Source organism: Budorcas taxicolor, chromosome 1 (genome assembly GCF_023091745.1).
Source record: "Budorcas taxicolor isolate Tak-1 chromosome 1, Takin1.1, whole genome shotgun sequence".
In the NCBI taxonomy this organism is placed as follows: Eukaryota; Metazoa; Chordata; class Mammalia; order Artiodactyla; family Bovidae; genus Budorcas; species Budorcas taxicolor.
This window is the reverse complement of record NC_068910.1, coordinates 173,036,813-173,108,901: the sequence shown is the minus strand read 5'-3', so window position 1 is coordinate 173,108,901 and position 72,089 is coordinate 173,036,813. Positions and strand designations below refer to the sequence as shown.

The window sequence follows — 72,089 nt, the reverse complement described above, 5'->3', positions numbered from 1 at the left end:
GACTCTCAGGAGTCTTCTCCAACACCACAGTTCAAAAGCATCAATTCTTCGGTGCTCAGCTTTCTTTATATCCAACTCTCACATCCATACATGACCACTGGAAAAACCATAGCCTTGACTAGATGGACCTTTGTTGGTAAAGTAATGTCTCTGCTTTTTAACATGCTGTCTAGGTTGGTCATAACTTTCCTTCCAAGGAGTAAGCGTCTTTTAACTTCATGGCTTCAGTCACCATCTGCAGTGATTTTGGAGCCCCCAAAAATAAAGTCTGTCACTGTTTCCACTGTTTCCCCATCTATTTGCCATGAAGTGATGGGACCAGATGCCATGATCTTCGTTTTCTGAATGTTGAACTTTAAGCCAACTTTTTCACTCTCCTCTTTCACTTTCTTCAAGAGACTCTTTAGTTCTTCATTTTCTGCCATAAGGATGGTGTCATCTGCACATCTGAGGTTATTGATATTTCTCCTGGGAATCTTGATTCCAGCTTGTGCTTCCTCTAGCCTAGCATTTCTCATGATGTACTCTGCATATAAGTTAAATAAGCAGGGTGACAATATACAGCCTTGACGTACTCCTTTCCCTATTTGGAGCCAATCTGTTGTTCCATGTCCAGTTCTAACTGCTGCTTCCTGAACTGCATACAGATTTCTCAAGAGGCAGGTCAGGTGGTCTGGTATTCCCTTCTCTTTCAGAATTTTCCACAGTTTATTGTGATCCACACAGTCAAAGGCTTTGGCATAGAAAGTAGAAATAGAGCAGAAATAGATGTTTTTCTGGAACTCTCTTGCTTTTTCCATGATCCAGCAGATGTTGGCAATTTGATCTCTGGTTCCTCTGCCTTTTCTAAAACCAGCCTAAACATCTGAAAGTTCACGATTCACGTATTGTTGAAGCCTGGCTTGGAGAATTTTGAGCATAACTTTACTAGCATGTGAGATGAGTACAATTGTGCAGTAGTTTGAACATTCTTTTGCATTGCCTTTCTTTGGAATTGGAATGAAAACTGACCTTTTCAGTCCTGTGGCCACTGCGGAGTTTTCCGAATTTGCTTGCATGTTGAGTGCAACACTTTCACAGCATCATCTTTCAGGATTTGAAATAGCTCAACTGGAATTCCATCACCTCCAGTAGCTTTGTTCATAGTGATGCTTCCCAAGGCCCACTTGACTTCACACTCCAGGATTTCTGGCTCTAATTGAGTGATTATACCAGCATGATTATATGGGACCTCTTGCCAGTCTTAACAAAAGAGGTCATATCAGAAGAGTGCTCCCACTCTCCCACTCTTCATATCCAAGAGGCTCCCACTTAGCAAAGGTAAAATCAAAATGTGAAGATGATGCCCACGGACTGAAATGCATTAAATATATAATTATTCATGAGCTTATAATGGTCACCTTTGGACCAGAATTGATCAATAAAGGGAAAGAATTAAACACTCTGCTTTTTCCTGTACAGACTATATTTCAGTCATAAAATAGTCAATGAGGGAAGTTCTTTAGATCAGAGTTAATAAATATGGTACAAATAATAGAATTAGAAAAAAAAAATCACCATTTTGCAGTGCCTAATAAAATAATGGATTTAAGCAACAATAGTTAATGTCTGCTAAAACCACCAAGTGAAAGTTTAGTGGAGAACTTAATAATAGGGTAGGACTGACATCATCTTGAACACACTGATCAACCTTAACATCGTTAAAAGTGGAAGAAGCACACCCTAATCTGATGTATTTGGAATTACACAGCTCTACCTGTGATGTATGCTTGACCAAAAGAAACTGAACCTGATACTTAAGCCTGACTAGACCTAACTGCTGGTTTACAGAAAATATGAAGTCCAGAAGAACATCTTAAATGACACCATGATAATAAAATCAGCAAAATCCAGAATATAGAAAATTTTAGAGGCTAAATGATCCATTTTCTCCAATAAATAAATGACAGTGAAAGGACGGGTTGGTGGACTGTTTGTGATTAAAAGGAATTTAAGATACTTGTTGACTAAATGTAATATGTGGACTTCGTTTAGATCCTGTTTCAGACGAACCAACCGTAAAAAAACAAAACACTTTTCTTGGGCAATCAGTAAAAATTAAACATGGACTATACAGGACGATATTAAGGAATTGTTCCTAATAATGTTGGACTTAAAGATAGTATTGTAGTTATGTTGCTAATTTTTTTCCTTAAGCCCTTATCTGAGATGCCTACTAAAATACTTAGGGGTAACATGGCAAGAACTGACTCATTGGAAAAGACCCTGATGTTGGGAAAGATTGAGGGTAAGAGGAGAAGTGGGGTTCAGAGGATGAGATGGTTGGATGGCATCACCAACTCAGTGAACATGAGTTTCAGCAAACTCCAGGAAATAGTGAAGGACAGGGAAGCCTGGCATGCTGGAGGAGCCTGGCAGGCTACAGTTCATGGGGTCACAAGAGTTGGAGATGACGTAGCAACTAAACCACCAAAATATCAATGCCTGCTTCAATTTTGGGGGGGAGTGGACCTGAAGTACTTAAAATTAAATCCCACACATTATGCCACTGGAGAAGGAAATGGCAGCCATCTCCAATATTCTTGCCTGGAGAATCCCAGGGACGAAGGGGCCTGGTGGACTGCCGTCTATGGGATCGCACAGAGTTGGACACGACTGAAGCAACTTAGCAGCAGCACCAGCATAATGCCATGTTGTTGTTGTTCAGTCACTCAGTCATGTCTGACTTTACGACCCCATGGAAGGGAAACCCACTGATAGATTAAATAATAAGAAGAAAATTAATATATAATTAATATAAATATAATTATATATCATTATACCAGAGGCTTCCCTGGTAGCTCAGTCAGTAAGGAATCTGCCTGCAGTGCATGAGACCCGGATTCAATCCCTGTGTCAGGAAGATCCCTTGGAGAAGGAATGTTCTATTTGTGGATCTCTAGGGGTAAAATGTTTCTATTACAACTTAACCATAACATCTTTTTTTTTTTAATCCAGTTAAATTTTGTAAGTCATAATATTACTTCATAGAAGGAACATTGTTTAGGTATAGTGCTGTTAACAAGCTTACACATCAAAATACATGGACGTTATATGCTCTCTTTTAGACCAAACCACCCTGGTAGAACAAGTAAAAAGAGTCAAAGAAATTGAAGCCATTGAAAGTGATTCTTTTGTTCAGCAAACATTCAGATCAAGTAAAGAAATCAAAAAGGTAAGTTTTCATCCAGGCCTTATGAATAAGCCTTTACATTCCAACTAAAGAGATGCTTTATTAATGGATTTTACTTAAATATAAGTTCTTCTAGTTAGATGAAGTAGGGCAAAAGAGTGTCAGCGTGTTATTGAGAGAAAAAATGAATCAGTGAGAATCAGTTTGTTTAAACTGTTAAAAAAAAAAACCTGTAAAAATGTTTCTGATGGTATTTTTATTTTAAAATTCACCAAGAAGACAAAGTAAAATGTCAACATGACAGTTCTATAGCAGTAATGTGCATTTTGTGAACATACACCATTTTCTTTTCAAATGCATATATCTGCTTTTTGAATTGACATTGCTAGAGAAAAGTTAGAAAAGATCTTTAACAATAAAATTATTGCCCACATAGTAATGTATATCTGTCTACACTCTCTGTCTATATATGGGTATCACTTACTCAGCTCTAATAAAAGGAGCTTTCGTTGGCATTTTATTTCTGTTGAATATTTGATTTATTATTTCAATCATTATCAGGGTTATTTTTTGGAATCTGTCTACTGTGAAATACATGTATTCTTTAATATCAAACATAATGAAGATGTGGTATAGTAACTTTTATTCAAAGATATTCTGCATCTGTAGATATATTAATGATTGTGTGTATGGCATTCTACTGGTGAATGTATTGGATTGGCCAAAAAGTTCATTCAGATTCTTTTGTAAGATGGTACGGGAAAACCCAAGTGAACTTTTTGGCCAACCCAATATCATAGTTCATTCATTTTGTTTCCTCAGATAAGTAGATATTTAAACAGTTGTAAGTTTGGAGGTATTATATATATGTTTGTGAATATCCATTATTATCACCAGAGGATAAATTTTTCAAGATGGAGTTATTTGTTAAAGGTTAATATTGTTTATGTTCGTACCTATTCCCAAAGTCATTCTCCTAAAATACTGTATCAGTTCAAATTCCACCCCAAAGTACAGGGAGAAGTGTGCCTCTCACACCCTGGTTAACACCTAACTTTTTTTTAAGTCAGACTTTTTCATGTTTTCTGACCTAATAGGTAAAAATTGACTTTCTGTTGTTCTGTTAGCATTTCTTTTATTGTTAGTGAGATGGGTGGCTTTTCAGTTACCATATATATTTTAAAATGATTCATTCTGGAGACATGATTGAGCATGTGCAAGATGCCAGGATGCACTGGACAACCTTGGTTAGTCCATGCCCCTGCCCTGTTATTTTGCTGATTTTGTTTGAACATTTTGTAGTTTGCTACCACAATCTCTGAAGAAAAAGGAGCTGTGAAATGCACATTCATAAATATAGCTGCCCATTTTATTTAATATCTTACTTGTACATGTTATGGGGTCATTCACTTGTCCTAGTAGAATTGTAATTTATTTTGAAGTTGACTTCAGTAGTATTTGTTTTCTAGAGTTCACCTTGACTTCCCAGTTCTCACTGGACACACTTAAGATAAACTAGCATTTTCTTTCTGTGGAACCATTTATTACTCTATGGTTAATATACTAAGTTTTCTTCTAAATAACTTTTTCCCATATGGTATTAATTATTAATATAATAAATTTATTTGCAGTTCTGTTCCTGTTTTCCAAGATAATAGCAGTTCTTCCAGTAACTAGTAAAATTGACAGTGATTGAGGAAATTGATCCAAACCCTGTTTAATATAGTGGAAAGAGCATGAACTTCGGACTCAAGATCTGACTTTGAACTTAACTTTTACACTTCCTACCATAATTTATGATCTAGAGCAAACCTCAACCTCTTTCTAAGCCTCTGTTTCCAAATTCATAACATTAAACTAGTAATATCTACTTTTTAGAGTAATTGAGGATTAAATATAATGATTATCAAATATCTAACATGTTTATTAATACATTAAATGTTTATTTCTAAATTATAGACTAGCATCTAAATTATTTGATATCTAAGTATGTTCTACACACTAAGTATGTATAGTGTATACAAAACTTGAAAAGTTCTACTGTAGGTATTCAATCTGTCTGAAGTATAAACCTTACTTCATTTATGTTCTTCTGATATTTCCCTCAGTCTCCTTGCTCACAAATCAGAGAGCTTACTGATAAACACAGAAATTCTTTAGAATTTCTTAAAAGACTTCTGAAATGTATAAATGTAATAATATCTATATATTTTAATTTCAGGATTTGTAATTTTTCTACCTTGTTATATTCCCAAGAAAAGTTTTAAAATATTTTTTCCTTTGGTTATTAATCTTAAGATAACTGATTAAATCCAAGGGAAAAACTGTTCTTCCCAAATTTATAACAAACCCTCTGTGTAGTTAAATGGGCTTCCTATGAAAGCAATATAAAGGAATTTCACCTACCTCTCTCATCAAAGGGACCACCATTATTAATTATTTTAATAATTAGCTTTTATTTGCTTTAGTTTTTAGTGCTGAGTTGGAATTTACTCAGTTTCAATATGGCTTTTCTTATACTTCCAATTCAGATGCCACAGTTAAGCATCAAGAGGACAAGGATGGAACCCCTAGGGGGTCTCTTCATTTTGTAAGCAACCTTAAGAAATCTGTGTGAGGGCAACCCACCTTCTGTCTCAACTGTCTCTTAAAAAAAATTTCCCCTTAACAATAATTAATAGAAAGATATAAAATTAGAACAGGGTAGCTCTTGGCTGGATAAGAATGACAGAGAAGCAGTTCAGTTCAGTTCAGTTCATTTCAGTCGCTCAGTCTTTGCGACCCCATGAATTGCAACGTGCCAGGCCTCCCTGTCCATCACCATCTCCTGGAGTTCACTCAAACCCACGTCCATTGAGTCGGTGATGCCATCCAGCCATCTCATCCTCTGTCATCCCCTTTTCCTCCTGCCCTCAATCCCTCCCAGCATCAGAGTCTTTTCCAATGAGTCAAGTCTTCGCATGAGGTGGCCAAAGTACTGCAGAAGCAGCCTCAAAATATTAATCCAGCACTGCGAGTTGAGCCACTTAGAAATATGTTTAATTTAAATATTTTACCAATAATTTTATTTATTTCTTCTAAATTCAAACCAGATTACAATAAATCTTGCATTTAGCAATTAGGAAGCAGTGGTCAAAAACATGAGAGGGAGGGTCAGATGTGGAGCCACATTCTGATTCTGCCATTTGCTGACTATATCCTTCAACTGTGTAATAGTTTCATTACACCTTGACTCTCTTCTTAAAATGGGGATGATACCTGTAGCAGAGGTTTTTATAGGATGAACAAGATATTTACATAAAACAGTTAACCACATGCCTGGCATATATAAATATTCAAGAAATGAAAGCTATTGCCACACCTCGTCTTCCTGCTGCTAATCCACCTTCTCCTCTCACTGAAGACCAAGTGCTGGATGTGTGTGCGACTTCCTTCAGAGCGATTTTAGACACAAAAATTTCCATTTTAGTTCTGCCAGAGATTGTTTTATGTAATTTTTTATGTTCTCTATACCTAAAATTCTCCTTACTTGAGGCTTAGGTGATCTACTGTATTACCAAGCAAAGAGTTTTAAAATTACTTTACACAGTAACTTACTGGTTTCATGTATAGACATCAGCTTGAAACCAGTTTGTTTCGACACAGCCATTTGGAAATGTTAAAGCACTAAGCAAATGGTATAAAACAATGTTGTATCCCAGCCCCACTTTTTCATATATATTTAAATAACTTAACTAAAATAATAATTACCATTATAATGGCTACCATTATACTAGACATTTAACTTTTATAATTTAACTAGTATCCTAGTAACATTTATAACTGAGGTTCAATAAATTTTATAATGCATGGTTAAATCTAATAAATGATTGAAAGCAGCATCTAAACCAAATTTATCTAACAGCAGAACCCATTTTTTTTCCTACTGATTAAATGTCTCTCATAATTGTAACTCAATGCATATTCCCTGTTAAGTTATAAAAAAAGCATGCTTTGAAGTGACCCTAAAAGGGGAATATGCTAAAAAGCCTCAGAAGATGGCATTTACCTTGGTAAACATACAGTAAGGCTAATAAAATATTAGCTATCCAACCCTGGACTTGTATTAGTTGTCACATATCAAAATCATCAGAAGAGCAGTGATGGGCCAGCAAAGCATAAATTCGCACTGGACTGTAATATAAAACAGTAGGCCAATTTATTAGTTTAGAAAGTGATATCCCTTCCATTTGCTAAAATGTCTGTGTCTGCAATATGAGGTATAGATTCAGGATGTCCAAGAAGATGAATTATTTATCAGGAGATGACTTAGCAAAGGGAGGTAAATTATCTAGAGGACCATTTCATCCAGGTCATGGGGAGATCTTATGGGCTATCCTTTTCTTGAAAATTAAATTATGACCCAAGTTTCAACATCCTTCTCTCCTGGACAATTCTACACATGTTGGTATAAAATTTGTATCTCTAAAGAAGGCTTTTGTATAACCTAATGACCCCTTCCATTGGTAGAGTCTTCAGCTGTATAAATTCCACTAATTCAACTAGGGAGATAATACCAGAAAAGTGGCTATCACCAGTGACATGCTAGATGGTGTGTCTCCTGCAACACGTTGATTTAACTAGTTTTAACTCTCTACCATCCTATTCTCTAATGTGAGTAGATAGACAGTCTGACAGTTCCTGATATATCATCAGCTTGAGAAACCAAGATGCAACTTGTTTTCAGACTGCTCTCCCAGATAAGCTTATTATAAGTTATTCAGTCCTAACGTTGTTGTATTTGGCCAATATCCACCAGTGTTCAAAAAGGGTACCTAACTAAGCAGCATGGTCATTTGTTCTTTTACTTATACAGTACATATTAAAACAAATTGTTCCAAACTGAACCACCAGGTGGCAGGGCTACTTAAAGCCAGATGTTTGATCGTGGGCTGGCCGTATTAAGGGTTTTGTAAAAGTCAAATTTTCTCTAAAACAGCTTTCCTCACTTAAAGAAGCAATTAATCATTTTCCTCACACATTTTTCAATTCAGTTCAGTTCAATCAATCAGTCATATCCAACTCTTTGCGACCCCATGAATCGCAGCACGCCAGGCCTCCCTGTCCATCACCGTCTCCCAGAGTTCACTCAAACTCACGTCCATCAAGTCAGTGATGCCATCCAGCCATCTCATCTTCTGTCGTCCCCTTTGCCTCCTGCCCCCAATCCCTCCCAGCATCAGAGTCTTTTCCAATGAGTCAACTCTTCGCATCAAAAGGGCCCAAAGTACTGGAGTTTCAGCTTTAGCATCATTCCTTCCAAAGAACACCCAGGGCTGATCTCCTTTAGAATGAACTGGTTGCAACTCCTCGCAATCCAAGGGACTCTCAAGAGTCTTCTTCAACACCACAGTTCAAAGGTATCAATCCTTCGGCGCTCAGCTTTCTTCCCAGTCCAACTCTCATATCCATACATGACCCCTGGAAAACAATAGACTCGATTAGGCGGACCTTTGTTGGCAAAGTAATGTCTCTGCTTTTCAATATGCTGTCTAGGTTGGTCATAACTTTCCTTCCAAGGAGTAAGCGTCTTTTAATTTCATGGCTGCAGTCACCATCTGCAGTGATTTTGGAGCCCAGAAAAATAAAGTCTGATACTGTTTCTACTGTTTCCCCATCTATTTCCCATGAAGTGATGGGACCAAATGCCATATCTTCATTCTCTGAATGTTGAGCTTTAAGCCAACTTTTTCACTCTCCTCTTTCACTTTCATCAAGAGGCTTTTTAGTTCCTCTTCACTTTCTGCCATAAGGGTGGTATCATCTGCATATCTGAGGTTATTGATATTTCTCCCAGCAATCTTGATTCCAGCTTGTGTTTCTTCCAGTCCAGTGTTTCTCATGATGTACTCTGCATATAAGTTAAATAAGCAGGGTGACAATATACAGCCTTGACGTACTCCTTTTCCTATTCGGAACCAGTCTGTTGTTTCATGTCCAGTTCTAACTGTTGCTTCCTGAACTGCATATAGGTTTCTCAAGAGGCAGGTCAGGTGGTCTGGTATTCCCATCTCTTTCAGAATTTTCCACAGTTTATTGTGAACCACACAGTCAAAGGCTTTGGCATAGTCAATAAAGCAGAAGTAGATGTTTTTCTGGAACTCTCTTGCTTTTTCCATGATCCAGCGGATGTTGGCCATTTGATCTCTGGTTCCTCTGCCTTTTCTAAAACCAGCTTGAACATCTGGAAGTTCACGGTTCATGTATTGCTGAAGCCTGGCTTGGAGAATTTTGAGCATTAGTTTACTAGCGTGTGAGATGAGTGCAATTGTTCAGTAGTTTGAGCATTCTTTGGCATTGCCTTTCTTTGGGATTGGAATGAAAACTGACCTTTTCCAGTCCTGTGGCCATTGCTGAGTTTTCCAAATTTGCTGGCATATTGAGTGCAGCACTTTCACAGCATCATCTTTCAGGATTTGAAATAGTTCAACTGGAATTCCATCACCTCCACTAGCTTTGTTTGTAGTAATGCTTCCTAAGGCCCACTTGACTTCACCATCCAGGATGTCTGGCTCTAGATGAGTGATCATACCATCATGATTATCTTGGTCATGAAGATCTTTTTTGTGCAGTTCTTCTGTGTATTCTTGCCACCTAATATCTTCTGCTTCTGTTAGGTCCATACCATTTCTGTCCGTTATTGAGCTTATCTTTGCATGAAATGTTCCCTTGCTATCTCTAATTTTCTTGAAGAGATCTCTAGTCTTTCCCATCCTGTTGTTTTCCTCTATTTCTTTGCATTGATCTCTGAAGAAAGCTTTCTTATCTCTTCTTGCTATTCTTTGGAACTCTGAATTCAGATGCTTATATCTTTCCTTTTCTCCTTTGCTTTTTGCTTCTCTTCTTTTCACAGCTATTTGTAAGGCCTCCCCAGACAGCCATTTTGCTTGTTTGCATTTCTTTTCCATGGGGATGGTCTTGATCCCTGTCTCCTGTATAATGTCACAAACCTCCGTCCATAGTTCATCAGGCACTCTATCTATCAGATCTAGTCCCTTAAATCTATTTCTCACTTCCACTGGGATTTGATTTAGGTCATACCTCAATGGTCTAGTGTTTTTCCCCACTTTCTTCAATTTATGTCTGAATTTGGCCATAAGGAGCTTATGATCTGAGCCACAGTTAGCTCCTGGTCTTGTTTTTGCTGACTGTATAGAGCTTCTCCATCTTTGGCTGCAAAGAATATAATCATTCTGATTTCGGTGTTGACCATCTGGTGATGTCCATGTGTAGAGTCTTCTCATGTTGTTGGAAGAGGGTGTTTGCTAAGTGGTTATTTTTAAATTAACCATTATTAAATAATAAATTTTATGTTCTGATCCTAACCATTGAGAACTTTATGTTTTCTTTATATACCTTATATGTATAAAAGCGATTTTTGAATAAAACTGATGTACTGTCTAGGTAAAAACAAAATCAGATTACTTGATTTTTGTAATAGAATGTTATCTCTGCCACCTGAATATGTGCAGTCTGCATCTTTGGCAACTAGAATAACAACACTTCACAATTTTTAAGGTTGTTCAATATGGACAGCTAGTCTCCTAGCTGAGCCCTGTCATAGCCTGGCCTAGTTACACAGAACAGTATGCCCACTTTAGTATTTTTGCCTGGAGAATTCCATGGACAGGGGAGCCTGGCCTGGCAGTCTACAGCCCGTGGGATCACACAGTCAGACATGACTGAAATGATTTGGCACACATGTAAATACTCTTTTCCCTGTGTGGCAACACATAATTTTAAAAAATTGTGTCTTGCACCTCACTGGGCTGGGATACTTCCCCACTTCCCTCTGGGTGGAACATGGGGTTTTACTGTTACATGTCTTCAGTTTTATAAAAAGTCAGTGTAGTATCACTTAGGGCTATGAGTCTTCTATGACCAGTATTTTGGAGATGTAGTAATGTTTGAGGTCTGTGAAAAAAATATATTGGTTGCAAAATAAAAGAAGAAAACTTCCAAATCAAATTTGCTGAATATTTCTTTAAACATCTCTATTGTAACTTGTTGCAATTTGTGTTTATATATATATATTTTGGTATTTTTTTGTTAGAGATCTGTCACCCCTTCAACAAAATGTCATCTTCAGTTTGGACAGGGAACATGTCTTCTTATTCTCCCTGGTGTACCCAGTGCTAAGCAATTAGTAGTGCTTAGTAAGTACTGGTTAAATAGACGAATCTCCAATTCTGAGATAAATCATTCTAATAACTAATTCATGCATATTTCATTTTCCCCAGTGGCATCTGTTTTACACTTCATTCAGAGAAGTGGATGTTCAGAAGTAGGAAAGTCAACAAAACATGGAAATTGAAAAGCTATAGGTTTAGAACAATGGGTGCAGAAAAAAAATAAGGCTAGTCAATCATCTAGAGTTTTTTAATTTTAACTTTTAGTTCCAGCTTCTCATCTAGTTTATCTCATCATTCATTTCATATTATCCCCTCAGCCCTGCTGTGAATTAGGCACTTCCCTGACCTTCTCCTCCCTCAGGGAAGGAGATGTTAAAATTAACCTGAGTAGTACTATACTCTTGGTTCTTTCCAAGCAGGCACAATGATTTATTAGTCTTTTGTCCCTGGTACCAAGCACAGTACCTGGCCTATGGTATTTTGTACAGTGGAATAGGATTCAACCACGAACAGGAATGAAATACTGATATACATGTTAAATGAAAGAAGCCAGTCACACACACACAAAAAAAACACATATTGTATGATTCCTTTTATATAAAATCTACAGAATAGACAAATCTATAAAGACAGAAAGTAAATGAGTGGTTGCCTAGGGATGTCAGTGTTGGGGAGAAATGGGGAGCAGTGACTGCTAATGGATATGTGTTTTTTTAGGAGGGTTATACAAATGTTCTGAAGTTGTTTGGAGTGATAGTTTCAGAACTCTGCTGATATAATAAAAGCAAGATGAATTGTGATATGGAATTAAATTTCAGTAAGGCAGTTATTTAAGAAATAGTAATAAAAATCTTTAGATTTGCTCTTTATACCTAAAGAGACCAGCTCAATGGAAATTTGTTGCCTACTTGTTTTGATTAATAGAATTTACATCTGTGTAATGTATATACTTTTTCAATAGTATAGACTCATAAGTACAAATTTCTTAAGAAAAATATGTTGATTGTAAGAATAACATTTTCACAATTTTTTTGTATTTGTTTGCTTGTTTGAGGAATAGTCTGTTATTCAGTATCCTAGGGCCATGTTGCGGTTAGTATCATCTCAAAGGAGGCCAGTTGAGCAATTATTATTCAAAATCTAAAGTGCTTTATGTTTCAGTCAGTGGAAGCTAGTGAAGTGAAGCATGCAGCAGCCACATCAGGACCAGCATCAGTGGCGTCTGATCCACCGAGTACCGAGAAGGAAATAGACCCAAGCAGCATCCCTACTGCTATCAAGTACCAAGATGACAATTCTCTGGCTCATCCAAATGTAAGACCCTTAAGCCTTAAGAATGTCAGCTTAAGTCTAGTTCACTGAAGTTAATTCAGACTGCTGTTCTTTTGGGCTGGTGACAAAAATACCATTGAAGGAAATGGATTCATATGTTCGTATTTGCCAAAAATAAGACAGCTCACCCCCAGCCCTTAGAGCTGTTACCAGTATTTGAATCTGGTTTGGGCCATCCTGTGTTACCTGATTTCTAGAAGATTCTTTATGTGGTTAAGAAAAACAGACAAAAAGAAGAGTTTTGTTTCGTTTTTTCATCTGGCACTAAAAGATCTAATTCTGGCTCTGCTCCTGTTGGCTTGTTGACTGTGGGCATGTCATTAATGTCATATTGTGCTGTCTTCTATGAATTAGGGTCATACCACTCTGTCTCTCAGAAAGTTAGGAAATAAACTTTACAAAATGAAATGTAAAATTGCTAATAATTTTTACATTAGCCCTTTTACTCAAACTTTCCAAGGGTTATTCCAAATAGATGATCTTCAGTTAAGAAGTCATCAAGAGTTAAGTAGTATCTAAATCTTGTGCTAAAGGATGTATTCTATAAAGATGACTTGAAAGATTTTCAAATCCAAGTTATTTGGCAAACAATGATATTTTTCTTCTTTTTTTTTTTTTCATTTCAGTTATTTATTGAGAAAGCTGATGCTGAGGAAAAATGGTTCAAGAGATTAATCGCTCTCCGACAAGAAAGGCTAATGGGCAGTCCTGTGGCCTAAAGTAATATTCATGTGGTTGAATTAACAGTAACATTGGAAATTTAGGTTTTTAAATCCTAGTATTAACTTTTTACTCTTAAAAATAATTTAGCTGATTATATAAAAAGGGTAATCTCATTTCATTCTTTTCTCATGTAGGCTCTACTAGTTGTTGATTTGAACTTAATCAAACATTGTGAATATTGAAACTAGTATAAAGTTTAAGAATGCATGAAAATGTCATACTGTTAATAAAGCTAATCCTAAAAGTATTAGTATTAAAATAAATGGTATACAGTAGTGTTTCTGAGTACAATTTGAAAAATATCAAGTTGCTGTTTAAGGACACAATTTTGATTGGTCATGAATATAAAAGAATCAAAATATATGCTGTGTAAGTGTGAGATTTCATCTTCCATGTATTTTAAAACCATTTGAAATGTTTTATTTCACCTTACTACAAAATTTTAAGCACAATAACAAGCACTGTAAACAATCTAAGCAGAATGAGCCATGCTAATCTTAGAGGAATAACACATTTAGTGAAAAACGTACTTGAAAATCAAATAAATTGATGATTTGTTTGAATTGAGATCAGCTTTTAATAGGTGCTTCTTTGGAACATGTTAGCAGTTCTCAGCTCCTTCTTTTGAAAATTACACATTCACGCTAGACCTAACCAGTTGACCAGATATTCATGATGGAGAATCATTTCTGACAAAACTGCTAAGAGCTCTCACTTCAGCCTTGCTTAACCAACTGCTGTATACTGCAGAAGAATCCAGCTAATTGTAATTTTGATAAGGCTATCTGTCATTGTAGAATGCCTTTCTCTGGTGGCTGAATGAAAATCAGCTATGCATTCCATACTGAACATGCCAGAGATAAAGGCTTTTAGGCCTGTCTTACAAACTAGTTTTCAACAGCTGACATGAATATTTCCCTTTTCTATTCTGCTCAGTTTTGTATCTGTGAAGACTGTAGCTCAGAACAGAAGCTAAGCATGAAAAGTTCTTGGGCTCAGATTGATGCCATCTTTTTATATCTCTGAAACTGCTAAAATTGTAATCCCTGTTAAAAATGAAAACTCTAAGTAACTTAAAATCAATTGCAAAAGGATTGGAAACAGACTGATGACAAAATACTTGCTTTCTATACAAACATGTTTCCATTTTCTCAATATACGCTAGTGGATATTTTTCCTTAGTTGTAAGTAAAGTGCCCAGTATGAGCTCAGGTTTGTGTGATTTTTAACATATACAAATTTTTAGTGACTTTAAAGAGGGACCACAGTTACTGAATAATTTTATATTTCATTATTACATAAATTAAATAGTAACAGAACTATCACCCTTTGGGGAAGTATATTTTAGTGGTCTGGGCAAGAATACGGTTTGTCATTTGGGCCACTAATGATTCTACAGAGAAGGTGGACTAGGTATTTTTTCTCAGAATGCCTGATGTTCCTCATATATAAAATAGTGAAAATACTATGATCCACTTTAATTATACTTAACATCAGAGTTCCTCTTTGGCAAGTGGTCTGAATACAGAGCTTTGAACTGCAATAGATTTATATTTTAAAGCTAAATTTTTCATGAGATAGAGAATCAGGTTATTTTTTTATTTGACTAAACTTTAGTCCCTGCAGGAACTCAATGACTATTCCCCTTCTTCCTGCTTTCCAATGTGATTTATTTTAATGTATTATTAACTTTGTTTACCTGAATTCCTGTTGAAGACTACAGTGTTACCACATAAGTGAAATCAAATTTAATGAAAAAGACTTCATAGACCACTATCAGATATATCACCAAATTCAAGGTAGGCAATCCATGCAGGCCTTCTTTAATATCCTAATAATGAATCTATAAAACAGAACAATTCCTTTCATATCAGTTGATTACTGGCAACAATTTCGACTTACATAAGATCTCAAAGTACTTTTTGAAACGTTGACTTTATACAAAATGATGAGAACTGTATATACAAGTTTTCATTTCTGAACAAGTGCATTCTCAGCGAAAATGGAAGAAGAACATTTTTGTCTCTGGCCCTCCCTAGTTAGGAGGAAGCAAATACCCAAGGATATGAGAAGAGAGCACTTTGAGTCATTCACCTACTTCTCTTCAGCATCCCAGCAGGTGAAATGAAGATACTGATAGCAGACCTGCCTACTTTGATTTTTCAGTAAAGTAACCCAAAAGAAAGCCCTTGATAGAAAAAGTGTGCTATTTATGCCAAGGGAGCTTTTTGTCATGGTGGCCCATCTTAATGAAATATGGGACAAATGGTTGCACGTGTAATTATTTGGGAAGCTACACTCCAGCTTCAGTGTACTCCTTGTGTCTGTGCTTGAACTGCCATGGCCAGTAGACCCCAGCTTTGTCCCTGGATTTCCCGGATCTCCCTTCCTGCCAAGACCACAAGAAGCACCAAATGCTCTGCAGTTAGTAACCTACTATCTGCTTACTCGAGGAATCTCAGGTCTTCTTCAGTCAGATTTACCCACTTACTCATTAACATTTTTCTAACTACCTAGTTTTTGCTGGACAGAGTAAGGGTGACTGGGTATATATGGTGAATCCAATGGGGATCCTGCCTTCAGGAGGTTTAGTTAGGAAGCCTAGACAAATGTGTGACATAAAAGATATAATACTTAGTGACAGGGAGAGGACATGGTTGCAAAGAAGAAAGTTGGACAATTAAAGAAGTTAATGTAAGTTAGAAAATGAAGGAAGACTTCATGGGTGAGATCACAGCTAAATGGAGACTTGAAGTATGAAAAGCCCCTGGAGCCACAGGATCTCTCAGCCATCCACTTCCATCTTCCTGAGAGCTGCTCAAGGAGGCTAGAAACTGTTGCACTTCCCACCCTGGGAAGAGTCCCTCATGTAAAAGACCCAAATGGCCTTTCCCTCTCCATCTTATTAAAAATCGTGGCAAAATCTTAGGTTCCTGGTTACCCTCTAGCTTTCTCTGATCATTGCTTCCTTTTGGTGGAGAATCAGAGGAGTAAGCCAGTTTGGCCACTGTCTTCTATCACCACCATGCTTGAGTGAAACATGCAATGGTAGCTGATAGAGACTTTCAATACTTCTGAGAATGAATTGCACCTGCCAATAAGGCTTGCACAACCATGGGGACCGCTGTACATTCCCTAATCCTGTTTGATTTTCCAGCATGTATTGTTATAGAAGACATTGTTTTGGAGTGAAATGATACAATCCATTTGCATATGATTAAAGCCCTTGCCAAACTTCCCTTTGGTTTGGATATCAAGTGAAAATCTGTAAGTGAGCAGCTAATATAGTAACAAAAGCTAGAAATGAAATGAGACACTGGACATTTTTGGTTACTAAACTATGGATGAATTGATCTGGAATTCTTATACCCATGTTACTCCTTCCTTACCCCTGCCTCACCACCCCAAAATTCTTTGTAAGTGTGACAAAAGAGGTTTTGAACCGTCTCTTGGCCGTTACTCAATAGATCAGCACTTGGATTATTCAAAAACGTTTTAATGTCATTCTTTAAATGTAACCCTACTTATTACTCTTTGGAACTTCCTTATGGAATAATGGAAAAGCAAGTCATCTTGATAAGAAGACATCTGAGTCTTTACAGAACAGAAATAAAAATGGAGGTAAGAAAACTGTGAATTCTCTACTCATCTTCATTTTTATCATAGAGATGGATGTTGATCAGTATTCTATTTGGTGGAATTTTGTTCCAAATCAAAGAAAATGCTCTGTCATCATGTATTTCCAAGTTATTTTTGCTATCATTGATCCTATGATCAAGAATCTAACCCTTGCCTGACACAAAGAAGGCTCTCAATAAATATTTTTTCAATGAAGGGAAAATGAATTTGCCCATCTGAAATGAGCAGTCTGTTTAACAATATGGCTATTTATATTACTCAGGCTATTTGGAGCCAAAAGTAAATCGGTGTCCAGGTATATACACAAAAGAATTGAAAGCAGAGTCTTGAAGAGGTATTTGTACACCCATGGTCATAGCAGCATTATTCATAATAGCCAAAATATGGAAGCAAACCAAGTATCCAGGGATGGATGAAGTAAAATGTAGTATATGTGAATGTTTATATATACAATGGACTATTCCTCAGCCTTAAAGGGGAAGAATAATATCTGTTGGCCTTTGAATGGACTAACTCCCGCTGGGGCCAGATGCAACAGTACACCTGGACAGTGTTGCCCTAAGGGTTTAGGGACAGCCCACACTTGTTTGCCCAGGCCCTGGGAAAGGAACTAAGGGAAATACACCTGAAAGAAGAGGCTATTCTACAGTATTTAGACATGTGAATATGTGGCCCCTCCATGGAGGCCTCAGATCAGAACACCATTGAAATTCTTAATTTCCTTGGGACCCAGGGTTATTGGGTCTCCCAGAAAAAGGCACAAAATCTCAAAGCAACAAGTTAAATACATGGGACACATTATAAATCCTGGAAGTAGACAACTATGTCCAGATAAAAAATGAGCTATATTAGGCCTGGGCACTCCAAAAACAAAAAAGATATCTCTGTACCTTGGGCTTCCCAAGTGGCACTAGTGGTAAAGAACCCTCCTGCCAATACAGGAGACATAAGAGATGCGGGTTCAATCCCTGGTTCCAGGAGATCCCTGGAGGAGGGCACGGCAGCCCATTTCACTGTTCTCGCCTAGAGAATCCCATGGACAGAGGAGCCTGGCAGGCTGCAGTGCATAGGGCCTCAAAGAGTCAGATATGACTGAAGTGACTTAGCACTTAGTGTAAGAGGAAGAAAATTGTGCAATCTGCTACAACATTGATGAACCTTGAACACATTATGCTAAGAGAAATAATCCAGTCACAAAAAGACAAATACTATATGATTCTACTTATATGAGTAATTAAAGTTATAAAAGCAGAAAGTATAATGGTGGTTACCAGGGCCTAGCAGGGAGGGGAGATGGGGCTATTCTTTAATGGGAGTAATTTCAGTTTTATAACATGAAAAGGGTTACAGGCATAGATGGATGCACGACAGTGTGAATATGTTTAATAACACTGAACTGTACACTTAAAAATGGGTAAGAGAGTAATTGTGTGTACTTTTACAACACCAAAAAAAAACTATTTAAAAAATTAAATTAAAAAAGACACAAATTTTGTTGCCAAATGAGTTTGGTTTCTGTGATTTGTATCTCCGCATGTCTCTGAACTGAGCAAGGCCTTTGGATACCATGAGGAAATACAGAGTACACAGGGCCTTCTCTGTTGCATTAGTGATGAGCAACAGTGGGGCCAGAGTTTAAGCCAGGATCTCATAGTCTTCACTTGCCCAGACTTTCTTTCTGGTCCAATTTTTTAATTATAGAAACAATATTTTAAGTGCTACAGATGTGGTCATTCAGGGTCCACACATGGATGCTGTGACTGCTCTCCTCGCAAACGATAGGTCCCTTTCAAGAAGTAGACTCTACCAGCATAGTAAGACAACACTTTAAACTCGACAATGTACCATTTTATTTTTAGGTCTTGAACGGCAAAATGATCCTGCAGCAGTGCTAAGAGAGAATGATGAACTGAGTTGACCCTTTCTTCTTCACATCTTGTCACATAGTACTAAGGCTTAAATCCCAGTGTAAAAAAACCTAGTATAGTACATGCTCCCTTCATAATCTTTTAAATAATTAACTGCCAAAATCCCACATCTTGAATAAAATCCATAGCTATGGTTTATCTACCTGTGCCTGTTCTATGAAAATATCATAAGCTTAAAATGGAACTGAAAACAAATAATTGAGAAGTAAACAAATATTTTCAACATACCAGTACAATGGATTGAATTACTATATTAAAGAACAGGTAGATTTTTTAACTGGATTATTTAGCCCCATTGTAGCTTTTTTCTTTCCTCTTTCTGCTGCAGCAAATCTAGATAACTCACTTATTAATAGTTTGAAAAAATACTTTTTTGATAATGCTGTATATTTGAATTGGCTGCAGTTACCACATGCAGTGGAAATGAGAAGTCATCCAAGGTTATAATCTTAAGTAAATATACTTTCTCCATGTTCAAGGTAGATCATTAAAAAAATTTTGTTAAACTACCATAAAGCATAATTAGCAGCCCAGTCCCTCTGTTACATAATAGCTGTTCCATCTAAAATACTTGAGCTTTCAGGAAGTAAACCATTTTCACAGGAACATTTGTTCTCCCACAAGCACACTTGTGTTTCCAAGGTCATGTGAGCCGTTTTCAACAAAGGTGCTCAGAGGCTTTTAACTCACACCCTGGTGGCTCAGAGGGTAAAACGTCTGTCTGCAGTGTGAGAGACCCGGGTTTGATCCCTGGGTTGGGAAGATCCCCTGGATCAGGAAATGGCAACCTACTCCAGTACTCTTGCCGGGAAAATCCCATGGACAGAGAAACCTGGTAGACTACAGTCCATGGGATCCCAAAGAGTGGGACAAGACTGAGCGACTTCACTTTCTTTATGATTAACTTGATAAGAGAAGCTGACAAATGATTGATAAATAGGTTAGTATTTGACACAGTCTAGAAATTCCCAGAGACTCAGTTTCTGTTTGGGTTTCTTGAAGTTCCACTTTCTAAGTATGTTTATCTTGCTATAATAGTGTAATATAATTCCCAAAAGACATTGTTCAGTTAATTTCTAAATCCCTTTGAAAGGCATTTACACAGACTTTCAGAGAACTTTGAAAGGGTTACAAAACTTTCAAAGAATTATCTTATTTTTTGAGAAACCTATTTTAGAATTTATCACAATACATGATAAAGATCTCTGTTCTTTTACTATCAAAGACAGCATAGATTTGAAATGTAGTTTTACTTTGGGAATTTAAAATAAACTGTTTAAATGTCAATAGGAGATTTGAATATTGGATTCTTTTTTTTTAAGATTTTTTTAGATGTGGATCATTTTCAGAATCTATTGAATTTGATACAATGTTGCTTTTGTTTTAAGTTTGGGGTGGTGGTTTTTGTTTTCGTTTTTTTTTTTTTTTTTTTAACCAGGAGCATGTGGGATCTTGTCTCCCCAACCTCTCCCTGGCCAGGGATTGAACCCTCACCTCCTGCATTGGAAGTCAAAGTCTTAACCACTTGACTATCAGGGAAATTCTGAATGTTGGATTCTAGTTCAGATGTGGTATTTGTAAATTAAATATGAACAGCCACCATTTTACTAAACTAATTCTCTTTCTGGTAAATATGTTCTCAATATTCATTTATGTATTTTTCTATAAATTATATAATTTACACCAGCTAGCAAATGATCACATATAAATTATTAAATGTGATCATTTGCTAGGAAAAGAATACATAAAATGAGATTTATATCAAGAATTAAGCTTTTTGTTAAGTGATATCTTCCACACTTTTGTGATGTGGATTTTTTTTCATTGAAAAATACCAACAAAACACAAAAGGAAAGTCATCCATGTGGAACCAGTTTTTGAACGTAAATATACCTGTCCCTCTTGGTCAGCTGCATTGTCTCTCCCTACCTAGTGACCATTTTTCTTCTCTCTTTTAAAGAAATTTTTAAATTTATTTTTAATTAGAGGATAATTGCTTTGCAATATTGTGTTGGTTTCTGACATGTATCAACATGAATCAGCCATAGGTATATGTATGCCCCCACCCTCTTGAATGTCGCTCCCACCTCCCACCCCATCCCACCCCTCTAGGTTGTCACAGAACACCTGGTGACCATTCAGTTCAGTTCAGTTGCTCAGTCGTGTCCGACTCTTTGCGACCCAATGAATCGCAGCACGCCAGGCCTCCCTGTCCATCACCATCTCCCGGAGTTCACTCAGACTCACGTCCATCAAGTCCGTGATGCCATCCAGCCATCTCATCCTCTGTCGTCCCCTTCTCCTCCTGCCCCCAATCCCTCCCAGCATCAGAGTCTTTTCCAATGAGTCAACTCTTCGCATGAGGTGGCCAAAGTACTGGAGTTTCAGCTTTAGCATATTTCCCTCCAAAGAAATCCCAGGGTTGATCTCCTTCAGAATGGACTGGTTGGATCTCCTTGCAGTCCAAGGGACTCTCAAGAGTCTTCTCCAACACCACACTTCAAAAGCATCAATTCCTCGGCGCTCAGCCTTCTTCACAGTCCAACTCTCACATCCATACGTGACCACTGGAAAAACCATAGCCTTGACTAGATGGACCTTAGTCGGCAAAGTAATGTCTCTGCTTTTGAATATGCTCTCTAGGTTAATCATAACTTTTCTTCCAAGGAGTAAGCGTCTTTTAATTTCATGGCTGCAGTCACCATCTGCAGTGATTCTGGAGCCCAAGAAAATAAAGTCTGACACTGTTTCCACTGTTTCCCCATCTATTTCCCATGAAGTGATGGGACCGGATGCCATGATCTTCGTTTTCTGAATGTTGAGCTTTAGGCCAACTTTTTCACTCTCCTCTTTCACTTTCATCAAGAGGCTTTTTAGTTCCTCTTCACTTTCTGCCATAAGGGTGGTGTCATCTGCATATCTGAGGTTATTGATATTTCTCCCAGCAATCTTGATTCCAGCTTGTGTTTCTTCCAGTCCAGTGTTTCTCATGATGTACTCTGCATATAAGTTAAATAAGCAGGGTGACAATATACAGCCTTGATGGACTCCTTTTCCTATTTGGAACCAGTCTGTTCCATGTCCAGTTCTAACTGTTGCTTGCTGACCTGAATACAGATTTCTCAAGAGGCAGGTCAGGTGGTCTGGTATTCCCATCTCTTGAAGAATTTTCCGCAGTTTATTGTGATCCACACAGTCAAGACTAGGAGAAAAAGTCCTCCCAGCCTAGCCCTGTACTTGAACAAATGCATTTCTATTGAGATATTGACACATGGGCTCTCTTTTTGGACCAGGAAAACAGATTTGTCTGCAATTAATTTTTTTCCATGATCATATGCTTTAGATAACTTTCCAGAGCAGTCCACCTACACCTCATTCTTTTTAACAGTTGCATAGATTCCTAAAAGTGTAATTGCTGAGCCATAAACCAGTAAATAACAACACTAAGTAAACTTTCAAATTGGACAATTTCATGCAAATCATCATCTCAATCTTCTTTGAATCATTTAAGAATTAAAAAGTCAGTTCATAATGAGGGGACATTGTATATAGCTCGTTCTCTCCATCACTTATTCAGATTCATTCTTCACTCTTTTTTTTTTTTTTTTTCTCTGCAGTGTCCCAGGAAGCTGGCCTTTATAGACTGAATCACCCAGTTTTCCTTGCCCTCTGGCTTCTGATTTGGGTTCAAGCAATAGCAGGCTCTAACAGGAAATCACAGGAAGGAAGAGAGAATTGGGTCTCCATACCCTGCTGTTTCTGCTGTAGCTGCTTTCCTAAGGCCACAACTCCTGCAGGCTAGCCCCTCTCTCAAGGGTACAGCTGTCACCTTGTTACAGGTACAGCTTCCTCCCTCCCCTTGTGACCTGGAGACTGGTGTCAGTCCCTGATTGACTCCTTTAACCCTTTTCACATCTCTGTATATAATGCCTTCATTAAACTCTTTAGAGTATGTCATTTGTTTTATGCTGGGACCAAAACTGGTAAAATTTTTTGCAGGGGCAGCGCATCGATTAGGATTAATTAAGTATACCATTTAATTTTGCCTTCATACACAATGACAACAGTTAACAACAAATAGTGGCTTAAGTAGAAAAAAAAACATTTATTTATCTCTCAAGGGAGAGACATTGGAAGGCGGGTATGGTGGCTTCATATGGCAAGAACCCAGGCTCTTGTTCTAACATCCTCCTCTCTGTCGGTGGCTTCTACGGTGTGGTTCAGTACAGCTCTAGCCATCATATTCACATCCCACTGCCCACATTCCAGGCAGTGTGAAAGATATACTTACTCCCTTTCTTTTAAGAAGACTCAGAAGTTGAAAATAAAGTAAACTTGGAAGCTTATACCTCATCCAGTAGAACTTAGCCGACAACTCCCCTGTCACAAGAGAGGTTAAGAAATCTCCTTTAACAATATAGAAAATCCTAAAGAAATCCAGCTACATAGCACATCTACACACTCAAATTTCTGCTTATTCTGAAAATAGTTCCATCAAATGCTGCTGACTGGCATACTTTTTTTTTTTTTGTAATTGAAGGATAATTGCTTTACAATATTGTGTTGATTTCTGCCATACAACAACATGAATCCACCATAAATATACATATGTCCCCTCCCTCTTGAACCTTCCTCCCTCCTTCCATCCTACCCCACCCCTCTAGGTTGTCACAGAGCACAGGATTGAGCTCCCTGCATCATACAGCAAATTCCCACTGGTTATCTGTTTTATATAGGGTAATGTATATATTTCAATGCTGCTCTCTCACTTCATCCCACCCTCCCCTCCCCCTACCGTGTCCACAAGTCTTTCTCTGAGTCTCTACTGCTGCCCTGCAAAAGATTCATCAGTACCATTTTGCTAGGTTCCATCTATATGTATTAATATATGATATTTGTTTTTCTCTTTCTGACTTAACTTCAGTCTGTATAACATGCTCTAGGTGGATGAACCTAGGGCATACTCCTTTTTCCAGCTCTCCAAAAGCTACTCAACAAGCAGTCTTTTCATGAAGATACCTTAAGCTGTGACAGTGGTAGCTTTATGTGCAAACACTTCAAACACGAAGTGAGTGGCATCTCAACTCTGAGATTCCTAATCACCATTGCTCCTCAGCTCTCTATTCCAGACCACCACTAGTCACTGAAGAGTGGTTCTCTGAGCCGGAATGTATCTGATTTAGAGAGGTCTGGCATGAACGTTTCAGCCTGACCATGTCAAAATGGTATGATTATCTTGAGGCGAGGCCTCAGGGAAAAAGAGGCACCAAATCATCAATTTAACCCTTGGTCGTAATCACCTCCTTTCCCAGTTAGGAAGTTTCCATGTCTATTCAACTTTTTCTCCTTTAGAGGAAAAAAAAGAAACTCATTCATCTTAGGTTGTAAGCACTTGGAAAATGCTCAATTCAATTCTAATTCTGCACCTATCAGCCAATCTTTTCTTAATGATTTCTATCTACCCCAGCAGGGTCTTCCTGTCAACAAATATTTTAATTTACTAAAAATTGAATTAACCAGGTGTGTGATCAGGTGAGTGAAACAATAAATTTGGATTTTTTTCAGCTCCAGCCTCTGAAAAGCCAAGCAAAACCATCTAAGATAAACGAGAAGCATAGTCTGGCTCTCTCGGTCTTAGAAGAAAAGGTTGAGAAGGGGACTTCCAGTGCTTCAGCTCTTCCCAGGTCAATGTATTAAGGCCGTAGATCAGCTAGAAATTAGGATCAGAAATCCCAAAGGAATAGAGATGCATTTACCTGGAGCATGCCCTTGCTTATATGTCTGGGAACCGAGTTAGCTGGCAGGAAGGGGCAGAGTGATAGATGAGAACCTTAACTCCAACACATCAGTGACTGGTGACAATATGTAATAGAATATTTGTTAGCTACTGTGATGGCTTTAAAGCATGTCTTCAAATTCTTTGACACCTCTCATTGAGGGGTGGGGTCTATATCTCCTTTCTTGAATCTGGGTCAATCTTAGTGACTTGCTTTTAACCAACAGAATGTATCAGAAGTGACACAGCCTAACTTACAAGACTAATTCACAAAAAGCTTATGCCTAATTCACGTGGAGTACTCACCCCAGAGCCCTGAGCTGCTGTACAAGATGACCAATGACTCAGGGGTGGCCATGTCCCAAGAAAACCCAGGCCGTAGGGAGGGTCTACATTGTCAGTGTTCTGGTGTTCAGTTCCAGCTGAAGTTCCGGCCAACAACCAGCATGTGAGTGTAGACTCCTCCAGCCACAGTCCCCTCTAGCTGAGGTTCTACAGACAAGCCATTTTCCTTTACTCCTTACCCACAGCATCTATGAGCATAATAAAATGTCACCCCATACCACAAGGTTTTGGGGTGGTTTGTTACACAGCTAGAGTAACCAGAAGACCAACCCTACAGAGTCACTGAAAACTTGGTTAAACCATACACTGAACAAAGACATGTTTATGTGGAGGTCTGCTGAAAGCTGGGTGATTGCCCCTTATAGCAGAGAAGCTGTGTGGTGTATGAACATGAGCTATAGAGTTAAACCTCCTGTCTCCTAAGCATTTATTCCATATCTAATAAACAAATAATAATTCCTATTTTGCAGAGTCTGTATGTGGTTTAGAGTTGATGTGTTTACGACACTCGGCACAGTGCCTAGCAAAGAACTAGAATCAATTAAATGGTTAAAAAATAGCAGTGCCCTATTTTCTGATTTTATATTCCTTATCATTTCACTTAGATTGAATCTTTATGCTCTTGTGAGTGATCTGATTTTATAAAGTTGACTCATCATATACAGCTCAGTTGGACAGACAAATCTGTAATAGTATTTGGGTTAAATGGTAAATATAATTAGAAAATGAGAGTGCTACATAAAAACAAATACTGGGTTATTTGTTCTAGCTAAATACTAGCACCTTTAGCTAGAAATAGCGGTCCTACAAGCTGACTGCCATAAGACTGAATAAGCAATAATCATCAAAATGACTGAGAATTAAGAAAGAAAATTAATTCCCAAAGGTAATCACTATAGATCTCATTAGCTCAAGAGTAACCTACCTTAGGACTTTAATTAAAAATAATATTTATCCCAGATAAATGAGTGCTGGCAGGTTTCTGCAGGATCCATAATCTTGGTTATGCTAAATCTTCTTATATTAAGGCAGACATCATTAATCTCATTTGCGATGCCCTCCAGTCTGACAGCTCTTATAGCACTGGGGCTATTTCTTACAGTAGCCTTTTTATCTTCACAAAAGAGTTATAACTCATGCAGATACCTAGTGTAAAAAGGTCTAGGCAATTAGAGATATCACTCTGAGATCTACACTGGCATTTTATCATGTCAGAAGTCTTCTCATAATGAGTTTGTTCTTAAATGGAGGCCAATATCTCAACACTACCATCAAATTAATGGTGGTTATGTTATTATTTTATTTATTTATCCCTATCATTCTTTGTTCCAGAGAAGCGTCAAGTATTTTGTAATTCAAAGGATATGACCAGATAAAAGAGAAATTGTAACAAGTCAGTGAAGAAACTAGGGCCAAGAAGAGAATGAAAGTAGAGACAGCAGGAAGTTAGAAGGAATGAGGTTAATATTGTAAATGCATGCTGTAAAGTTCTGCAGAATTACACACCTGCAAACTTGTCAGCTGATTGTTGGCATATAGTCCCAATCTTGGGCTCCTCCTGTGGCTCAGCGGTAAAGAATCCACCTGCAATGCAAGAGCCGCAGAAGACAGGTTTAATCCCTGGGTTGGGAAGATCCCCTGGAGGAGGAAATGGCAACCCACTCCAGAATTCTTGTCTAGAGAATCCCATGGACAAGAGCCTGGTGGGCTGCAGTCCATGGCGTCACAAACAGTCAGACACAACTAAAGCGACTTGGCATTCCCAGTCTTATGTAGTTAATCCTGAGAATTTTTCTCTCCACCTGTTCTGATTATTTTTGTACTGATAATGCATGCACTGGGTTGAGGAGCATCTCCCCAAAATTCATGTCCACCTGGAACCTGTGAGTATGACCTTATTTGGAATTAGGGTCCTTGCAGTTGTAATCAAGTCACTGGATTAGGATGGGCCCCAAATCCAGTGTCTGGCATCCTTACAAGAAAAGCGGAATTTGGATTCAGAAACACATCGGGAGCAGGCCATGTGACGACTGAGGCAGAGACTAGAGGGATGAGGACAAGCCAAGGAGCGGCCAGGATTCTTCCCCAGAGCCTTCCAAGCCAGCATGGCCCTACTGACAGCTTGCCTGCTCTCCTCCAGAACTGTGAGAGACTAAACGTCTGTTTCAGCCACCTAGTTTGCAGTATTCGCTCTAAGAAACTAGTACAACCCTTAAACACTTTTTTTCCTAAGAACCTAGAGTACGTGTGCAGTATGAATATAAGGATTTGAAGGGGAGAAAATGAAGAAAACAAATTAAATTCCAAATATGTTGTCTATTAAGCTGTTTGTTTAAAACCTATGGCTCTCCTATACATGCTGGACAGTGACAAAACAAGTAACAAATGAGTGAACAATGTTAAGAGGGAAAAAAGTCTTGGAGGCATCCAGTCACATTTAGTTGAACAGATTGTTTTTCTATGGGTAAATAGGCTTTTGATATTTTATTGCATATATTATGAGTCTGATTTTTCCAAAGCTCTACAGGGAGGACAGTCTTGAGCAAGACTGCTGTCCCACTGGCACAGAGGAGACTGGCTCTTTCCTTACCTCCCACTGAGGGAGCGGCTTACTGAGAGCTGGAGTCAAAACCCACAAGTACTTGAGTTTGAAAAACTGGAATGTGAACTTTTTAGAGAACAGGCAAGATGATTTCAGATCTACTTTAAGACACAGAACTAGAAAGGTAATGTAATACCCCAAACTGATAATCAACTTGTGCTAAGCTTATGCAAACCAGATGAAAACATTAGTTTAGAATCTAAATACCTTGCAGAAATGAAGCTACTGCTTCATGGTATCAATATTGTAAGATATGGACAGCCAGTAATGTGGTGACTGGCGTCCACTTACAAAGGCCTTTGTCTGGGAGCCAGGGCACTTCTCAGTTCTCACAGGACAGGCTTCACTGTCGGTGTGGTTTCGAGCTACATTCAGAAGCCAGTGTACGCAGATGCTACCAGGCTCAAGTATCCTTTCCTGCCGTGACAGCTCACTTTCACAGTAACTAGATCACAGGCTTGGGCCAGATTCAGCCCACAGGCTTGTTTTGCTTGCCTTCTAAGGTATCTTGTTTTTAATTAATTGCTCACTTTTAAAAATTGGAAGGTTTCATATGAAATCCCATACTACCAGTGGACGTGAATTTCTGCAGGGCAGTCCGGTCTGCTAGAGACAAATCCATTCAGTGCCCCACCATGCAGGCCCCTCTAGGAGCCCATGGCCATACAGCACAGGTGCCCAGCAAGACTCGCCGGGTCCCACTTCCCGCTGTATGACTTTGAGTACGTGATTTCTCTTCACTGACCCTTTGCTTCCTCTTATGTAAAATGGGTGTAATAATAGCACCTATCTCGTTAGACTGTTTGAAAGATTAAGAGAGTTAACACACGTAAAGCACTTAAAGTGCCTGGTACCCAGTGGAAGCTCAATGCATGTTTGTTGTTATTCTCTTCACTGTCTTACCTATTCCACTTTTCCCACTTTTATTACTTACCTGGCCCTTATTGGTCTTGTGTTTCTGACGTGGGCTCTCGGTAAAGCCCCATTCTCAGTTGGATGTAGAGACAGCTAGTCCCTTATGTGCTAGACAGTGGGAGTTACAGCCAGTGCGCTGAATGAGAGCTCAGCTTCGAAAGCCAGCAACCTGATGTCCAGTCCCCCACCTCTACTGCTTCTTAGCAATATGCTCTTGCACAAATTATAATCTTTAACTCTCTAAAGCCTGTGTTTACTTAATTCTATAAAACAGTAACAGAACTGCTGTGAATTTATGTGCCTAGCACATAGTAGGTTTTAGCTTTAATTATTAAGAACACTCAGCAGACCACAGCATTCTGCCCACCAGCAAACCCAGGCCTGGCCCACCTCAGTTTCTCTCATCAGGGTCCAGGGGCTTCCAGGTCTGAGGGAGATATGAATTAGGAAGAAACCAGGCATAGCTTGGAGCTACTTATTATTAACTCCTTGTCACCCTTTTATCATGTTATCCCCAAATATTTATCCCAGGTAGCATTAAAACTTGCATGGCTTTGAGATTAAAAACACTTCCTCAAAGATGGAAGCAAAATTTTCCTACCATTTCAAATAGTAAAAGCATCTAAGCATATGACAAAGATGAAGGCATTCAAGTTTTTAAAGTTTTCCAAAATAATTCCCTCAAGCCCTGACAGTCTTCTCATATGATTGCCTTCACAGTGGGACATCCACCCACAGCTTGAATTCTCTCCAAATCTTATCAAAGGTTTAAAAATAACTTTTGAAATAATGCTTTAGACAGTCACATTAAAAAGTTCCTGAGAACAGATAACCTCAACAGTATTTCTTAAAGAATGCTACCTACTATTCAACTTGTTTTAGGCTTCATGATTCTAAAATTTTTCTTTTTTTTTTTTAAAAGCAGCAAAGTGTTTCTTCTATTTTAGACACAAAAGAAATAGACAGTTGCAAACATCAAAGAGTTGACTCAATAGAAAAACCCTCCTTATGAAATTATTGTCTGTAGAAAGTTTTCCAAATTTCAGTGAAAATAAAGATTTAAAAAGAACTGAATGTTAAGTTGATTTTTAAAATTAATCAAGTCCTGGGAATTCCCTGGAAGTCCAACAGTTAGGACTCGGCGCTTTCACTGCCAGGGTTCAATCCCTGGCTAAAGAACTAAGATCCCATTAGCTGTTCAGCCTAACCAGAAAATTAAAAAAATTAATCAAGTCATGTATAAGAAGGTCATGGCAGCGTTAGTCTTAAACATTTAAAAAAAAAAAAAACCTTTCAGCAGTAGATGGGTAAATTACTTATGGTAAATTCCTACAATAAAATACTACACAGCAATGAAAAAGAATAAACCACTGCTAAATGCAACAATATAAGTGAATTTTTCAAACATGTTAAGCAAAAGAAGAAAATCTCAGAATGCTAGTTACCTTTGAGAGAGAGGATCTGGGAGGGAACATGAAATTTTTAAAATGCTTTGTATCTTCAGCTGGGTGGTGTTTACATAGGGTTATTCATATGTAAATCTTACTGAACTGTATGTTTAAGCTTATTGGACTTTACCATATTTATACCTCAATTAAAAAGTAAATTTTAAAAAACTGTTAGTCTTTGTTTGTGGATTTTTGAAACTACATGTGGCTCCATTATAGACTCTGTGGAAATTTGTCACAGAAAAAAGTTATTGTAACATATTTGTACTTTACATTCTCACTCAGATTCTTTGCAGTAATAACCTTTGTTTCATTCATTAAATAACATTTTTGTTATTGTTTGTTTTTCAGGAAAATTCAAAAATCTTTTGATATACTTAAACCAAGCAACCTATATCAATGTTCAGACAGCCCTAGGAGCTTCATGTGTATGCCATTTCACACCACCAAGTTCTTTTTTCATTATGTGAACTGCCTAGGGGTGTAGTGAGTAGAAACTGACCTTGAAGTGGTCTGATCTGGATCAAAATCCCTATTCCACCAGTCACCAGCTAGAGGACCCAGCAAACCACTCCATCTCCCTGAATCCATCTCTTCTCCAAAATGGAGATGGTGCCTCCCTTGCACCGTTGGTGAGAGTATTGGTTGGGATAAATTTTGTAAAACTTTTGGTAGACAATTTTTAGATGGAAACTGTCACTAAATGGAAGTGAGCCCTTATCTAAGTTTATATTTTAAAAATATAGATGTGCTTTCACCGAGGAAACAAGAATTGAGAGACACATGTACCCCAATGTTCATCGCAACACCATTTATAATAGCTGGGACATGGAAGCAACCTAGATGTCCATCAGCAGATGAATGGATAAGAAAGCTGTGGTACATATACACAATGGAGTATTACTCAGCCATTAAAAAGAATACATTTGAATCGGTTCTAATGAGGTGGATGAAACTGGAGCCTATTATACAGAGTGAAGCAAGCCAGAAAGAAAAACACCAATACAGTATACCAACGCATATATATGGAATTTAGAAAGATGGCAACAATAACCCTGTATGCGAGACAGCAAAAGAGACACAGATGTATAGAACAGTCTTTTGGACTCTGTGGGAGAGGGCGAGGGTTGGATGATTTGGCATAATGGCATTGAAACTTGTATAATATCATATATGAAATGAATTGCCAGTCCAAGTTCAATGCATGATACTGGATGCTTGGGGCTGGTGCTCTGAGACGACCCAGAGGGATGGTACGGGAGGCGGGGGAGGAAGGAGGGGGGTTCAGGATGGGGAACACATGTATACCTGTGGCAGATTCATGTTGATGTATGGCAAAACCAATACAATATTGTAAAGTAATTAACCTCCAATTAAAATAAATAAATTGATATTTAAAAAATAAATTTTAAAAAATCCTTTAGAAAGTTATAAAAAAACAGGTTGGAGTTTCTGGTATGATAACTGACATACAGTACTTGCTCAATATAATGCTCAATAAATACTTTCTCACAGAAAAAAATATATATATAGATGTGCTTAAAAATGTAGACATGCCATATTTTTAAAATGGCACGTGCTTCAAAATATCCAAGCCTCAAACATTTACATCTAAGAAATATGGGAAAGGCCAAAACTTGCCCATATTTAGCAATGGTATAATCTTTGGTTCAGCCCTGACCCTACGGTGAGCCCTCACTCCCTCCCCAGTGTTTTTTTAGCACCTCCATCCTCCCTGTCCTTCTAGAGCAGAACTCTCCCCGACTGCTCTCCTACAGACTTCCTTTCTGCCACCTGAATGTTAGGACCCCACCCCGGGACTAATGGGCTTCCCAGGTGATGCTATTGGTAAAGAACCTGCTTGCCAATGCAGAAGTAAGAATCATGGGTCAGGAAGACCCCCTGGAGAAGGAAATGGCAACCCACTCCAGTATTCCTGCCTGGGGAATCCCATGGATGGAGGAGCCTGGCAGGCTACAGTCCTTGGGGTAGCAAAGAGTTGGACATGACTGAAGGGACTTAGCATAGCATAGTAGGGACTAAAGCCTCTATTTCTGCTCTCAAGAGCCAACTAAAACAACTTTGGCAAAGGCATATCTCTTGTAACCAATACCCCAAAGGTGATATTGTCTCAATATTTGTCCAAATAAAATATGACTCAATTACAATTCATGCACAATAAATAGCCAGCCATGAATATGCATCTCCACAGAGAAAACAAGATATAAAAGTAAACACAACTCAGAAAGTGTGCTGCTTGTTCATGGTTTGGTGTGAACAAAACTCCTGGCTGTCACCTCAGTAGCAAGCACCGAAAGGGAGGATTTGACACGGAAAGGTTTTCTCCGTGAAGTTAATTTGCTCTGTTACTTGACTAGAAGAAAAACTTGCTCTAGAGAGCACGTTTCTCAAAGGGAGAAGAATCCTATTGGCATTTAGGACAAGGCAGTTCTTCACTGTGCCAGACTGTGAGAGGTTTAGTGTCCTGGTTCCATCCAGCAAGAGTATAAAGATGCTTTCAGGGATGCAGCACGGTTGGCAACCAACTCCACCTTGGCATTGTCTTCCTGGGAGTGGGAAGGGTCACCCCGGTAGATGGGAGCACAGAACATAGATTAAGGTCAGCTACGGAAAAATAAAATTGCATTTCTTACTCATGAGTTTGTGAATGAGCTGGGTTCATTAACTTCCTATGAGTAGAATTCAGGCTTGGGACTCGGGCGTCCATTACGAAGTGTGTGACTCCTCAGGGCGGCACTAGTCATATTGTACACGTTGTAGACTTGTAAATTTACTAAATGATTGTTTCCTTAATGGAAGTGTCTTGAAAGAGAGAGATGCCTGTTCCTAACTTGAACAATGGTGCCATATGGATCAGAGGTAGCCCCACCAGGGATTTTGAAGACCTTGGACCTATGCTTTTATTTTATAGGTCATGTAGCACTATGTATGACTTCCCCACTTCTCATAAAGGTATAATGCAAACCTGTATGAGGGCTGGTAAGACAGCTGGTTGAAAAGAGGATGTGCACTAAAAGGAAAATGAATCACACCTTTTAATAAAATTGGATTTGTGATACAAAATTTGAAGAAAAAATAAAAGAAAAAGATCATGGGGTTAGCACAGATGTTCCCAATTCAGTTCAGTCATTCAGTAGTATCCGACTCTTTGCAATCCCATGGGCTGCAGCACACCCTTCCCTGTCCATCACCAACTCCCGGAGCTTGCTCAGACTCGCGTCCATCGAGTCGGTGATGCCATCCAACCATCTCATCCTCTGTCATCCCCTTCTCCTCCTGCCTTCAATCTTACCCCAAATGATCTCAGTTCATGATCCCTTCCTGCCTCAGAAATATTTACAGTTTCCCCTAGATCTGAAAAAATACTCAGTAGTTGGTTCTGTTTATTACCAACAACTTAAGTCCAAACAACTTAAGTATGTATGTCCTGAAAACTCAGTAGCCTTTAAAAAACTAAATTGAAAAAAATTATTTTTTATCATTCTAAATAATCATACTGACAGATGTGTACCTGTTGAGCAAGCTCAACATTTCAAACATTGGGAACAGATTGAGATTTGCCAACAACATCTCCTATTTCATATTGATTTTCAGAAGGTACTTCCTTATCATCATGGGAACATCTAAAAACCTAGCTTTCCAAAGCTATGACATCCCCTAAAGGAATGTAGCACAATATTGAAAAAAAGTATGTGAAATATCTCAAGATAGTAGTTTCACAGTGTCCAACAGACATCATTTCAAATTCTCTCAACATTATAATGTCCCAGAATCTCTGTGCACAGTTTAAAGCAAATGAAACCCTAGACACATTGAAAGTAACGATAGTAAGGTGTTTATTATGGCCTAACACCCATGGTTCTGGGGAACTAGAATTAAGTCTGAAAGTACAGCACTCAAGAGCCTGTTCACTTCTTCTTGCGCACTTGAGAAAAAGTCTTCAAAACATCTTGAAAATTCTGAAGTGCTGTAGCAATAGTAACTGCAGAATTAGCTGGTGAAAGAACCATCTGCTGGAGAGTAAGCTCCAAGAAGGCCAGGAATTTTGTATACTCCAGTACTCTTGCCTGGAAAATCCCATGGACGGCGAGCCTGGAAGGCTGCAGTCCATGGGGTCCCTGAGGGTTGGACACAACTGAGTGACTTCACTTTCCCTTTTCACTTTCATGCATTGGAGAGGGAAATGGCAACCCACTCCAGTGTTCTTGCCTGGAGAATCCCAGGGACGGGGGAGCCTGGTGGGCTGCCGTCTATGGGGTCGCAGAGAGTCAGACACGACTGAAGTGACTTAGCAGTTAGCAATGCCTAGAATAGTGCCCAGGAAATAGTTGTTTTTTTATAAGTAGTTGATGCATGGACTCCTTATTGCCAAATTCAGACTTAAATTGAAGAAACTATGGAAAACCACTAGACCATTCAGGTATGACCTAAATCAAATCCCTTATGATTTGGATTATGGAAGTGAGAAATAGATTTAAGGGACTAGATCTGATAGAATGCCTGATGAACTATGGACAGAGGTTCATTACATTGTACAGGAGACAGGGATCAAGACCATGCCCAAGAAAAAGAAATGAAAAAAAAAAAAAAAAAGCAAAATGGCTGTCTGAGGAGGCCTTACAAATAGCTGTGAAAAGAAGGGAAGTGAAAAGCAAAGGAAAAAAGGAAATATACAGCCATTTGAATGCAGAGTTCCAAAGAATAGCAAGGAGAGATAAGAAAGCCTTCCTCAATGAGCAGTGCAAAGAAATAGAAGAAAAGAACAGAATGGGAAAGACTAGAGATGTCTTCAATAAAATTAGAGATACCAAGGGAACATTTCATGCAAAGAAAAGCTCAGTAAAGGACAGAAATGGTATGGACCTAACAGAAGCAGAAGATATTAAGAAGAGGTGGCAAGAATACACGGAAGAACTGTACAAAAAAGATCTTCATGACTCAGATAATCACGATGGTGTGATCACTCACCTAGAGCCAGACATCCTGGAATGTGAAGTCAAGTGGGCCTTAGAAAGCATCACTACGAACAAAGCTAGTGGAGGTGATGGAATTCCAGTTGAGCTATTTCAAATCCTAAAAGATAATGCTGTGAAAGTGCTGCACTCAATATGCCAGTAAATCTGGAAAACTCAGCAGTGGCCACAGGACTGGAAAAGGTTTCACTCCAATCCCAAAGAAAGGCAATAACAAAGAATGCTCAAACTACCACACAATTGCATTCATCTCACACGCTAGTAAAGTAATACTCAAAATTCTCCAAGCCAGGCTTTAACAATACGTGAACTGTGAACTACCAGATGTTCAAGCTGGTTTTAGAAAAGGCAGAGGAACCAAAAATCAAATTGCCAACATCTGCTGGATCATGGAAAAAGCAAGAGAGTTCCAGAAAAACATCTATTTCTGCTTTATTGACTATGCCAAAGCCTTTGACTGTGTGGATCAGAATAAACTGTGGAAAATTCTGAAAGAGATGGGATTACCAGACCACCTGACCTGCCTCTTGAGAAACCTATATGCAGTTCAGGAAGTAACAGTTAGAACTGGACATGGAACAACAGACTGGTTCCAAACAGGACAAGGAGTACGTCAAGGCTGCATACTGTCACCCTGCTTATTTAACTTATATACAGAGTACATCATGAGAAATGCTGGGATGGAAGAAGCACAACTGGAATCAAGATTGCCAGGAAGAATATCAATAACCTCAGATATGTAGATGACACCACCCTTATGGCAGAAAGTGAAGAACTAAAGAGCCTCTTGATGAAAGTGAAAGAGGAGAGTGAAAAAGTTGGCTTAAAGCTCAACATTCAGAAAACGAAGATCATGGCATCTGGTCCCATCACTATGGCAAATAGATGAGGAAACAGTGGAAACACTGATAGACTTTATTTTTCTTTCTCTCAAAGAGTCAGACATGACTGAGCAACTGAACTGAACTGAACTGATGAATTAAGGGATAAAAAGAAAAGAGGACTCAGTGAATTTCAAACTCTTTGTTATTGTTGTTGTTCAGTCAGTAAGTTGTGTCCAACTCTTTCCGACCCCATGGACTGCAGCATGCCAGACCTCCCTGTCCATCATCAACTCTGGGAGTTTACTCAAACTCATGTCCATTGAGTCAGTGATGCCATCCAACCGTTTCATCCTCTGTCATCCTCTTCTCCTCACACCTTTAATCTTTCCCAGCATCAGGGTCTTTTCCAGTGAGTCAGTTCTTCACATCAGGTGGTCAAAGTATTAGAGTTTCAGCTTCAACATCAGTCCTTCCAATGAATATTCCAGGCTGATTTACTTTCGGACGGACTGGTTGGATCTCCTTGCAGTCCACGGGACTCTCAAGAGTCTTCTCCAACACCACATTTCAAAAGCAGCAATTCTTCGGTGCTCAGCTTTCTTTATAGGCCAACTCTCACATCCATACATGACTACTGGAAAAACCAAAGCTTTGACTAGATGGACCTTTGTCAGCAAAGTAATGTCTCTGCATTTTAAAATGCTGTCTAGGTTTGTCATAGCTTTTCTTCCAAGGAGCAAGTGTCTTTTAATTTCATGGCTGCAGTCACCATCTGCAGTGATTTTGGAGCCCAAGAAAATAAAATCTGTTACTGCTTCCACTTTTTCTCCTTCCATTTGCCATAAAGTGATGGGGCCAGATGCTATGATCTTAGTTTTTTTTTAATGCTGAGTTTCAAGCCAGCCTTTTCACTCTCCTCTTTCACCTTCATCAAGAGGCTATTTAGTTCTTCTTCACTTTCTGAGTGGTAGCATCTCCATATCCAAGGTTGTTGATATTTCTCCCAGCAATCTTGATTCCAGCTTGTGTTTCATCCAACACATCATTTGTCATGATTTATTCTGCACAGAAGTTAAATAAGCAGGGTGACAATATACAGCCTTGTCATACTCCTTTCCCAATTTTGAACCAGTTCTTTGTTCCATTTCTGTTTCTCACTGTTGCTTCTTGACCTGCATACAGGTTTCTCAGGAGGCAGGTAAGTTGGCTTGGTATTCCGATATCTTTAAGAATTTGCTACAGTTTGTTGTGATCCACACAACACAGATGCTTTAGTGTTGTACAGGAGGCAGTGACCAAAACCATCCTCAAGAAAGAGAAATGTAAGAAAGCAAAGTGGTTGTTTAAGGAAACTAAAAATAGCTGAGAAAAGAAAAGAAGTGAATGGCAAAGGAGAAAGGGAAAGATATATCCAACTGAATACAGAGTTCCAGAGAATAGAAGGGAGAGACAAGAAGGCCTTCTTAAGGGAACAGTGCAAAGAAATAGAGGGAAACAATAGAAAGCGAAGACTAGAGATCTCTTCAAGAAAACTGGAGACATCAAGGGAACATTTCAAGCAAGAATGGGCACAAAAAAGGACAGAAATGGTGAGGACCTAACAGAAGCAGAAGACATTAAGAAGATGTGGCAAGAATACACAAAAGAACTATACAAAATAGGTCTTAATGACTCAGATAACCAGGATGGTGTGGTCACTCACCTAGAGCCAGACATCCTGGAGTGTGAAGTCAAGTGGGTCTTAGGAAGCATCACTACGAACAAAGTTAGTGAAGGTAAATGGAATCCCAGCTTAAGTATTTCAAATCCTAAAAGATGATGCTATTATAGTGCTGTACTCAATATGTCAGCAAATTTGGAAAACTCAGCTGTGGACACGGGACTGGAAAAGGTCAGTTTTCATTCCAATCCCAAAGAAGTGCAATGCCAAAGAATGTTCAAACTTCCATACAATTGCACTCATTTTAAACTCTCAATGTTTTTAGTAGAGTTATAGGGTTGGCTTGGGTCTCATGTCCTTCACTGTGTTCTTTGATCTTGGTCAGTGACCTTCCAAATGTAAGTTGTAGTGAGGTTAGAGGTTATATATGTAAAAATGTCTAGTACATGCATGCATGCCAAATCTCTTCAGTCTTATCTAACTTTTTGCTACCCTGTGGACTCTTGCATGCCAGGCTCCTCTGTCCATGGGATTCTCCAGGCAAGAATACTGGAATGGGTTGCCATGTCTTCTTCCAGGGGATCTTCCCAACCCAGGGATCAAACCCATGTCTCCTCTGTTTCCTGCATTGGCAGGTGGTTCTTTACCACTAGTGCCATGCCTACTACATAGAGGTGCTCAAAAATAATTAATTTTTATAGGGAGATATATTAGGGTGATGGCAAGAATATACACTTTGGAGTAGGACTAATTTGGATTTGAGTTGACTAAATGAAGTGAAGTCTCTCAGTTGTGTCTGACTCTTTGCGACCCCATGGACTGTAGCCTACCAGGCTCCTCTGTCCATGGGATTTTCCAGGCAAGAGTACTGGAGTGGATTGCCATTTCCTTCTCCAGGGAATCTTCCCGACCCAGGAATCAAACCCGGGTCTGCTGCATGATAGACAGATGCTTTACCGTCTGAGCCACCAGGGAAGTCCTGAGTTGACTAGGCAATCACCAAATCTCTCTGGGTTTTCCATATGTAATATGGAGATAAACATCTTAGTATACAAAGTTGTTATAAGGATTAAGAAAATGCATGTGAAGCACTGAATGCAATGCCTGGAACATAAGTACAAACAGGAGCTATTATGCTAATAGGTTATTTTCACTTTACTTGGCCCATCTTATTCCTCTGACCTACGAATGGATTGTGCATTATATACACCAGGCACATGCTACCTTGGGGCTTTTGCATTGGCCTGGAATGCTCTTCTTATAGATGTCCACTTCCTTCCAGTGAGTCTGCTCAACCTCACCATCTCAATGAGATCTACACAGATCTCCTTGTTTAAAACTGCATTCCTCCATTCCCCTTACCCTGCTCAGTTTTTGCTGTTAACACCTTTTAACATACGTACTGCTTTCTGTGATGTCATTTTTCATTTGCCCATTCACAAGATACAAACTCCAGGACAACAGGAATTTTTGTCTGTTTTGTTCACCAACACCTCAGTGTCTAGATAAGTGTCTGACTAGGGTAGGCACTCAATGGATATTTGTAAAGTTATGTTGATTTTAATATATCCCCACTAAATTTTACATTTTTTAGTATGAGTCCATTATTTAGTTTGTTTACATGATTTTGAGAAATAATAACCTGCTTTCATCTGCATCTCTCAGTGTGGCCCATCACCCACATTCCATGCAAACAGCTCCTACTAGCAAAAACTCCAGGCACACTGCCCAGTTCAATTTCTGGCTGTGTGAATTTTGGAAACTTTCTTAGCTTCTCTGTATCTTGGTTGCATTACCTAAGAATGGAAATAAAACAATCACTACTCCATAAAAATTGTGAGGATTTAATGAGTTAATGTACATGAAGGGCCTACCATAGTACCTGGCACACAATCAGTACACATGATCTATTGTGATTCTATTTATAAGACAGTGCAGGGCCCCTTCTCCCCACAGTCCTGCTTTGCAATTCTATTTTTCCCTGCTCTGGCTCCTACCTGTTACCACCTGATCTGAAACTGATGAGGTCTCTTTAGCATCCACTCTCCCTTTTCCGCTATTAACATTTTTTAAGTGTTTGCCATTAGGCCCAAACTGCTTTTAGAAGCTCCAGATAACACCCTGAACTAACCTATGCTTGGACTAAAGCTTAAATGTTTCAACAGTGCAATGCTAAGAAAAATTTCCCCACGGGAACAAAAGGGGAAAACTTCCCACAAACTCCTTTATTTGACCTTAATTCAAAACTATTTTAATGCTATCATTGATCACCAATAACTTTCCCCATTTCATTTAAGTCTTTTTTTTTTAATGTAGCCTCCTTAACATCTTGGGTTGTATTATTTTAAGCAGAAAATAATTTCAGTTCTTCTAAAATAATTGTTTTGCCTTGAAACTAATTAAGAATATCCCTAATATGTATATGCTCTCTGAATTTTATTCTGAGGCTGGAGAAAAAAAATATCCTCTTCCTCAGAAGTACTATAAGGTCGTAACCTGGGCTGTAAAGGCTGCCCAACCTCATGTCATCAGTCTCAGGGTGGGGGTGGGGGGTGGGAATCAAAGAACTTGGCTAAAGGTGGGGAGGTAAAAGGTCCAAAGGATTAAATTTCCAGCTCCCAAAATAACTCCGAGTATTCCTGCCACCTCCAAATCAGGCCCTGCACACTTCTTCATGCTGGCAGAGTGCCACTCCGCTGGCCCAATCCCAGGAAGCCCTGTGCAGCTATGGATAACACTCTATCTCCATGTGACAGCCCTCTGTAGAGACTGGGTAGCCCAGTTAGTGAAGGATGGACATGCAACATGCATTTTCTCTCTTCTTAGACCCCTAATCATTCTTCTCTCTCTCTAATGTTCTCTTTTTTTCTCCTCCACATTTTTATAGGCTCCTGCAACACCTCAGGACCCTGTTTTCCAAGCTCAGTAATGTGAGAACCCTCCCACCGACCCCTCCCCTCAACATACCCACATCTCACCTGTACTATTTCCTGAAATTAGCACATGGTTTCACTTAAATGTTGAAACTTTTAAACGTTCACTTAAAGTTATTGCTTTAAATTTAAGACCACTTTCCTTGTCATAAACAGAAGGCTTATATAGAAATATAATTAAAATAAAAATATACAGTAATGGAATTTTAGTTGGCTATGACTGCTTGCTGCAGGCCTTGGGCCTGAGTCCTACTCTTAGGTTAAGGAATGGTGGAGAAGTGTTGAAGAGACACACCAGCACCAAAGTGAGACTTGCTCCTTGAAACGGACTGGAAAGAGGACGGAAGAGAGCAACATTCTCATCTTATTTTTAAATACCATGTATACGTAAAACTTAAACTTTTCCCACTTGGGAAACACTGCTTTCAGGTTAGACTCACAAAAGACGAATTTGTTGAAATCTAATAGGCCTCATCCCATTTCCCTCAAGTACTGAGTCACACTATTTACTAAATGTAACTCAAAAACTTTTTGCACATCTTTTCTTATTGTTCACAGCGTTAGGTCAACCACCACAGTGTGTTTCGGACAGGACTCTGCTGTGGATCACAAAATGAGGCCGGTAAATGGGTCTTTGGATGCAGAGTAGCCCAAATCTTGACCCATCTCCGTTTTCCCGAAAAGAGCCTTTTCGAGGCCAAGGGCGATTTACCCAAGGTCACACAGAGGGTAGACTGATTTCTGTGTTCCTGCAGCCCAGAGAACAAGCTATCTTGTCCCACAGGACGCTTCACGCTGGGCTCCCCGGCTGGCGCTTGGCCAAGCCTCTAGCCTCCACCGTGTTGCTCGCGGTTCCCAAGGCAGCGGCACACTGTTTCCCCGCCTCGTCTTGGTGACGTTATGGGATCTGCGCCCAATAGGAAAGCAGCTCCGCGTCGAGCACCGCCTTTCGCGACGGCCGCGGCCCATGCGGCTGGGAGACAGGCGTTGACAAGCCTCTAACCTCCACCGTGTTGCTCGCGGTTCCCATGGCAGCGGCACACTGTTTCCCCGCCCCGTCCTGGTGACGTTATGGGATCTGCGCCCAATAGGAAAGCAGCTCCGCGTCGAGCACCGCCTTTCGCGACGGCCACGGCCCTTGCGGCTGGGAGACAGGCGTTGACAGTGCTGGGCAGGCTGGCTCGGGTCGCGGCCGCGGCGAGTTACATCGTTTGCCAATCTGTCCGCGAACGCCGCTGCCGGAGACAGAGCCAGGATGTTCGGGATGCTGAGCAGCAGCTTTGAGGATGATCCCTTCTTCTCGTGAGTGTCTGGGGCGGGAGTCCGCGGTCGCGCGGGAACTCGGAGATCTTGAGAGGAGCTATTTTAAGGGGAAAGTCAGTTAAAACGCGAAAGAAGGAGAGAGAATTCGGGTGACTCCAGGAGACCGTTTGAGGAAGACTCGGGGGGCGTGAAAGGGAAGGGAGAAGAGGATATAGCGGTGTGTGAGGGAAAGGAGAGGAGGATTTGGAAAGGAAGAGAAATTTGGGGGCGTGAGGTGGGAGAGGTCTGTGCAGGCTTCCCCGCCCAACCGACCCCCATGCGGGCTGCTCTTAACTCGGCCCGATTTCGGGTACGTGGCGCCCCCTAACCTCTTTGCCTCTGGCGCTCAGAGTCCCGCCTTCGCAGCTGCAGAGGCTTTGCAGGGGATGGTAACTGCCTCTCGGTGGAACTTCTGAAGAGAATTATACTTACAGGGCCCTTTCCACACCTGCTTCTACTCCAAAAGAGAGGCAGGGAATATTTAATAACATGGCAAGTCTTCGAAAAGGGAAACGTTTTCTAAAATAGTATTTTCCATAATATGTGTTTATAAGAGCGTTGGAGAGTTTTGCTGTCTCTCCCTAGAAGTGGTTGGAAGTTGCCAGGTGCAGTTTGTTTCCTTTCTTGATGTTACAAAGGTAGCCTTGTTTGGAGAGGGACTCCTCTTCCTATTAAAAGTGCAAGTAGGCAGGGAAACAGAGGGTGCATTTAACACCTCAGGTAAACAAATGCCAAGCCCAGTGAACGGTTTCAAGTGAGATACTGTGATGTCTAAAGAGGAAGCCTTCCAGAAAATAGTTATTTAATTATGATCTAGTTTTCTAGGGTTTCCTGGGTTTTGTATTTTCTATGGTTCTTCCTTTAGTGATTATATAAAAATGTAACACAATCTAGTTGGATCCCTAAAACAGGAAGGTTTGTGTTATTTTTTTTACCCAGATGTTTTGCCAGTTTGAATTTTGCAGTCCTAATTTATTTTGATCACTTAAATTCTCTGTGCAACTTGATCACCATCTGTTTAAAAGGTTGAAATGTTACCAGTTTACTACATAGATTTGTTTTTAAAAGAAAATATATTGGCTTAAATGTAATAGTACTATATTAAAACCAAATAACATAATGGTAATAACTGAGAGAAAATTAACAGTAGAAAAGATGAAATTATTAATGTGAAAAACAATATTTATTAATATATTATTAATATTTATTAATATTTAATTCAATTCTAATTTATTAATATTTTATTCTAAAGGTTATTCACTATAATTAAGGGGTGTACAGTGTTAGCCACTCCGTCGTGTCCAACTCTTTGCAACTTCACAGACTATAGCCTGCCAGGCTCCTCTGTCCATGGAATTCTCCAGGCAAGAATACTGGAGTGGTTAGCCATTCCCTTCTCCAGGGTATCTTCCCCACTCAGGGATCAAACCCAGGTCTCCTGCATTGCAGGCATGTTCTTTACCGTCTAAGCCACCAGGGAAGCTAAGGAGTGTGTGGGCTCAGGTAAATTTATCATATTGTTTCAGTTAATGTGTTTAGGAGCAGTTGCGACATTTATGAACAATGTCATTTTAACGAATTTCAAAGTTTGTATTATAATTTGCTCTTTTAAAAGCCTGTGAGCGTAGGGACTAAATATATCCATAGTTTAGTTGAGCTGTTGAAGTGGTTCTTACATAATTGTGACCTCAGTACACTGGGCGGCAGTTAAGAAGATTATGATAACTTTTGAGTTGTATTCTCTTGATTATATCAAAAGAGCAATGGCCGTAACTAAACTAATGTATGATTAGTACTTTCTTTAAAACATCTAGCAAAAGTGTAATTTAAACTCTTGGATGCCTCTTTCTGAGCAAAGGCAATGAACCCAAGAGGCAGGGTCAGAAATAGTAACAGAACACAAATAGTAGGCACACATCAAAGAACACTCTTCCCCTGCACTTAGGATGGATAGGACCATCAGTTACATGGCAGTAGGTTTTTCAGTCATCATTCTCTGTAGCCGTCTTCAAATCCAGGCAGCCATATCATAAAGATTTGGGGTAAAATTAAGTTTATAAAACTGACTTATTTCTTTGCTCCACAATTGGCAATATAGAGGGTAAAAATAATTAGAGGAGATAAGAAGGAGAATGTAAGTTTATATTTATTTCAAGTAAAAAGTAGGTTTTATTTATTTTCAAGTAAATTTCAAATATTTATTTCATTTGACTCACCCCTTTTATCTGAACCCCAAACAGAATGAGTATCCATTACTTAATATGTCAAGCGTAAGGAATTGATAAAGTCATTATTAAATCATGCACTGACCTTAAGGAACACAGAGGGGGTTCCATGCCCTGTATCTTTTATATAAATATTATCCCTATTGCTCACATTATGTGTCTGGTCATTGTGTTGTCTGGTGGCTATTTTAACGTCTGACATGTAGAAAATGTTCAAGAGATACTATTTAATGACAATCTAGTGTCTTTTACTCTCTGTCTTGTAGTTAATATGGTATAGTTGATTGTTGGATTGCTGAAAGTGATTACATTTGGTCCCCAGTTTACAGTGGTTCCACTTAACATTTTTCAACTTGACGTGGTGTAAAAAAAATACACATTAAATAGAAACCATACTTTCAATTTTGAATGTTAATCTTTTCCCTGGCTAGTGACATGGGATACGATACTTTCACAAGGTGCGCAATAGCAGGGGTAGCAAGCCTCAGCTCTGTCAGCCACGAGGTCATGAGAGTGAACAACCCGTACGCTTACAGACATTCGGTTTTTCACTTTTAGTACAGTATTTAATAAATTACATGAGGAATTCAATACTTTATTACAAAATAGGTTTTGTGTTGGATAGTTTTGCCCAACTGCAGGCTATAATAAGTGTCTGAGCACATTTAAGGTTTAAGGTACACTAGACTAAGCTATGATGTTTCGTAGCTCAGGTATGTTAAATGCATTTTCTACAGGGTTATTTTCCACTTCTGATGGGTTTATGAGGATGTAACCCCATTACGGCTTCCCAGGTGGCGCTAGTGGTAAGAAACTACCTGCCAACACAGGAGACATAAGAGAGGAGGGTTGGATCCCTGGGTTGGAAAGATTCCCTGGAGAAGGACATGGCAACCCACTCTAGTAGTCTTGCCTGGAGAATCCCATGGACAAAGGAGCCTGGACGGCTACAGTCCACGGGATTACAAAGAGTCAGACGTGACTGAAGCGATTTCGTACACACACAACCCCATCGTAAGTGGAGGATGATCTGGTTTTCCATTCAGTAGGTGCCATTGTTGATGTTGGCACTTTCTGATTTAAACACTGTCCATGGGATTTCCGGGCAAGAATCCTGGAGTGGGTTGTCATTTTCTTCTCCAGAGGACCTTCCTGACCCAGGAATCCAACACACGTTTCCTGCATTGTGGCGGACTCTTTTACCACTGAGCCACCGGGAAACCCAATTTAAACACTGCCATTTTCTAAATAATTCATTAATTGGGAATCAGGGGTATCAATCATAAGCACACTCTCCAAATTTACTAATTAATCAAAAGTGGGCAGACAAAAAGAATATACTTTTTGGATATAAAATTAGAATTTTTAAATAAATTGAGGCTAGTAAAATATGGTATCAAATTGTCAAATAGTTTAGAGCTTTGACAAAATCTAGTTTTGAATCCAAATATATTTGTTTTTAATGGTTACCTTTCTATAACAGCACGTGAAACATTTCATGAGAAAATTAAAGAGCTATTTTAAAAGTGATGAAGTTTAGTGTTTTATTGTATGCTTGTGACTTTTGGGGGTTTCCTTATATGTTTCAGAGCTGAAGTTGTTTCACAGTATATATTGTCTCACAGTATATATTCTCATACACCTTTTCAAATAAATAATACTTGTAATTTGGTTAAAAACACAAATGTTAAAAGCTAGCACTTCCTGGCATGCAGAGTTGGGTTTTTTTAAAATCATCTTATCTTTACCTTTTATTAAATGTAGATACATGTATTTATTTATGGATTTTACAAGGGAACATGGAGCACAATTTATTTTCTAGCTCTCCACTGTGGTTTTCTCTGTGGACTTTTTTTAAAAGAGTTGAGATAGTTTTCTCTCAAGAATACTACTTCTCCCATTTGCATTTGCTTAAGAATAGAAACATGTATGTACTGACAGGAAAATTAAATTTGAGAATAAAATGGTCTTGACCCCTCTTCTGTGCCCTAAGAAACATTGATTATTAAATGTCAAAGTTTACATATATCTAATCCAGTCTAGAAGTTTCTACTGCTTTGTACAGAAACACAATCTTTGAACCTTCTGAGCTACAGAAATGAAATTCTGATCATGGACATCTACAAAAAATAGTTATGTTACCACTTATCAGCTATTAGACATGAAAGGCTCAGAAATAGGTTGGAAAAGCAGTCTTATTCTTCATTATAAATTGTTAGCATTTCTTTAAGCCACCCAGACTCTTCTTGTGGGCACTATATTGTGATGGCCAGTCTTTAAAGATGCCCTGCATATTTTAACAGACTGTTACTCTATCTCCTTTCTCTCATCAGGGGCTAAAAAAATATATATCTATAATCTCTATTTTTAATTTTTAAAATTTATTTATTTTGCACTTTGGAGGTAGTCAGAGGACACTACTTTTAGCTACTTACTGAGTTGAAAGTGAATGTATTACACATGCAAGACTGATATTTTCTTAATTGAGAATATTGCCACGGCAGGAAATAAAACAAAGTCATCTTATTGGATAAGCTAAACTGTTCATTTGGGGGATTTCTTGGTTCCTTAGGTGCAAACCATTGAATTAGGAGCCAAGGAACACAACACAATTATAACATAGTCACTGGATCAAGGAGTGCCATTTGGTACTGACTGACTATATCATAAAGCTTAGTTCTATCAATGAATTTTGTAAACATTCACACAAAAGCAGAGGAGTGCTTACAGGATGGGACGGAGCCATAGTCATTCCTGCAACTCTTATAATATCAAAGCCTTCTACCACACCACCATTTTAAACTGTACTTCTAAACAGAAGGCAAATGAAATTGCCTGCACGCCAAGTTGCTTCAGTCTTGTCCAACTCTTTGCGACCCTAAGGACTGTAGCCCTCCAGGCTCCTCTGTCCATGGGATTCTCCAGGCAAGAATACTGGAGTAGGTTGCCATGCCTTCTTCCAGGGGATCTTCCCGACCAAGGGATCAAACCCGCATCTCTCACGTCTCCTGCATTGGCAGGCGGGTTCTTTACCACTAGCGCCACCTGGGACACCCAGGAAAATGTCATTTATTCCTGAAGTATTTCTTAGGTTTCTACTATATGCCCAGTGCTATAAACTTTATTATAAATTTTTAGAAACCATGGCCCATGCCCTAAAAGATTCTCTTAAGAGTGTTGTTGAAGAAAGTGAACATGAAGTCACTCAGTCATGTCCGATTCTTTGGGACCTATGGAGACTATAGCCCACCAGGCTCCTCTGTTCTTGGGATTTTCCAGGCAAGAATACTGGAGTGGGTTTCCATTTCCTTCTCCAAGGGATCTTCCCGACCCAGGGATCAAACTTTGGTCGCCCACATTACAGACAGACTCTTTACCATCTGAGCCACCAGAAAATCCCTTGTGTGTTGTATGCATTATTTATAGTGTCTAAACATAAATCACTTGATGTATTTTCTTTATGGACCCGCCCACCTTATTGAAAGTAGGGAATGTTTCTTTATGATCTGAGAGCCATACAAATCTGCTTATGCCACTACTAGGTATAGTAGAGAGAAGGAATTTCCCTTGATGAATGGGACTGCCATGTCAATTATCTGAGACTCTTATATAATAAAGAATATGGGATGCTTTTTTACTTAGAAGCACAAATATCTATATTTTGTACAAGGCAATAAAACTATAACTGGCAAAATATGTATAATTATACTTGAGTCTTACATATATATACACATATATATAACATATTTGAGAGCATCTTAAAAACAGGAACTTACTCTGAAGCGAAATATTACCAGTCCTTAAAAAAAAAAAACAACTTATGTTGAGATTATCCCAAGAGACCCAGAATCAATCCAGGAGTTAAAATGTGTTTTGGGGGGGCAACATTTTTCCTGCTTCTGATAGGTAAATAATGTGGAGTAAAAAACATGGTTGGTGCCAAATTTCATTCTGTTTGACTGTGGTTTGTGTCAGCAATCCTGAAAGAGGTCATATAGTCATCATAGTAGTATAAGTAAATTTTTCCTCACTTAAATGAAAATGCATTCTCATGGAAAATCTGAATACTGAAAATTTGGTTAAGGGAATCATGCAACCCAAGATTTTGGTTCAGTCAGTCAGTTCAGTCACTCAGTCATGTCCGACTCTTTGCGACCCCATGGACTACAGCACACCAGGCCTCCCTGTCCATCACCAACTCCCGGAGTTTACTCACTCATGTCCATTGAGTTGGTGATGCCATCCAGCCATCTCATCCTCTGTCATCCCCTTCTCCTCCCACCTTCAATCAATCCCAGCATCAGAGTCTTTTCATATGAGTCAGTTCTTCTCAACAGGTGGCCAAAGTATTGGAGTTTCAGCTTCAGCATGAGTCCTTCCAATGAATATTCAGGACTGATTTCCTTAGGATGGACTGGTTGGATCTCCTTGTAGTCCAAGGGACCTCAAAAGTCTTCTCCAACACCACAATTCAAAAGCATCAATTCTTCAGTGCTCAGCTTTCTTTATAGTCCAACTCTCACCTCCATACATGACCACTGGAAAAACCGTAGCCTTGACTAGATGGACCTTTGTTGTCAAAGTAATGTCTCTGCTTTTTAATATGCTGTCTAGGTCGGTCATAACTTTTCTTCCAAGGAGCAAACGTCATTTAAGCGTCTTTTATATTTTGGTTACTATCATTATTTTGCTTCTATTTTCCATATATGGATTTTTTTTCTCCAAAATTAGACCAAATTTTATGGTTATAAATGGACTATTTTCCTTAATATATACCATAAGCATTTTCCTAGTCTTTAGATATTCTTTGAAGCTTGAATTTAGTGTCTGCAAAATATTGCATCCTGTAAATATGCAAGGGCTTCCCTGGGGGCTTAGCTGATAAAGAATCTACCTGCAGTGCGGGAGACCAAGTTTGATTCCTGGTGAGTTGGGAAGATCCCCTAGAGAAGGGAATGGCTACCCAAACAGTATTCTGGCCTGGAGAATTCCACGGACTGTATTAGTCCATGGGATTGCAAAGAATTGGACATGACTGAGCAACTTCACACTTCACTAACTTAACAGGTATAGAAAGAATATTTTTCATATAAATATTTAATCATATTTCAAATTATTAATTTAGTTTATATACATGATATGACCTGTTTCTAGTAATAGCTTTGCAAAGTGTCATCATATTTCCAGTATATTTTCCTAGAAGAATGAAACATTAATTTTCAAGAGAACAATATGAATAAGTAAAAAAATATAAAAACTCTTCTTACTTGAGAAAGAAAACTATACTGTTAATTTTTAAATTTTTAGACAACTTCTTGCTACCATTAGAGATTTGCTCTTTGTTAAAAAAATTCAAGCTTGAACAGAAGAAATCTTAAAAGTCTTATTTCTAAGCAACTGCTGTTTTGGGTGGACGTAAGTTGAACTCACTTCAGGATCCAGCCAGATTTCTTCCTGAACAGTTCAGACAGGTGCAAAAGCCAGACTGTGAACCCATTTTTTAAAGCAGCCTTTTGTTTGTGTCAATAAAAAGAAAAAGATTTTTTTTTACATTTGTTCTATGTACAAATACACCTACTCCTATTTGAATAAAGAGAAACCTGGACAACATTTTTAATGAACCACATTTAGTGCTGATTTTTTAGCCCTATTAGAAAAATAAATCTTATTAAATGTTATGTTTCTATAGAAAAGTAATAGCTGTTTAATTCTCATCTATTTACTGACCAAAACTAGTACTCCCTGAATTATCTTTCCTTGTTGAAGTTGAATCTCATCCATGTATCTAAAGAGAATGCTGAATGTTTTTTTAAGTATCTGCATTTTAATAAGAATGAATAGTTCAATCCCCATGCTTGTACCCATATCCTAAACTCTGAGTATCCAGTGAGTATAGAGATCTCAGCAAAAGGAGACTCTTTTGAATCATCCATTTTGAAACATCAAGTAGTATAAAATTGTTTAATTCTACATAGTTCTATTTCTTTTTTATTCTTTAAAGATATTTATCATGATACACTTTGAATGTATATTACAAAAGTGTAAGAGTATAGTATTGGGTGTACCCCTTAATCAGAATTTCAAAATATACACCTGCTTTACCCATCTCTATTGCTGCTGCTGTCTTTAAAGTGTTTTAAAACAAATTCCAGATTTCTTGTATTTCACTCATATGTATTTCCAAATACATCTCTGAAAAATACTGTCTTTCATCACCACAAAGCCACATTTACATCTAACAAGATTAACAATAATTCCAGTTTCTTACTATCACCTGGCATTGAGTATCATCTGGATATGAAACACTTCAGAATAGTCTGGTTTTGAGATAAAAACTAGGAATTATTTCTTAGACAGCTCACTTATTGGTCTCAGAACTGCTTGAAACTCTGTACCTTTAAGTAAAGACTGGGAAGATAACATACACCAATTTCTGATTCCTTAATTGTAAACTAACTTTTGGACTTCAGGTCTTTATTTGGGAAAGCATAAAGCAACTCTCTTTCTGCCCGCTGGTTTCACTGGGTGCCATTGGTCTATCTAATTTTTAAATTATCACAACTTCCTCATAGTGCTAGTTGCCTATAATTCTGCTGAAATAGTGATTATCAAACTTTTTAATAGGTGGCAAATCTAAGAACAGTAATCTGTTACATTTCCCATGCCCATCACTCCTATCAGTAAGACAGATACAAAACTTTATCCTACAAGAATTCACGGGAGGATGATCTTATTTATGGCACTTGTCTGCACTGTATATGTAATATTTTTACTTGATTTTCCTAAATATATTAGAGTCTGCTTTTAGCTAGAAAGAATGAAATATGAATAATCTCTAAATAAACCTAAATGCTCTAGTGTCTTCATTTTATTGTATTTCTTAAGTGAATTTAGGGCAAGTGTATTTCTGTACTTAAATACCGAACATTCAGCTAAAGAAATTCTTCATTCTCAGAGATTGGGTTACTAGTTTTGCTAAGAGTAGTTTAATTTTTGGACTCCTGCTGAAATTTTTGTGTTCTGGTGCACTAAGAGCATACTCGGCCTGCACACACTGGAGAGCACTTTCCTTTTATGACTTTGTGTGAAATTTGTCAGCCGGAGGGAGGCTGAAAGGTAGGGAAATGTCCCCAAGTGGATGAGTATATAAAGGACAAGAGAAGGACAGCAAGAGAACAAATGAAGAAGTAAGAGTACTGACTTGTTACAGTTGTTTAGTGTATGGGTCTCTCATCCAGACTAGCACTGGTCCTGCTGCAGGGGTGGTTGAAGTTATTGTGTTGGTCAGGTATACAAAGGAGCTGCTATTTATCATCTGTAAATATATTTCTTTTTCTACTTAACCAGCTTCCTTTAGAACAATTGATACTGCACAGGAATAAACAGATCTGAAGAACAAAACAGTCAGCAAACACTCTCATAAACATCCTTCCTATTAGATTTATTTGTTGAGAATACTCATTTTATTTAGTTTTTCTATAAACAAAGATTTTATTTGAACATTCCATCAATATCTCTCTAAGAGAAGTCTTTAAAGTTTTTAATCTGCTAAAACACACCAACATACAGAAAGTGGAGCTAAAGACTAACTTCTAAAAGAAGTTTCTGAGGACATAAAGGAAAAGCAGATGTACAAAGTGCACCTTCATGACTGTTGTTGTGATTACGGTGAGTGGTATGAAGCCACTGAAATGTCCAAAAAGAAATTGTTGTGGGGAGTATAAATTATGATCACCCTAGAGAAATGCTAGGCAACAGGATAACACCCTCCTTCTCCTCCTGCAAAAATCCTAGTGACATAAGCATTTGTGGGAGAATGAGCAGAAGAACATAGGCATAGCTATAAGGAAGATCAGTTCTTTTTATTTTTGACTTTAATATTTTGTAATGTAATCATATGTACCTGGGAAATTGTGCTCTTTCTGAATAAAATACTAGATTATAATTGCTGAAAATCCTTTAGACGAGTTAAAAACACTCAACACCATTATGGTAAAATCGATATAATCATTAGGAACATTCTACATAACAAACTTCTACATTCAATTTTTAGAAATTATGTTCAAGTTGAATTAAGGCAATAAGACTTCAGAACTACACAATATTTTTGGAGTAAAGTTCTGTCTTAGCATATGATTAAAACTGATACTTTACTAAAAACAGGAAATGTATTTATTGAAACAAAACTTAATAACATCTTACCATGAATACCAAAATCTGACAAGCTTCAGGGTTTTCACAAAGATAAATTAGTACTCAGTTGTGTCTGACTCTTTGCAACGCCATGGACTGGAGCCCACCAGGCTCCGCTGTCCATGGGATTTTCCAGCAAGAATACTGGAATGGATTGCCATTTCCTTCTCCACACAGAAATATATTGGTGTACTTTATTTTGCATTTTAGTGAGAGTTGCCAAGAAATAAACTTTATTACCATATGGGAAAAAAAACACATTTATACAGTCTGAACTGAACATTTACATTGGATTTAATTGGAGAAGTTTTCCCCCATTTCAATTTTCCATATTTACACATGCACTATAAGACTTTTAAAAGTGAAAAAACGTTCATTTTAAGATGTAATAACATCCAATATCCAGCAATTATGACCTTACTTTATAAAATATCAAAGTGCTTTGCATTTTCAAAAATGTGTTTTTTTAACTCCTTTTGTCTCTTTAATAAGCATATTAGCCCCAAATCATTCTTTGTAGTATTAAGCTGCCTACTTATTATTTAAATTCCAACATTTATACTTACATGATTGCATGTATTTTCAATAGTGATTCTTTTATCGCACACCGAGAAAGTATGCGACAGATGATGAGAAGTTTTTCTGAACCTTTTGGAAGAGACATGCTCAGCATCTCTGATAGGAGAGGAAGAGCTCGTAACCGTATGGGACATGAGGATGAAGAAAATTCCTTGACTGTAAGTTATTTATTTTAATGATAGTGAAGAAAAGTATTACAGAAATTTATCTCTGATGATAGGATAGGATTAATGTTATAGAAATAACCGTTATACACAGGGAAGGACCTGTTGAAAAGGAGAATTCTTTGGCAATGAAGTGTTAACTGTATAGAATTGCACTGTGATACCAAAACTTTTAGCACCATAGGGTTATATATTATAAGCCAAACTTAAGACATTCTTTTCCATGTGAACCATATAAGGAAGAAAAACCATGATAAGGTTTTTCTCACCTTATAATTTACTCCCATGTCTTAAATTAGGACAGGCATGGAAATATCCTTGCATACAACACTTTTTCTTCTCGGTTTAAAATAGCATCCAAAACTGTAGTACAATGCTTTTTATCTACTGGACCAGGAAAACCCAACCTACTCCTTGGCTACCTTGGACCCTCAAAATTTAGATTAACTTTTAAAAGTTAATTTAAAAGTTATTCAGAAGCCTTGTAGAACTACAGTATATGTTCAGAAGTCTTGTCTGAGAGCAAAACTAAAAGGTTACAAACAAACAACAAAAACCTCAGGATATTTATATACCTTAGCTGTTTTCTGCTTATTTGTGTTGCTTTTTCAGCCTCAAGAATGGCAGTTCTAGAACAACAAATCCGCAGGAGTTTCTAAAACATAAATCTCTACAGTTCAAATGTAGAGCTTTGGAGCTCAGTAATCATTTTTTAGCGTATTTCTTTTTAATTGAAGGATGATTGCCTTACAATATTGTGCTGGTCTCTGCCAACATCGGCATGAATCAGCCATAGGTTTACATATGTTGTCCCCTCCCTCGTGGCACTGTCTCCCTCTTCCCACCCCGTTCCTCCCCCTCTAGGTTGTCACAGAGCCCCAGATTGAGTTCCCTGAGTCATACAGCAAATCCCCACTGGCTATCTATTTCACATGTGGTAATGTATATGTCCGCATGCTACTCTCAATAAGCATTTTTAATTGGTCAATTGGGAAACTTCCAGGACCTTCCAAAGAAATACTTTCATATTTTTTATTTGCAATAATCTTGTTGTTAAATAGAGCAAAATGTTTCAAATACTCCTAAGAAGTTTGATGGATAAAATTACATTTGCCATTTAAATGAAAATAATCTTCACATTCTTTCTCACATACACATTATTCCAGTATCTAGATATATTAATTTCATTCCAATTATTTTTAAATTTGTTAATGTGGTCATTATGTTATTTTTTACTTTGAGGGCTATAAATTTCCATAAAAGTCTAAAATTAAGCCCAAAGGAAAAAACTGTCAAAGATTTGAGCAGAAATATCAAATATGACATTCTGAAATTTTATCTTTCACATGAGCATTGAAGTATTTTATATATTTGTTATAAACATAGCAAAGAAAGAGTAGGCTGTACATAGTGCTTTGTATTATTTGCATGCAAAAATGAGCTGCTGGTAGCATTTATGCAAAAAGTAGGAGGTGACGATTTTATTCCCTTGTAAGCACAGAAAGGAGATCTGTTTATAATTCAGCTGTAAAGTTCTTAGTGAGGATGCCTAGGCTGTAACTCTTCTGGTTATCCATCAGAAGAAGAAATGTTTTTTTCCTCAGTACCTGTGCTTAAAACATCTGAGTGTTTAATGAGCTGGAATAAGAAATATATAACCAATAGAAAGATAAATTTATTTGAAACTGTCATTTATCTGATTCAGAATTTAGAACAATTTGTATTTTAGCTTGCCTCATATTTGTCTTGCCGGAGAAGGCAACGGCAACCCACTCCAGTACTCTTGCCTGGAAAATCCCATGGACGGAGGAGCCTGGTAGGCTGCAGTCCATGGGGTCACTAAGAGTCAGATGCGACTGAGCGACTTCACTTTCACTTTTCACTTTCATGCATTGGAGAAGGAAGTGGCAACCCACTCCAGTGTTCTTGCCTAGAGAATCCCAGGGACGGGGGAACCTGGTGGGCAGCCGTCTCTGGGGTCACACAGAGTCGGACACGACTAAAGCGACTTAGCAGCAGCAGCAGCATATTTGTCTTGCCAGTGCGGCTTGAAATCAAGTTTTGGGGAACTAAAAAGCCCACATAGCTGAACTAATATGGTTGCATAAATGTGAGGATTAAATAAGGAAAGTCAAGTAAGAAAACAATTCTGAATACAAAAGAAGGCCAAGACCAATCAATATTTGAATGAAAAACTAAAATAATTGCTACCAAGTCCAGTTTCTAGTGGCATAAATTAACTTTTGTCTAAGATGATGAAATCATCTCCCTTATTATTAATCAAATCCCTTGCAATTATACAGTGCAAGTGACAAATAGATACAACGGATTAGATTTAATAGAGTGCCTGAAGAACTATGGACAGAGGTTTATGACATTGTACAGGAGGCAGTGATCAAGACCATCCCCAAGAAAAAGAAATGCAAAAAGGCAAAATGGTTGTCTGAGGAGGCCTTACAAATAGCTGAGAAAAGAAGAGAAGCGAAAAGCAAAGGAGAAAGGGAAAGATGTACCCATTGGAATGCAGAATTCCAAAGAATAGCAAGGAGAGATAAGAAAGCCTTCCTCAGTGATCAATGCAAAGAAATAGAGGAAAACAGTAGAATGGGAGACTAGAGATGTCTTCAAGAAAATCAGAGATACCAAGGGAACATTTCATGCAAAGATGGGCTCAATAAAGGACAGAAATGGTACGGACCTAACAGAAGCAGAAGATATTAAGAAGAGGTGGCAAGAATACACAGAAGAACTATACAAAAAAGATCTTCATGACCCAGATAATTCCAATGGTGTGATCACTCACCTAGAGCCAGACATCCTGGAGTGTGAAGTCAAGTGGGCCTTAGAAAGCATCACTATGAACAAAGCTAGGGGAGGTGATGGAATTCCAGTGGAGCTATTTCAAATCCTAAAAGACAATGCTGTGAAAGTGCTGCACTCAGTATTCCAGCAAATTTGGAAAACTCAGCAGTGGCCACTGGACTGGAAAAGGTCAGTTTTCACTCCAATCCCAAAGAAAGGCAATGCCAAAGAATGTTCAAACCGCACAACTGTACTCATCTCACCTGCTAGCAAATAATGCTCAAAATTCTCAAAGCCAGGCTTCAACAGTACATGAACCGAGAACTTCCAGATGTTCAAGCTGGATTTAGAAAAGGCAGAGGAACCAGAGATCAAATTGCCAACATCCCTTGGATCATTGAAAAAGCAAGCAAGTTCCAGAAAAAACATCTATTTCTGCTTTATTGACTACACCAAAACCTTTGACTGTGTGGATCACAACAAGCTGTGCAAAATATAAAGGGATGGAAATACCAGACCACCTTACCTGCCTCCTGCAAAACCTGTGTGCAGGTCAAGAAGCAACAGTTAAAACCAGACATGGAACAACAGACTGGTTCCATATAGGGAAAGGAGTAAGTCAAGGTTGTATATTGTCACCCTGCTTATTTAACTTATATGCAGAGTATATCATGCAAAATGCCGGGCTGGATGAAGCATAAGCTGGGATCAAGAAATATCAATAACCTCCGATACTCAGATGACACTGCCCTTATGGCAGAAAGTGAAGAACTAAAGAGCCTCTTGATAAAAGTGAAAGAGGAGAGTGAAAAAGTTGGCTTAAAACTCAACATTCAGAAAACTAAGATCATGGCATCCAGTCCCATCACTTCATGGCAAATAGATGGGGAAAACAATGGAAACAGTGAGAGACTTTGTTTTTCTGGGCTTCAGAATCACTGCAGTCATGAAATTGAAAGACGCTTTCTCCTTGGAAGAAAAGCTATGACCCACCTAGACAGCATATTAAAAAGCAGAGACATTACTTTGCCAGCCAAAGCCTGTCTAGTCAAATCTGTGGTTTTTCCAGTAATCATGTATGGATGTGAGAACTGGACTGAGCATCAAAGAATGGATACTTTTGAACTGTGGTGTTGGAAAAGACTTTTGAGGTCCCTTGGACTGCAAGGAGATCAAACCAGTCAATCCTAAAGGAAATCAACCCTGAATATTCATTGGAAGGACTGATGCTGAACCTGAAACTCCAATACTTTGGCTGCTTGATGTGAAGGACTGACTCATTGGAAAAGACCCTGATCCTGGGAAAGACTGAAGGTGGGAGGCGAAGGGGACGACAGAGGATGAGATGGTTGGATGGCATCACCAGCTCAATGGACATGAGTTTGAGCAAGCTCCAAGAATTGGTGATGGACAGGGAAGCCTGGCTTGCTGCAGTCCATGGGATTGCAGAGTCAGACACGACTGAGTGATTGAACTGAACTGAAGATGATGAACCATAGGTGTCAGCTAAAATCTGTGTGTAGTGTTATCCAATAGAATGCTCTGGATAATTTAAATGTTCTAAATCCACCCTGTCCAGTATGGTTAGCCACATAAGACTATCAAACCTTTGAAATGTGCCTAGTGCCACTGAGGAACTGAATTTTCCATTCTAATTATTTAAAATTAATTTTAAATAGCCACATGTAGGTTTTGGCTACCTTAATGCAGGGTATGATAATATTCAAAAAGAGTGCAAAGCTTTTAGCTTTTTTTAAAAAACCAACACTGAGTAAAGGACACTAATCAGCTACAGGTGAACCTATCATCTTATTTTTTCTTAATTTAATAATAATCTCTTTCAACATTTTCCCAAGAGAAACAGCAGTACTCATCTACCTATTAAATAGAAAGTAAATGGTGATTTTACTATATCAGATTTAGACCAAACCATTTCATAAAACTTTGAGTTTCGTGGTGTTTTATATAGTAAATACTGCTAGGTAGTATTTACTTACCTCTCCCATCTAAAATCAAGTGGTATATATAATATATTCAGTTCCATTATATTGTATCTTAGAAAGCTAACACCAGTGAGTTTTTTTCCCTTGTTCAAGCTATGAAAACTCTTTGCTAACCAAGAGTGCTGAGCATTGCCCTTAGAGCAGTTGAAGGGCAGTAGTAATTTTTAAATACAGGAATTTCATATGGTTACAGTAGGTTTTCCAAGGAACATTCAGCTTCTTTTTAACCTAAACTCTTCTTTTCTTCTGAATGAGTTATACTGGTGAGATATGGCTCTCCTTTTTTCCCCTGGGGTGTGATACATTTGACATGTTAATGTATCAGTGTGAAAGATTTATGTAAAAGCAAAAAAACTAAACACAGTAGTTAAAAGAAAACAAACAAACAACAGTAACAACAAAAGACCTCTATCCCAACTTGACTTTTCTAAGTTTCTAAGTCAATGTCCTATAATTACATATGAAAGTAGGAATAAAGATTAGAAATTGACTATAGAAGATGGACAAATCAGCTACCTAGTTTGAAAACAGCACAGCTAAGTAGAGTAGGCTTTTTGAGCATACTAGCTGTTCTATTTGAACTTTTTAATAATAGTTTACACAAAGCTTTTTTTTTTCTCTTTCTGTGAAGTTATAAATTTTAAAATGAGTATTTAAGCAGTGAGCCATAAGCTGATGCTTCTAAGCATAGTGGATGAAAATTTATATTTCAAATATGTACTTGATAACCTTTTTCTTTATTTTTTACCCGTTTCTTGGCGTTTGTCATCTTTATCAGCCCTATTATGAGGGAAAATAGAGATTCCTGCAAAAGCAGGAAAAGCATCAGCTATGCCGTTTCTTTGTACTATTAGCTTTTCTTCAGTTCATGATTTCTTTTTTTTTTTTAACTTTTTATTTTTACTTTATAATACTGTATTGGTTTTGCCATACATTGACATGAATCTACCACGGGTGTACATGCGATCCCAAACATGAACCCCCCTCCTACCTCCCTCCCCACAACATCCCTCTGGGTCATCCCCGTGCAGTTGTCCATTTGGGGTCGGTTTTGTTTAAAACTAGATCATTTAATCTGTAAGCTTATTTTATTAGGCAGTTTATAATTCAAGATATAACCTATGACCATCTGACAGATTGAGAGATGGTGCCAGAGTCAATGTAAAATCTTTTTCCTTTCAGTTAAAAGAAACAATGAGGAATTTTATTGGTGTACAAATACACTTTGGAGATTACTGTTCTAATTAATTATAAAATTTAAACCGTTTTCTCTAGTTTTTTGACATAACTTACACAGGGAGAAAATTATCACTAAATGATGGTATAATTTTGTATATACCTTTTACCAAGAAACTCAAAATTTATTTTCAACATTTGAAACTTCCAAGTAATGAAAGTTTTTAATTTATAAATGTATCTAAAATTTTATTTTTATTATTCCATCTATTATGCTTAACATTCTTTTTCCTATCAAAGACTAAATATCTTTAAACCTATATGCATGATCCTTTCTGAAGTCTGTATTTCTTATTCCATGTTAGTTCTTAGGAGGTATCCATTAAATTTTTTTGACCAATATCTCTTCTAAGCTTTTGAAATGTTATTAATATAGATACTTTTGATTTTTAATTGGTTTCAGGTGAGAGTAAATGATTTTTTAAAAATATGGAATCATTGAGCAAAAGAAAGAAGATATAATCTTAATCATTATACCTTATGTGTTAATTTTGGTGTGAATTTGCATTTTCTTTGAAAAATGTTTGTCTTAGTCCATAGCAATTACTTTCTCTTTAATAAGTAGTCTTATTTAAAAGATATGTGGTCTCCTTGTTCATCTTCTTGGCTCATGTCAGACTCTACAATGAATAATAAGCAGATAACTTTAAATATATATACTGAGCTCTTTTTGATTAAACGGTTTCGTAATTTGGTTAGCTCTGAACTATGTGATTTTGTAGTGTATTACTTTCTTTTTCAGAGATTGTTGTATAATAAATATCATACCAAAATTAATTGGATTTTTTTCTAGGCAATGAGTTCTCTTGTACCTTTTGGCAGTTTTGGTGGTATGGTTCGTATCATAAGACACAAGCCATTTTAGCAATATTTTCTGACAATATTTTATTTTTCATTAACTCAGGCATACTGAATCAGCATGCCATCTCACTTTCATAACAGCTTTTAGCATTTGTTACTGAAAACTTGTTTCGTGTGTTAAATTTGTCTTAGAATGTTTAGGCCTGTGTTTTGTGGAGTACATCACATCAACATTAAAAAAAAAAATCAGTTTTCCAAAAGAAAAAGTACATTTTGGTTGATGACAATTCACTTTATTTACAAAAGGGATCCTCGGAGTTGTGTTTAAAAGTTGGAGACTTTCACTTGCTTATGCTGACTCTTCAAAAAGTAAAAAAGCACCAAATTGAGGATAGACAAAAGCTCAGACTGACTGCTTTCTCTAGGACTCTGTTGTCAGTTCAGTCATGCTTTCCTTTCCCATGTCCAAGTACTCTGCAGCCAGCTTTTTTCTCCCACCCCTGTTTTTCTCTGAGCCTTTGGTTCTCTTTTTCTGTGCTGCTAATTTCTAACACACTTAAAGGCAATCTGCGGAGTAGCAGAGAATAGCATCATCACCTTGGAGCGCTTTCTATGCATGCACCTATACGCTCATGAAAAAGTTTTTTGAATTCTCTTGTGCTAGACTTTAGCCATTTCTTACCTTAAAATTTGCCTTATAACATTTGTTCTTCTGATAAGAATTTTTAGTGGGACAAGCGATGAAGGGAAAAAAAAACAACAACTGTAGCACAGAGTTATCAGTCAAGTAATCAGGAAATTCAGCATGCTTTGGGCACACAGATAGAAAAAAGCCTGTAGCCTAGACCTTTGGGTTGGTGGAGTGGAGGTCAGTTAGAGGAGACTTCTTGAGCCTTAAGGATTAATAGGAATTAGCCAGGAAAAGCTGGGAAGGGAGAAGAGAGATCAACACAGAGGAAACAGCATGTGTAAAGACCAGGAGTCTAGGGAGCCCAAAGATATTTGGAATTATTTGGCCCTAGGGTGTGAGTTGGAGAATAGGTATAGGTAAGGATGATGAGGTACTAGAGGGGACTTCTTTGGGCCCTGATAAGGACTGCGGACTTTAACAAAAGAGCAGGAGAAGCAATTGATGAATTTTTGTCAAAATAGTAGGAGAATCAGATTCTTATTTTTTGAAAAAGCATTGTCGCTGCAGGGAAGACAGGTATTAGAAGGGGCCAGAGTGGAGGCAGAGAGGCGAGGAGGCTGACAAAGTGTTCTGAGAAGTATGAGTGATAGATAGCTTCTACTCAAGTAGTAGCTGTGGTGATAAAGAGAAATAATCTCTTTTGAGAGAGTTAAGTAAATGGATAGCACTTGGCGATTCATGGGTTGTTGGATCAGTAGAATAGGGGAAGAAAAGTTTTTTGCTTATTTTTCTGGCCTGAGGAATTAGATGAAAATGCTACTGAGCTAAGGAACAGAGCACTGAGGCAGTGCCAGTATGAGGACAGGAGTGCTCAGAAAGATCATTTCAGGTCTGGGTGTTTTGCAGTTGAGGCATCTGTGGGCTGTTCAGCTGGATTTATCTAGTAAGCAGTTGGATATGTGAGCTTGAACTGAGCTACAGATAATTAGTTCATTCATTCAGCAAATATTTATTGAGCCCTCCTATGCACCAGGAGTTGTTTCTAAAGTACTGGGAAAATGGTGATGAGTAAGACAGAGAAGATAGTCCTGCCTTCGCAGAGGTTATTTTCACAGAGTGGGAGGACAGACAATAAAGAAATAACTCAGATAGTCAAAGTGCCTCTAAGTGCTTTGAAGGAGATGAAATGGGCATATAATACAGGGACAGGTTCAGGTGGAGCAAAGATTAGACAGGTAACCTTTCTAAGGAGGTGATACTTGAATGATGAGAAGAAACTATACCAAGTCAGGAGAGAACATTCTAGGCAGAGAGAAGAGCAGCTGTACAAAGGTCGTGAAGGCCTCCAAAGCCCACTGGAATCTCAGCTCTAATTTGTAGCCCCCCTTTTTGTCAAGGCGTTGGGCCACCCACATAACAAGTACAGAAACATCTTTTAATGGCTGACAGTGAATTGAGAAGAGACAAAATATACCCAAAACATGTGATCTTTTTTCTCTCACTTTCCTTAGGCTAGCTCTTTAGTCTCTCTTGAATTATCTCTTAAACAGCATTGATTCTCAGTATAACGCTGAGACAAAGAACTCACAATATTTCTGGAATTGTGTTGAATCTCTGAAATGCAGATTAATTCTGTTGCTGTCCTTTGCATCCTAAGTGTGAAAGTTGCTCAGTCGTGTCCGACTCGTTGTGACCCTGTGGACTATACAGTCCATGGAATTCTCCAGGCCAGAATACTAGAGTGGATAGCCATTCCCTTCTCCAGGGGATCTTCCCAACCCAGGGATCAAACCGGGGTCTCCTGCATTTCAGGTGGATTCTTTGTCAGCTGAGTTATCAAGGAAAGACGTATCATATTTCCTAAATGTGTCTTTGTTGTTCTGTACTATGGTTAGAAGTGAAGTGATGTGACAGTCGCTCTGCTGCTAAGTCGCTTTGGTCGTGTCCGACTCTGTGCAACCCCAGAGACTACAGCCCACCAAGGCTCCCCTGTCCCTGGGATTCTCCAGGCAAGAACACTGGAGTGGGTTGCCATTTCCTTCTCCAATAGTCTCTCAGTTGCATCCAGTTCTTTGCAGTACCATGGACTGTAGCCCACCAGGCTCTTCTGTCCATGGGATTCTCCAGAATACTGGAGTGGGTTGCATTCCATTCTCCAGGGGATCTTTCTGACCCAGGGATCGAACCTGGATCTCCGGCATTGCAGGCAGATTCTTTGTTACTGAACCAAAAGGGAATCCCACAATGGTTAGTGCAGATTCTAAAGGGGAATTTGATTTTTCTATTTCCTATTGTATGTGAACATGTTAGTCACTCAGTTGTGTCCAACTCTTTGCAATCCCATGGACTGTAGCCTCAGTCGATAGAATTCTCCAGGAAAGCAAAAGAATCTCCAGAAACTCCTTCTAACAGTAGACGATGCTTTGGCCGACACACTAGAATGTGTGCTTCACTTGTTGATTCCTGGTGATTGTTCCAGTGATAAAACCTAAAATCAATAGGAGACTTTTCTAGAGCAGTGTTTCTCTGCCTTGATGCTGCTACTTTCATGTTGGGCCGAATAACTTGTTGTGGGAGCTGTGCTACATTCTTGTGCTTTGTAGGATATTTAACAGAACCCCTTGCCCCTGTCACTGGGTGCCAGTCATACACCCTCCTCAGTTGTGACAAACATAAATGAGTGTAATTATTGAAAAATGTCCCCCTGGGGTAAAAATCACTCTTGGCTAAGAAACCACTGTTCCAGAGGAATTCTTAACTGTTCTTGGAGAGGAGCACACCTCATGCTTCAAGGGTATGCCCTATTGAGCAATCAGTGATAGGCAACAATTCCAAGACCTGTTAGTGGAATGATTCAACCTCCGTCACTTGGCACCAACTCTGATGGAAAGGCTTCCCTGGTGGCTCAATAAAGAGTCTGCCTGCAATGTGGAAGACCCGGGTTTGATCCCTGGGTTGGGAGGATCCCCTGGAGAAGGAAATGGCAACACACCCCAGTACTTTTGCCTGGGAAATCCCATGGATGGAGGAGCCTGGTGGGCTATAGTCCATGGGGTTGCAGAGTTGAACACGACTGAGCAACTAACACTAACGCTGATGGAAAGGAGGGCTGGCTACTCCAGAGTCAGCTTCTATCAGCCATGTGGTCCTGCTGGAGATGACACTGTTATCTTACACTCAGGTTTTATTTATTTGCCTGGTGGGATATACAGAAATAAGAAGGAAAAATTTGAAGACTAATCTGTGCTAAAGCTGTACCAGCCCAGAATATACCACTCAGTATTTAAATAGCAACCAAATTATGTTTTCAGCAAGTTGAATGATATGTATGTGTATATTTATCTGTTCTTGCATGTATATTCATGTGGATATATACACATGTATGTATGCATGTGTTTATAGTGTTACAGCCTCCTAACCATTTATATGCTGGCTGTCTAGGATTGTGTGTATGCTTCAAATTTTTCTTTAACAAATTGCTTTCATTGTATAGTCCTTATATTATTTTTGCCTGGTTGATCACTGCATGAGATCCCACAGCAAAAGTCAAGAAAAAAAAAAGAAATTCAGCTGTTTTGGGAAGGTGGATTTGCTTCTTTCGTGTTGTATTTATAGTTAATAACATACTTCCTAATGTCCTGTAGCATACAGATGTCAACCCTTTTCAGGCAATGGACCGAATGATGTTAAATATGCGAAACAGTATGCAAGAATTACAAAGAAACTTTGTAAGTACTAAAAGATGGATGAGAATGTTGTTTTCCATTACTGGTGCCCTATATTATAGTGGCTTTCAACCATTTTCTAACCATAGTCCCCAGAAACTAAAAAATATATCTTACATCATGACACGCCTTGTGTACTGTCTGTATTGTACACCTGAAATGAAAGTTTCATGAGAAAAGGATCATGCTGTTCACAGTGTCTATTGATATTTTCTATTTTATTTCATATTTTAAAAATCCTGGTCACAACCTATCAAAATGATCTCATAACCTACAAGTTTGATAAATAGCATTACTTAAATTTTCAAAGTAAAAATTCAACCTCAAAAATATTTATTCTGCTGAAGGTCACTATTGTAAATGAACATTTTATATGAATTTAGATTTTTTATTATGTATAACTTGTCTACTTAAAAAATTATAGCATCTAAGTTATTAAGTGTTTAAAAATAACTCAAATTAGGAATTTTAGGAATGATATTTAGAAACTAGATTAGAGTCATATAGTCTGAATACTTACAAACTAGTACTAATATTCTTACTTTTCTACTCATAACATTAATCATAAACAAAATAATAACTTGATTCAGTATGAAGACCAACCATATTATTTTGGTCATCCAGTTTGAAATCTAAGGATCATCTCATAATGTCCAAATCTTGGACATTAGAAGTGTAGCATTGGTATCCACAGAAGGTATAAAACTTCTTGGCACATGGTTAATTGGCTCAACATTGGCAAAATTGCTCACAAAAGTTAACCACTGACTATAAAAGTATCACATGCATCAAAGCATAACATCTATAAACTTAAGCCTTGAAGTCTTTGACCTCAAAAGATTTGAGGAATTCTAAGTGAATCACTTGTTATTCATTATTCCTTACAAGAGGAGTGTGAATTGTTACCTAAAATGGAAGGAAGTTAGGGCCTTCATGGGGGTACCATTTGGATACATCATACTAATCATATACAGTATCTTTACTAGAACTTACAGCTAGTGTTGTTGCTTATTTGAATCTTCTGACATTAGTTCTTCATATTTGATTGAACTCACTGGATATACAATTTATATTTATCTCCAGGGTCACCTTTCAATGGATCCAAATGGACATTCATTTAGTTCTTCCTCCGTGATGACTTATTCCAAAGTAGGAAATGAACCTCCAAAGGTCTTCCAGGCCTCAACACAAACCCGCAGGGCTCCAGGAGGAGTAAGTACTTTCTTGGAATTTTATAAAGTTGTGGAATGATAGATCACGCATATCAAATTTTAGCTATTAAAATTTGACCTGGTACTGGTGCGGAAAAGAGAAGAGGGAAGAAAACACAAAGCAGTGTGAAAAGCAGTCAAGTTGACTGTAGTTTTTATTTTAAGGCATTCTTTGTCTCCCCCACTGGTAGTGTGGGAGATAATCCAGGATCCATTCTGGCCCTCTGCCATGAAGGGAACAGTGCAATAAAATGGGTCACACGAATTTCTGGTTTTTCAGTGCATACAAAAGTAATGTTTATTCTGTTCTGTTGTTATTAAGTTTGCAATAGCATTATGTCTGAAAAAGCAATGTACTCACCATAACATAAAGGCTACCCACTCCAGTATTCTGGCCTGGAGAAATCTATGGACTATATAGTCCATGGGGTCGCAAAGAGTTTGACACGACTGAGCAACTTTCACTTTCACTCACTTGTCTCCCCCACCTACCTCCATTTGTGCCCCCAGGTGCTTTTTTTTATCTTTAATGTCTATTGATGTTTATTACCTTTACATGTTGACAAGGGAAGTAGACACTAAAGTCTTTGTTTCATGAAATATAAATGTCTATAGTTAGCTTATATTTGAAGTAAATGAATTTTTTAACTTATAAAATATTTCAAGGGTACAGACAGAACATAGAGAATAATATAAATACCCCATATTTCTTTAATCCAGTTTAGTGAAGTCATAATGCTTTTCTCTATTTAAGTTGTCTTTTGTTTTCTTTTTAAGCAAAAATGCAGTTAAAATTTCCAGTATGCTCCTCTCTCCTTGGTCCCTTTTCCCTTTCTTCCTCCCCAAAGAGAACTATTTTCTTATACAGGCATACCTTGTTTTACTGGTCTTCGCTTTATTGCACTTCACAGATAAGTTGCATTTTTTGCACACTGAAGGTTTGTGGCAATCCTGTGCTGTCAGGTCAGAGTTAGCAATTTTTAGCAATAAAGTGTTTTTATATTATGGTGTGTACATTGCTTTTTTAGACATAATGCTACTGCAAACTTAATTACAACAGAATAGAATAAACATTATTTTTATATGCACTGGAAAACCAGAAATTCGTGTGACACGTTTTATTGCACTATTTCCTTCATTGCAGAGGTCCAGAATGGATCCTGCACTATCTCTGAGGTATGCCTGTACCTGGAACTTACCACTTTTGTGCATGCTTTTATGATTTCATTACTTATGTATGCTCCATGTACAATATAGTGAATCATTTTACAGGTTTCCGAGCACATGTGACTTTGCTCTGCAACTAGACTTTGCTCAGTAATTGCTTCTGAGATTTGTTCAAGTTGATATGTGTAGCTCTGGTTTCTTTAACTTCTATGTAATGTCCAAAATATGAATATACCACCGTTTTAAAATCTACTTTTCTAATAATAGATATGTAGGTGTTTATAATTTTTCACTTATTTATCTTCATAGCTGTCTCCTTGTGCAAAAAGGGCTAGGAGTTGGACTGGAGGAGGTGTGTGTCCTCATCCTTACCTAGAAATTACCAACTTAGTATCATGTAGGGACTTCCCTGGTGGCTCAGGCAGTAAAGCCCCTGTCTACAATGCAGGAGACCTGGGTTCGATCCCTGGGTCGGGAAGATCCCCTGGAGAAGAAAATGGCAATCCACTCCAGTACTATTGCCTGGAAAATCCCATGGACAGAGGAGCCTGGTAGGCTACAGTCCATGGGGTCGCAAAGAGTTGGACATGATTGAAACAGTTGACTCCTACAGATTTTGGTATGAGTTGCCACTTCTCCATTTATTCGTTAGTACTTATAGTAAAGAAAATAAGGGGTTGCCTGTCTAATGGGTGACTTAAATGAAAACAGTATTTAAGTCATTTCATGACTGCTGAATAATTAGTTGCCCTTACATGTATTCTTTTTTTAAAATAATTATACTTGTTCTGCTTGTCCTAGACATTTTAATTTTAAGCAGGTCAGGAAACATCAGAGAATTATTACCATAATTTTACTACAAGTTGGTAGTGGAACTATGTATCCATTATTTTTAGAGCAATAGATTTATGTTCTTACCTGTATAGGTAAGTAGGTTCTGAGGAGTTATTATTTATGTGAATAATAACTAATTTTTATTTTCTTCATTTTCACAGATAAAGGAAACCAGGAAAGCATTAAGAGATTCTGATAGTGGACTAGAAAAAATGGCTGTTGGTCATCACCTCCATGACCGAGCTCATGTCATTAAAAAGTCAAAGAACAACAAGACTGGAGATGAAGAGGTCAATCAAGAGTTCATCAATATGAATGAATGTAAGTTATCAGAAAAAATGGCATTCTTCCTCTCAAACTTAAAATAGCAGCTGTACCAGGAGAACTTGGTTAGAATTTTTTTAATAGAAACATTTCATGTGATGTTCTTTCAGGCAGTTTATGAATTGTATATGTAGGCAATACATTATCAACATAGTAATAAAATTGTGGTTTCATTGTTTCATAGTAGATCTATCTTTTCATAGCGATTTTTAATGTTGAATATCATTTATTTTTTGTTTATACTTAGAAAATGGAATCTTTTGTTTTTTAGTAAAGCTGTCATTAGTAAAAATGAGTTTTTATATATTTGCGGTTATCAAAGAAGTATATTTGAAAAGCATAAAAAAGTACAAAGAAAGAAAATAAAATCATTCATAATTCCAACCCCAAATACTAGTATTAATGTTTTAGTATATATATTCCTAATAGTTTTATGTATATATAAACATATAAACACACATACTTTTCTTTTTCAAAATCAGTATTTTACCATCTATATAGTTTATATTGTGCTTATTTTAATTCCCAACTATAATTGTGAACAGCTACCTATGATGTTACTTTTTCAAAAACATTCTAAATGGTTACCTAAAAGTGATAATATATATGGATCAAGCTCATCTTTTCCACTTCCTATATTTTCTACTCATTCTTTAATGCATTCAATTCTTTCTGGTGTCCTAACTCTTCTCATTATAGTTTTTAAGTTATATTCATTTCCTGTTTTTAGAAAGTATTTTAAATAAAAATGTTTTATCACAGTAAAGAGTTTTAATTATTGTTTCATTTTAGAAAAAGACATTCTCTTAAGGTTAGAATTGGAGAAAATTATTCTTATGCAATGAGATGAAAGCCACAACATCTTAACCTTTCTTTAATTTTAACCTTTGCAGTTTGATCACATTTAAATATATACAAAATACTTCACAATAATTAACATATTTAAGAAAATTTTGGCAAAGTAACATTGTTGTACAGGCAATCTGAAAGAACAAGTATTGTCATTTACTTATCGTTATTATAGAATTTAGATTACCTACTTCATAGCAACATAAATTGGCAGATGAGTAACCTATTTTAGGAAACTGAAACAGAAACTTGTGAGGCCAAATTATGTAGTGAAATTGTGAGATTAATAGGAAGTGCTAGCCCCAGGAGGACTGTCCAAGTACAGAGGAAAAGTGGGATCGCTGTGAGATGACCAAGGAAGAAAGAAAGACTATAAGTCAGTGTCACTGGGTCATGGGGTCCAGGGATAGAATAACATGATATCCAGGCAGGTGTGTGAAAAAATAGCTCATCAATAACCAAATTACCAGCAGGAATAGGAGAGGAACAAATAGAAAAGGAAATACCACTCTGAGTCAAAGACCTTTATATTTGAAGCGGTTTCCTATCTCTAAGGTTAGGCTGATGGAAACACCAGGGAACGTGTAGGGAGCAGAGCAGTTACTGACAGTTGACACCTTACTACTTACCCTTTCATTTTGATATTTAATGTAGGTGATGCTCATGCTTTTGATGATGAGTGGCAAAATGAGATTCTGAAGTACCAGCCAAGGGGACAATGGCGCAATCTAGATAACTCTAGGATGCGAAGTGTTGGTCATGAGAATTCAGGATCCCGAGAACTTAAAAGAAGGTAAAAGTTATTTCTAATTAAATTGTGTTTTTTCAAAACAAATTAGAAGGAAAGTTATGTAATTTTACCTCTGTTACCAGGAAGTTTTGATTGATGTCCAGGTAGTATCAATGTTTTGTGAAAGGTGTAATAATTTTAAATTACATCTGAGTATTCCAACACAAATTTAAATTTGTACCTGAAACCCAATAATATTTTAGGATTGTATGACTAGTAACTCACTAGCAAATTATGCTTTAGACAGTGGGACTAAAATCCTCCTAAGGAAAACTGATCTACTATAATGCAGTTATTCTTATGCAACAGATTCTCATCTGGAGAGAGTAGGAGTTGTACATTTTGTACTAGGTAAAGATACCGGTGTTGTACTAGGTAAAGATACTGGCGTTTAGGGATATGGTAAGGGGAGAGGGACTGTAGCTATAAAAGGCTGAATGAAACTTCCCTAACACATCAAAATTGAGCATTTAATGACAAACATGTTTTTAGATACTTACATATTAAATAGTATGTTGCAATATCTGTATTAGATATTTTGGAAGAATTTTGCAAAAACTTTAGCCTCGTTTGGAATTACCTTTTGGAGTAGATGTGAAATACAAATGTGCTAAAACCATCTTTAAAGATGAGACTTGGACACATATAGTGTGTATTCTAGGGTTACAATTTAATTTGGTTCTCTGGGGAAAATTGAAAACACTACCTAATTCCTGTTGCCATTAGACTTGAGAGAGAGAGAGAGGCCTCACCAGGCCTCAAAACAGAAATCTGTTCTAGGCTATAAGAGAGTGGAGGATCGCTGCAGAAGGTGGAAGGCTGCCCAGAACCAGCGAGCAACAAGTGGGTACCAAGTAAACCAGAAGCCTTGTACAGAATTTTGTGTGCTATTTTAAAATACTTGTCTAGAAATTTAGAGCCCTAATGTTTTCCATAGAAAACTTGCTCCTCTATTAATTGTAAACCATAATTGTCTCACTTTGAAAAGTTCATTGATAAAAACCTAACAGTGCTATAATCAAACCTAAGTTTGCCTGTGAGATTCAGGTCCCAGCTAGAGAAAAGCATGCTCCTTGTAGATGGTTTATAAATCTATAACCCTATCAGTGGCATTTTCTGTAAACCAGCACTGTCTAGCTGAACTTTCTGAAATGATTTTTGCAGTGATGAAAATGTTACGCATCTGCACTGTCTAGTATGGTAGCCACTAGCCCCATGTGGCTGTTGAATCACACTTGAAAAGACAGTGATGCAGCCAAGGAACTGAATTTTGAAATTCTGTGTATTTTAATTAATTTAAATGTAGATGATGTGGCTAGTGGCTATGATGTTGGACAGCATGGTTCAAAGGTAAACAGTTAAATCTGTCTCAGGGAAGCAGCTGTTGCTCTCTTAAATGTTAAGTGAAATTGTCTGCCATATGTTTTTCAAAGCTATTATGGAACTCTTAAGATAAAACTCACCTTAAATTACAGTGGCCTTTATCAAGTTTGTGTTGATGTTTTAATGACCATTTAATAATGATATTAATGTTCACTTGTATATTTCTTAGGGAGAAACATCAAAGTCCAGCCATTGAACATGGAAGATCAAATGTTTTTGTGGACAAGCTCAACATCAAAGGATCGCCTGTGAAAATCAACAAAAAATAAATAGCATTGCATTTGATTTCTTTAGTTTTGATTGTTTTAACAGAGAAAGTAATGGTGCTGGGTAATACACATAAGACCAATCTTTTGTTATTAAATCAGTACTGTTCTTAGCAACTTTCTTCTGAATATTCTTGAAAATGTTCACTTTGTATTGTCCCTACTTTAGGAATAAAACTTGAATCTTCAACAGTGCAAGCTGTTAAACATTCTCTTAACACTCTTTAAAACATAACACATGCTGATTTTGCTTTCATAATTATTTTTATATTGGTTATGTTTTCCCCTGTATATTCAAGATTGAACGTACAACTGTTCTATCATATAAAATGAGTCAAAATAAGTAAACTGCTCAAAAATAGTCCCAGTGTTTTAGCAACACTATAATAGAGTGATGTTAATAAAGGTTAAAATTATTTAGCTCAAATTTTATAATGTGTTTATGTAGCCAGCCAGCTTAAAGAATTTTTTAAAATAAAGCAAAAACTAGTACTCTTTATAAAAAATTATTTGTTATTTTGATAAAGGACATAAAGAATAAGCAAATAGTTCATTTTTGAAGGGAATTAAATTGCTAATATACCTGAATTTTCTTATCATTTCTTTATACAGTGTATTCTTTTTTTGTTCTGTATTACATTTTTAACACTCATCAGACTTTCCATTGACCTTTCTCTTTAACATCTTAAGGTAGCATATTCTGTTCTCCTTTCTCAAAGACAGCTTAATTTATCTCCATGGTTAAGATTCTAAAGTTGGATTGTCCTTGGAGAAACTCTGCTCAGCCTCTTTGTGACATTTAGAAAAATGCATTTGGTATTCTGCAAACCTTAATGATTGATTGTCTCAAAATTTCTTAGACAGGTGATGTGTGTGTTTGAGCACAGTACTTAATAATTCAACTGTTCCCTTTTTAATTATACTATTTAAAAATTCAGCTCTTGAACTTTTTGTTCTAGAATTATAGCATTGATCTGTTTATATAAATTTAAGCATAAAGCTTATGAAAATATAAAATCTTAATTCTTCAGGTTTTTGTCGTTTCAAAGGGAGAAAAAAAGAACAAAGTCAACTAACACTCTATAATCCTAATATCTTCCTTTTAAAACTTTGGAATTAGAATTGTGTAATTGTGCTTATAC

At 37.9% G+C, this 72,089-nt stretch overlaps 2 protein-coding genes across 3 annotated transcripts in view; both read left to right on the top strand.

Moving 5' to 3' along the window:
• Positions 1–13,619, top strand: part of RSRC1 (arginine and serine rich coiled-coil 1) — a 444,672-nt gene extending 431,053 nt beyond the window's left edge. The window contains exons 8-10 of the mRNA XM_052637705.1: positions 3,108–3,214; positions 12,505–12,657; positions 13,302–13,619. Of these exons, the coding sequence (XP_052493665.1) occupies positions 3,108–3,214; positions 12,505–12,657; positions 13,302–13,394 (353 nt within the window). The 3' untranslated portion in view covers positions 13,395–13,619. The remainder of the gene's footprint in view (positions 1–3,107; positions 3,215–12,504; positions 12,658–13,301) is intronic.
• A 27,999-nt stretch (positions 13,620–41,618) lies between these two features.
• MLF1 (myeloid leukemia factor 1) lies at positions 41,619–71,304 on the top strand. 2 transcript variants are annotated; one of them, XR_008199576.1, is made up of 9 exons: positions 41,619–41,764; positions 52,772–52,919; positions 59,760–59,801; positions 64,043–64,126; positions 65,207–65,335; positions 67,497–67,656; positions 69,163–69,301; positions 70,079–70,141; positions 70,851–70,941. XR_008199576.1 is itself a non-coding variant. In XM_052641578.1 (8 exons), exons 1-8 carry the CDS (start codon positions 41,718–41,720, stop codon positions 70,948–70,950), a joined length of 849 nt encoding a protein of 282 aa, XP_052497538.1. In that variant the 5' UTR covers positions 41,619–41,717; the 3' UTR covers positions 70,951–71,304. The 2 variants fall into 2 exon arrangements, 1 of the variants encoding a protein (XP_052497538.1); XM_052641578.1 differs by lacking the exon at positions 70,079–70,141 and having other exon boundaries at positions 70,851–71,304.
• Positions 71,305–72,089: the final 785 nt, after the last annotated feature.

What these genes read in the sequence shown, in the direction of transcription:
- MLF1 (XM_052641578.1), top strand. Translation starts at nt 41,718, where the DNA reads ATGTTCGGGATGCTGAGCAGCAGCTTTGAGGATGATCCCTTCTTCTC. An exon ending in CCCGCAGGGCTCCAGGAGGA is followed by an intron (nt 65,336 to 67,496) that starts GTAAGTACTTTC and finishes TCATTTTCACAG; the next exon opens with ATAAAGGAAACCAGGAAAGC. An exon ending in TCCCGAGAACTTAAAAGAAG is followed by an intron (nt 69,302 to 70,850) that starts GTAAAAGTTATT and finishes TATATTTCTTAG; the next exon opens with GGAGAAACATCAAAGTCCAG.